Below are 68,510 nucleotides of genomic sequence, written 5' to 3' on the forward strand. Positions count from 1 at the left end.
CCTCTATAGGGTGATCAGATTAGGGCAAGTATCTATGATGCATCATAGCGGTAATTTGATGCATCTATTTCATTGATGACGGTTCAAGTATGTGCCGTGGAGTGCACCTGGTGACTTTGCTCTAATTCCCCATGCGTTCCACGGTCCGTCATATCGCAATGCCGCATGACCTGAAGCGATCACATGAGCGCATCGATTTGCGTTCCACCGGCCGGAAGTTGAGCCTCGGTGCGCACCATGTGACCGGAAGTGACCGCCTCGGCATCTGCAAACCCATGGCGGCACTTATTTGTTTTGTAACTAACCAAGGAGGCACTGGGACGACCGGATCCTTATACCTATAACTGTAAGTTTGGGTACCGATTCCCCATTCACTTGTTAGATCCTAGCAGGTATTGATCATTAGTAATTGCTATCCTGTTACAGTACTGGCTATCTGTATGGACTGAAGGAATGTATATCCCATACATTCCTTCAGTCTCACAACAATACCTTTAGCAGTTCCCATAACAATAGGAAGAGACTCACATTCTGCATGAATTGCCATATAGCATGACGGGCCCACGGGTACATCCCGTACCCATGGGCCCGTCATGCTATATGGCAATTCATGCAGAATGTGAGTCTCTTCCTATTGTTATGGGAACTGCTAAAGGTATTGTTTTTGAGATCATTTCCTCCTATCATGTATCTTTTATTTACAGATATCTGCAGTAAACTTCACGTAGGCCCCGGGACGGGCGTGATTGCCTATATGTGCTGGTCCTTTGAGCATACTGTCAGTTTTTTTTTGTCTAACAGTTGATATGTTCCTCCTGTCAATGATTACTGGAGCCTTGGTATTATATCATTGGATATCGTGTATCTAGCTACGGATGCCATACTATCCATTTGTGTATCCTGACATTGTTTATTTAGCTACGGATGCCACACTATCTATGTTGGTATCCATCACCCATATCCTATCACCCCCTGATGAACCCGTGAATGGGGGAAACGCGTCGGGTTTACATATATTATCCTAGTCACAAGGTGGATTATACATTCATTCATAGGTCCCCGACAACACCATGACCGATAGTGTGAATGTCATCCACCATTAAGCCCTACTACATAGGTTTGGGTGTTGTATATTTTGTTTTTTGTATTTGATTTTTGGTAAGCACTTTCCCTTTTTCCAGGGCATTATTAATATACTCACCCTCTTGTTTCATACCCCTCAGGGTCTTTTGAGGGCAATAATAGCCCAGGTTCGAGGACAGGGAGTCCCCACCATTAAGGGCCGTCCCTGGGCTGAGGAGAAAAGTAGGGAAAGACGAGGGATAGATCTCCCATTTCCCTTACAATATATGTGCTTAGGTGCTTACTTTTTGCCTCTATCGACCAGATCTTCATTGATTAATGTCTGTCCTTTTTTGGGAGACCGATTACCACTTTTTTAACTAATTTAAATAAAGTGTAGGAGAGTGCCCGGGATAAAAATGGACGGACGATACATGCCACCAGAGGTCCTCGCCTCGGGGGAGTAAGAACCTGATCATTGCTGTTACAGCGGCGAATGCTGCTGGCGCAGCGTGTCCGGGCCAGTTCTTATTGGGAACAGGTAAAGAGCAGAGTGGGTGCCTGTTCCCCACGGCCAGCCCAGGTTTTTGGTGGAGCTGGGCCTTTGAAGAACCCAGCCTGCTGAAGATGGGGGGTGGGGTGTCTCTTGCTGTGCTGGAGATTTTGATTGACAGAGTCGGTGCTGGTCAAGGAGAGACTGGGCGCATCACAAACTGAAGGATAGCCCTGGGACCTGTGGTGCCACTAGCCTTCGGCCTGAGGGAGACAAAGGCAGGTAGCCTAGAAGCCTGCAGGACCAGTGTGGTCCGTACAGAAACAAGGTGACTCAAACCTGCTGTTTATTTTCTATGGAAGGACTTTTGTTCTATGCACTATGTGGATACACCCCTGTGTGGTCTGCACATTGCCTGTTATGCCTTTGGTGTGAATAAAGTCACGGTGTATCACAAAGACTGTCTGTGATTGCCTAAATACGGCCGCCACTACCGTAGCCTACCACGAACACACCCCTACATATGGTGTCGGATGCGGGCAATCCTGCAGTGAGGCAGGACTGAGGCAAAAGTTGTGTTGGACTGCATGTCATATATCAGGCCTGCAAGTTTTATGGTTCCCGACAAGATGGAGGAGGCCATTAAGCACCTGATTCAGAGTAATCTGCAGCAGCAACAGGCTTTGCAGGCTCAGAGGGAAAGTAATATGCTACAGCAAAAAAGACATGAGGAGGCTATGTGTGCACAGCAGCAGGCGAACAATCTCCTAATGCAGCAGCTGGTAGCCATGCAAGAGTCGGTGCGAACATCCCTGCAAGGAGTTTCAACCGTGACAGCCCCGACTGTGTCTACCGCCAGGGACAAAGTCCGATCCGCCCTGAGGAAAATGGGTCCAGAAGACGATATATTGAGGCATACCTGACGGTGTTCGAAAGAACCGCGGAGCAAGAGAGGCTGCCATCGGAGCAGTGGGCTGAGGTGGTGTCGCCATTTCTGGCTGAGGTGTTGGCCAGGTTGGGGGTAAACACCTATATGCGAGCGCACAGGGTGTACCAGTGGGTTTTTTCCGAGTCCCGACCCGCCCGGTCACAAGCCTATGACTTACTTCACCTAGCAAAAAAATTGCTTCAGCCTGAAACGTTGAGCCCTTCTCAGATGGTTGAAAGGGTCGTGGTCGACAGGTTCGTGCGTACCCTCCCGAGAGCCATACAGTGCTGGGTGGGACAAGGCGATCCAGGCAACCTGGAACAACTGGTTAGCCTGGTGGAGAGATATACAGCCACTCAGGATTTGGTGTGGGACTCAGCGGTACTACCGAAGTCACGTCAGCCCCCGTTGTCGACCCGGGATCCTGAAAAATGGATCCAACCTCATAAGAGGGAGGCGGCGAGGATCAGATGTTGGCATTGTCAGGACTGGGGACATGTGGCAGCCAACTGCTCTAGGGCATCCAAACCCATGGATTGCGGGTTCGCTCGCTGGTCCTCCTTTTATGCCCAACCTGTGTATATAGCTGACCCCCTGCTGGCTGCGGACACCTCTCCGGTGTGTGATGTTATTGTTAATGGACACTCCGTGCAGGCCCTGCTGGGCTCCGGGAGCCTGGTAACTCTGGTCCATGAGTTGCTGATAACGGAAAAACTCCCGGAAAGGCGAACCCTTACTATTGTCTGTATACATGGGGATCGCCAGGAGTATCCCTCCAGTAAGGTTACCCTGGCGGTATGTGGGAAAGAGGTACCACATGTCGTAGGAGTGGGGAGACGGCTCCCTTATGCCGCAATATTGGGGAGGGACTTTCCCCTGTTCTGGACTTTGTGGATGAACGGGTTGCCTACCTGTGGGGAAGAAAAATGTCCGGGTCCCGAGCCCGAGGACCCTGAGGCAGGGGCACCAGCCGTAGGAGTCACCGTAGGGGAGGTGGAGTGTAACCCCGACCGGTTTCCCCTAGAAGAATTGGCGGATGAGACAGTAGAAAGTTCGTCCATCCTGGATCTGGAGGGACCGCACAGCTCCAGGATCCGACGTTATTGCGGGCTAGAAAAGGTGTGTCGGTGATCAATAGCGTTGCCCAGCGTCCCGGGGCCGATACCGTATTTCCTCACCTGGCCTATAACCAGGACCTGTTATACAGGGTAGACAAGGTGAGGCAGGAGGTGGTGGAACAACTGGTGGTGCCCCAGCCTTACCGGCGAATGGTCTTGGATTTAGCGCATGCGCATGTGTTGAGAGGGCATCTGGGGGTTAAGAAAACGCTGGAGAGAATTTTACAACGGTTCTATTGGCCTGGGATATATGAGGAAGTCCGGAGTTTCTGTCATTCCTGTCCAGTGTGTCAGGTGACTAGCCCCCAACCTCAGTATCGCAGTCCACTGGTGCCTATGCCCATTATAGAGGTGCCCTTCGAAAGGATCGCCATGGATCTGGTAGGCCCCATTGCTCCATACGTCGGCCAAGGTAATAGCTAAAGAGCTCATGAGTATATTCGCCCGGGTGGGGATACCAAAGGAGATTCTGACGGACCAGGGAACACCCTTTATGTCCAAAATAACAAAGGAATTGTGTAAGCTATTAAATATTAAACACCTGCACACGTCCGTCTACCATCCCCAAACCGATGGGTTAGTAGAACGGTTTAATAAGACCCTGAAGTCCATGATAAAAAGATTTGTGGCTAAGGATGGGAGAGATTGGGACTTACTGTTGCCCTATGTTTTGTTTGCGGTACGGGAAGTGCCCCCGGCGTCCACGGGGTTCTTGCCCTTCGAGTTATTATATGGGCGACATCCCCGTGGGCTACTTGATATCGCTAAGGAGGCATGGGAGCAACAGCCTACACCTCATAAAAGTGTGATAGAGCACATAGGAAAAATGCAGGACCGTATAGGGGTCATGTTACGGACATTTCACCCAGGTGACCGAGTTCTTGTACTCGTGCCCACGGTCGAGAGGAAATTCCTGGCCCGGTGGCAAGGACCCTATGAAGTTAAGGAGAAAGTGGGCCCAGTTGATTACAGGATATACCAGTCAGGACGGCGGAAGCCCAAACAGGTATATCATGTGAACCTACTGAAACCTTGGAGAGACAGAGAGAATTTTTTGGGAGACAGCCCGCCCTCTGTCTGGATGGCAGGGAGTGACCCTGGGTCACCAGGGGTTCCGGAGAACGCCGCTGGGGTGACGATAGGGGACGGACTGTCGACCAAACAGGCACAAGAGGTGAGAGAATTCGTTAGTCGGAATAGGGACGTATTCTCTGACCTTCCTGGACGTACCACCTTTATCGAGCATGACATTGTCACCGAGCCCCTGGTGAAAGTCCGCCTAAGACCATACCGAGTACCGGAGGCTCGCGACAGGCCATTTCGCAGGAGGTAAGATCGATGCTACGTCTAGGGGTCATAGAAGAGTCAAAGAGCAAGTGGGCTAGCCCGATTGTCCTTATTCCCAAACCGGATGGTTGATTACGGTTCTGTAATGATTTTAGGAAATTAAATGAAGTATCAAAATTTGACGCCTATCCCAGGCCTCGGGTGGACGAGTTGATAGAGCGGCTGGGAAAAGCCAGTTATTTTTCGATCCTAGAACTCACGAAAGGCTACTGGCAGGTACCTCTGACGGAGGCGGCAAAGGAGAAGACGGCCTTTGTCACCCCGGAGGGGCTTTTTCAGTATCGGGTGTTGCCTTTTGGGTTGCATGTCGCTCCGGCTAAGTTCCAGCGTCTGATGTATGTTGTCCTCAAGCCCCATCACCAGTATACCTCCACGTATCTGGATGATATAGTCGTGTTCAGCCCGGACTGGGAGGGTCATTTGTCAAAACGTCAGGCAATGATAGATTCTCTCAGGAAGGCGGGGTTGACCGCCAACCCAAAATAGTGCTCGGTGGGGCTAGAGGAAGCTCGCTATTTGGGGTATGTGATCGGACGTGGAGTCGTTAGGCCCCAAGTAAATAAAGGCGAAGCAATCTGGAATTGGCCTAGGCCTCGTACGTCCAAGCAAGTACGGTCATTTTTGGGCCTGATTGGGTATTATATGAGGTTCATTCCCCATTTTGCCACCTTGGCAGCCCCGTTACCAGACTCTTGAAGGGTAGAAAGTCGGTGATGGTTCGCTGGGGAGAGCAGGAGGAGGAGGCGTTCTCCCGTTTGAAGTCGGCCCTATGTGGGTCCCCGGTTCTGGTGACGCCTGACTTCAAGTGGGAGTTTGTAGTTCAAACAGATGCCTCGGCAGTAGGACTAGGGGCTGTGCTTTCCCAGGAGCTCAATGGGGAAGAGCACCCCGTTGTTTTCCTAAGCCGCAAGCTTACCCCAGCAGAAACCCGGTATAGCATCGTGGAGAGAGAGTGCCTCGCCATCAAGTGGGCACTCGGGTCTCTCAGATATTACCTCTTCGGCCTCTTTCACACGGGCGTTGCGGGAAAAGGTGCGGGTGCGTTGTGGGAACATGCACGATTTTTCCGCGCGGGTGCAAAACATTGTAATGTGTTTTGCACTCGCGTGAGAAAAATCGCGCATGTTTGGTACCCAAACCCGAACTTCTTCACAGAAGTTCGGGCTTGGGATCGGTGTTCTGTAGATTGTATTATTTTCCCTTATAACATGGTTATAAGGGAAAATAATAGCATTCTGAATACAGAATGCATAGTACAATAGTGCTGGAGGGGTTAAAAAAAATAATTAAACTCACCTTAATCCACTTGCTCGCGCAGCCCGGCTTCTCTTCTATCTCCTTCTTTGCTGATTGCAGGAAAAGGACCTGTGGTGACGTCACTCCGGTCATCACATGGTCCATCACATGATCTTTTACCATGGTGATGGATCATGTGATGGATCATGTGATGACCGGAGTGACGTCACCACAGGTTCTTTTCCTGCAATCAGCAAAGAAGGAGACAGAAGAGAAGCCGGGCTGCGCGAGCAAGTGGATTAAGGTGAGTTAAATTTTTTTTTTTTTTTTTTTAACCCCTCCAGCCCTATTGTACTATGCATTCTGTATTCAGAATGCTATTATTTTCCCTTATAACCATGTTATAAGGGCAAATAATAAAGATCGGGTCCCCATCCCGATCGTCTCCTAGCAACCGTGCGTGAAAATCGCACTGCATCCGCACTTGCTTGCGGATGCTTGCAATTTTCACGCAGCCCCATTCACTTCTATGGGGCCTGCGTTACGTGAAAAACGCACAAAGAGGAGCATGCTGCGATTTTCACGCAACGCACAAGTGATGCGTGAAAATCACAGCTCGTGTGCACAGCCCCATAGAAATAAATGGGTCTGGATTCAGTGCGGGTGCAATGCGTTCAACTCACGCATCGCATCCGCGCGGAATACTCGCCCGTAGGAAAGGGGCCTTAGGGAGAAGGTTCCGTCTGGTGACCGACCACTCCCCTCTCCAGTGGATGAGTCAGGCTAAGGAGGGGAGCGCTCGGGTCACCAGGTGGTTCTTGTCCCTCCAGAACTTTAAGTTCACTGTTGAGCACAGGGCCGGCTGCTTACAGGGGAACGCAGATGCCCTGTCCCGGGTACACTGCTGTGCATGTGTTCACCCCCTCAGGCTTGTAAGTATGTTCAAGCCCTCAGGGGTGAAAAAAGGGGGGGGGGGTATGTAGGGGAGTCCCCAGGATAATAATGGACGGACGATACGTGCCACCAGAGGTCCTGGCTTCGGTGGAGTAAGAACCGGATCATTGTGGTTACAGTGGCGAATGCTGCTGGCGCAGTGTGTCCGGGTTGGTTCTTACTGGAAACAGGTAAAGAGCAGGGTGGGTGCCTGTTCCCCACGGCCAGCCCAGGTTTTTGGTGGAGCTGGACCTTTGAAGAACCCAGCCTGCTGAAGATGGGGAGTGGGTTGTGTCTTGCTGTGCTGGAGATTTTGACAGACAGAGTCGGTGCAGGTCAAGGAGAGACTGGGTGCAGCACAAACTGAAGGATAGCCCTGGGACCTGTGGTGCCACTAGCTGAAGGGCCTCCGGCCTGAGGGAGACAAAGGCAGGTAGCCTAGAATCCTGCAGGACCGGTGTGGTCCGTACAGAAACAAGGTGACTCAAACCTGCTGTTTGTTTGCTACACCCCTGTGTGGTCTGCAGACTGCTGGTATCTAGGGAAGAAGGGGAAGGGGACCACCATTTACTCACCTCTGGCCCCTTTACCCGACCTTGACCCATAACAAAAACACTGACAACTGTGTCACTTTTATTGCTGGGTGGTGATCGGCCACAGCTTCTTTATTAAAGCGGCAAACCTTAATAAACCATAATATCGGAACGGTATGCCAACCGACGTACGCCATATGCCACCACCATATCTCTGCTGAACTCAAATGCCGCCAGCTGTGACTTCATAAACTTGACCATAATTCGTCTTTCTCCAAAGCCGTAATCATCGGAGCGATGTCCAAAATGCTGGACTCCCAGCGTGGATTCTTAAGAATAGAAAAAACAAAAACAGAATAACCAAGTCTCCATAGCCAAACATAACCCCGAACCCTGATCTGTCTGCGTTGCGGGAACATGCGCGATTTTTCCGCGCGAGTGCAAAACATTGTAATGCGTTTTGCACTCGTGTGAGAAAAATCGCGCATGTTTGGTACCCAAACCCGAACTTCTTCACAGAAGCCCGAACTTCTGTGAAGAAGTTCGGGTTTGGGTACCAAACATGCGCGATTTTTCTCACACGAGTGCAAAACGCATTACAATGTTTTGCACTCGCGCGGAAAAATCGCGCATGTTCCCGCAACGCAGACAGATCAGGGTTCGGGGTTATGTTTGGCTGTGGTTATAAGGGAAAATAATAGCATTCTGGATCACCAAGGATCACCACGGGGGGAAGGAGGGCCAATCTGCTTCCACTGGCAAGAGGAAGTGCCAGCACCGGGAGGGAGTATATGTATCTCCAGGATCCCCTGGAACGTCCACATCCTGTCTAAGAAGGCTCCCCAGTGCATTAACCCTTAATGGCCCTAAACAACCACCTGGCCCTAAGGGGGGAAAGGGGAGGGAGGACCATCAGTCCCTGATCACCCTCCTTATACAGTCGGGTGCTTACCACATTGCCTGTTATGCCTTTGGTGTGAATAAAGTCACGGTGTATCACAAAGACTGTCGCCGCTACCGTAGCCTACCACGAGCACACAACTAAAAAAGTATATGAGATTTTAGGGTTATATTTTGCTGGAAGTTGGTATTTTGATAATTAACCCAGGTAGATCTAAGTATCTGCCAATTAGCTGGATCTGCCCATTTATGAAAGCGGCGCACAGCACTTGGTGAATTTGGCACAGGTCAAACTATCACATTCTGACTTATTTTCACCTGCCACAGCTACGGCAGGTTAGTTGAGAGTGCAGATGAGACAATCCCCTGTGATAAGAAAAGGCCAAAAACCACAGAAACAGCCACAAACAGCTGGATTTCTGAAGTTGACTTAGCAGGAGCAAAAAAATTACTTTGGCTTGTTGCAGACTATTGATAAAAGTGTCTATTCAGAAAAGCCGCAATTTACGCCGATGTAAAGACAATATCACTTTGGGAAATCAGGGCCAACACGTCTGGTCTTTGTACGACCTCTACTGGTGAAAGACTAAATTACAGCATGAATATAGATAAGAATTGCTATTAAATTGTCATGCTGCTAAACTGCGGAGGGAAACTGGCAATTTCCAAACTTTTTCTGGGAGAGAAATTCTGAAACTGACAATATATGGTTTTCATTTATTGTAATCCTCAAATTACTGCAAAGTCCAAGGTGCTGCTTTACTGCTCATTTAAATATTGGTTGACTTTATTTGGATTTTTAGTTTATGCATGGGAAGGGGGTGTCGGGGGGGGGGGGGGGTCTATATTTAAAGAGGACCTTTCATGGTTTTGTATTAATTGAGATAAATATCTTTACTTGAGGGGTACCCCCTGCTGATGCTGCCACCCTGCATGATTTTTTTAAATATCGCTCCTGCGCCCTGCTGTGCCCCCCCCCCCCCCCCCCGCAGTTTTCGCGCTCAGTATGCTAATACTGAGCATCGGTACAGAGAGGAGCAGAGGCCGGGGTTTTTTAATGGACGTCTCCTTCTCCCTGGCTGTGCCGCGATCCAATCACAGCGGAGAGCGTCACAGCCAGGGAGAAGGTGACGTCCATTGAGAAACCCTAGGATCTCCTCCTCCCTGTACCGAAATTCTTGACTTTCAGCAACATTATTATTGTTTGGTCATTTACTGCAAGTTGTGGATTGCCTTTATTTCCATTCAAAGAACTTTAAAGGGGTTGTCTCTGCAGCAGATGCCTCCCCCCAGGGCCCTTTAAGAGGAAAAAGAGTTCTTGTTTCGTGACGCCAGTTTCAATGAAGCAACAAGGGCACAGGGCCCCTTTTAGTGATACTGTGGATGGTACCCAGGTGTAGGAATGACAGAGTGGTGTAGGGTAGCCTATAATATTCCTTAATGTTGGTGCACGTGTCACGGTGCTCCTACCTGGATACACTGGACCCCAGGCGTTGGTTCCGAAGCAATGAAAAGGGGGTGATTGATGAAGAGGGTAATGAAATAAATTGAGTCCAGACCTTGTGATAAAGTTGAAAAGCAGCTTTACTTTAAATAAACGTTTCTCCAAATGATTTACAGACTTTGTCTTGGTTCCAGCAGGCATTAGCATTAACGATGGCAGGAAAACTCTCTGCTACATCTGTCGCTCTCTGGCTCTGCTGTGCTAACAGGCTGGCTGTATAACTTAGCTTTAGCTGTAGGCTGCAACTTCTTTCTGTAGTCTGACTCTAGATTTGTCCAGGGAAAACTTTACTCCTGGCATCTAAGGCTTCAAGCAGAGCTGAAGGTGCTCTAGCTTAACCTAGACAGGGCTTGGTGTGGGCACATCAAACAGCGACGTACCCAGCCCTTGCTTCCTTCCCCTAGAAGGGGGTAAGCTAGACTTACTCTAACTAGAACTCCACCCTCCCTGCAGCAAGTGGGACACGCCCACCACACCACAGAGGGGGGTGTTAGAATGGAATGGAAAGTTCCATTCTCTGTACCTGTAGCTCTGCCATTTATGCTGCCACCTGCTGGTATACCAGGCACATTACCTTTGAACACAACAGTTGCAAAATAGGAAATGCACATTATACAGGACCTGGAAATAAATACACAAAATAATATAAGGTTAACCATTGGAGATAAGTGGTAATGCCACTCTGGGGCGTTACATCTCACTTCAGCAAATTGCACTTATTGTGTAGAAAAGTTAATAAAAGGCACTTACTAATGTATTGTGATTGTCCATTTTGCCTGGCTTTTTTTCCATTGATTTATGCACTGCTAGTTTCCGGGGCTTATGGCTAACATTGCAGCAATATTACTGCATCCTCCCCTATCCCTTGGTTGAACTTGATGGACTTATGTATTTTTTCAACCGTATTAACTATGTAACTATGTAAGTATGAGGGGCCCAGGACCGGAGCTGCTGTGTATGCATGTCTAAGCCCGGTCACCACAGAGGCCGGCGCTTTTTTCCATAGTGTGCAAGCAGACTGTAACCCCTAGAAACGAGCAGTGTATAATGTGATGGAGAAATTAAGCCCCCTGCCCTTAGCCCCCTCCAACATAGTCTCATGTAAAAGAAATCCCTCCCCTGCTTTCAGCCCTCGACAACATACAGTTTTTTAAGACTGTAATATATCATGTTACTCCTTGGTTCGCCTCTGAATTCTCTGCACTGTATTTGCCCCAACTGCAACCGTCATTGCCCCCACCATCAATACCGTGGCTATGGGTGCCACTCTTACCACCACCAATATAGCTATGCACAGGGTCCCCTGCCTCCTCCTCAGGGCAGTCCAAACTCTATGTCCGCCCTATAGGCTGATTTTAATTAGTGCAAGTATAAATTTATTGAAGGTGATTTGGCACCAGGAGAGGTGGAATACTGAGTGGGCTCAGCATACATGTGGACCCTGCATTCCCTGACCATAATGGAGGCCAGTGTGGCACCAAAGATGTACAATATAATGTGGGCTCATCCTGCATGTGGAACCTGCATTCCCTGAATTTAATGGAGGCCATTGTGGCACCACAAGAGGTATAATATAGTGTGGGCTTGGCCTGCATGTGGAACCTGCCTTCCCTGAATTTAATGAAGGCCAGTATGGCACCTAGTGAATGTAGTATTTAGTGTTAGGTTCCTGTCCTAAAGAGATTGCCTTGACGCCGGCAGACAGGCACAAATAACTTATCTCACATTTATAACACAGCAATGCTGTGTCAGTCACAGCAGGATGACGTGGAGGTGACATCTAAGTTTGACAGCGTGTCATCCTGCTGTGACTGACACAGCATTAGCATTTTACATTTCCGACAGTGAGTATGGCACTATTGTATTTACTTTATTATTTGTGTTTGCAGATAGTTTGTGTTTTGCTTTTGTGCTTTCAGCTATGGCAACATGTACCGCACCTGTGCACTGGGATGTGCTGACTAACCCCCAATTTTATTTTATTTGCAGTCCAAACTCTGACTGTTCTCACACAAGTTTTGTTGAATCTTCTTAGGTAAAAAGAAGGGGCCCCACGAGGATGGGGCAGTGAAGACAGGGGGATGGCACTGAAATGCTTCTTTGGGGTTGCAAGGAGAAGCAGGAGGAATGCTGTGACCCCTGGCTCCAAGACACGCTGTCAAACTTAGATGTCACCTCCACGTCATCCTGCTGTGACTGAGAGGAGAAGTAAGCCATCCAATTTACAATCTCATCCTCTTTCTCCTTGATGATAGTGTTGTGTCTTTCCTAAGCCAGGGAGAACTGCAGCCTACTACTACTACTACTACTACTACTACTACTACTACTACTACTACTACTACTACTACTACTGGCTACATAGCTGGTGCTGCTACTTCCTACCTTCTGGCTCTGGGAGGACAAAGCCTGGCCCTGGGTCGTTCGTTTGGAACCCTCCCATATTCCTGACATTTGGCCTTACGTACACAGTCACAAAAAGTATGGAATGGTTTGCAAGTCTGTTTTCTGGGACTTAAAGACAGAGAGGTGCAATAAAATGTCCTTCCCTTTCTACAAACACACTGCTACAGACAGTTTACTTTGGAAATAATGCAGCATCGGCAGCAGTAACTGATTTGGGCCTAATGTCTTATGTTCGTTCAAACATGCAGATTCAGAAACAAAAAGCTTTCTCTGGTGTATTTCAGACTACTATTTCAGGTGTTTTTAAAATGCTACCCTCTGAAATATAAAACACCCGTTGTACAGTTGTATTGAGCTTATTCCCCCCATAACAACTCAGGTTTGGGGGAAAAAAAGTCTGTATTTATGTTCAAATGAGACAACAAAAATGTTATTGTAGGTAGCTGCTTTGAAGTTCTGCAGCAGTTGCAGCTGTGTTATAAGGCAGTAACTGCAGCTAGAAGGCACTGCTCAGCACACTCAACCTCAGCCCTAACTGTTTCTGGTGCAGGCAGAGGTCGCAGCAGAGTAAGGGGCCGTGGCAGTTCTCGATGATGATGATGTAGCTGATCGTATTTGGGAGCCGGGTGACGAAGGCGCTTCATCATCATCGGGAGAAGAGGGTGGCAGCTTGTCCGTGAGGCAGCAGCAGAGCCAGCAAGTCGCTAGCGTGGCCGGGAGTCGGCAGGGTGGCAGTAGTGGGAGGTCGGGAGCCAAACGTGCCCGGGGTAGACCACCCACTTCGCAGGAGCCTAGCTGCCCGGGAAGTAGCGGTGCACGGGTTCACCGAGGCAGCAGCGGTAGCAGTCAGTCAGTGCGTAGTGTTGGGGGTAAAATCACCTACTCGGCGGTGTGGCAGTTTTTTGTTAAGCCGCCAAAGGAGGTGAGCATGGTTATATGTAGAATCTGTGGGCAAACGGTGAAGCGTGGCCAGGGTGTCAATGTTGGAACAATATATGCAGCGTCGCCATAAAGTGGCCTGGGAAAACTGTGGCTCCGATGTGGTGGTCCAGCCTGCTGCTGCAACCGCTGCATCCCCAATGGCACGCAGACGATTTCAGGCAGTCAAGGCTCCACCACCTCAGCCGAAGGGAGCTGTCTGTCCTTCCAATCATCTGCTGGTCCTGATGCTCCTGCTTCTCACCCTCCTACTCCTCGTCAGTCATTCCGTCAGCAATCAATCACCGAAGCGATTGCCAAGAGACAACAGTATGCGTGCACTCATCCAACGGCGCAGAAGCTGAATGTGCTTCTGTCCAAGTTGCTGGTGCTGCAGTTCCTCCCTTTCCAAGTGGTAAACTCTGCACCTTTCAGAGATCTGATGGCTTGTGCCGAGCCAAGGTGGAGAGTCCCAAGCTGTCATTTCTTTGCCAAAAAGGCAGTACCAGCCCTGCACACACATGTAGAACAGAAGGTGAGTCACTCCTTGAGCCTGTCGGTGTCTGCCAAAGTGCACGGCAGCGCCGAAGTGTGGAGCTGTAACTATGGTCAGGGACAATACATGTCCTTTATGGCCCACTGGGTGAATGTGGTTACTGCACAGCCACACCAGCAACTTGGCCGGGTGACGCCGCTTCCGCCTCCACGTTCTCACGCTGTTGGTCCTGCGACAATATCCGCCTCTGCCTCATCCTCCACCGTGTCCTCAGCCTCCACTGCAGGGACAATTCACAGTGCCCCTCCAGCATACCACATGTGCAGGGCATGGCATTGTCACTCTGTTCTGCACCTTGTTTGCCTGGGTGAACGGAGTCACACAGGGGAGGAACTGCTCCGTGTCCTTCATCAAGAAATCGAATCCTGGCTTTCTCCATGACAACTCAAAATCGGAACCATGGTGACCGACAACGGAAAGAACATGTGTCAGTGCTGAGTCAAGGAGGGCTGAGCCATGCGCCCTGCATGGCACACGTGTTCAATCTGGTTGTCAAGCGGTTCCTGAAGTCTTCCACCCATCTGCAAGACATCCTAAAAATGGCCAGGAAACTTTGCATGCAAAGCACATCCTCCTTGAGATGCAGCGGCAGAATGGCATCCCCGAACATAGGCTGATATGCGACGTTTCCACCCGTTGGAATTCCACTATCCATATGTTGGATCGACTGTATGAACAGAGAAAGGCCATAAACGATTTCCTGATGATCCAAGCAGACAGTACTCACCTGGGTAACTTCGATGTCAGCCAGTGGCAGCTCATGCGTGACACCTGCCATTTGCTCAGGCCCTTTGAGGAGGCCACGTTATCTGTCAGTCGCCAGGACTACAGGATGAACGATGTCATTCCACTGCTTCATGTCCTGGAACAGATGCTGGTAAATCTGGTCAGGGGACTGGAGACGTGGCGCCTAGATCTCACGGCCACATGAGACTTGTGGGGGCTGAACTAGAGGAGGAGGAGGACATGACATTGGAGCACAAGCAATGTGTAGCGAAATGGGTGGTTTTTCTACACAGGTGACAGGAGAGGAGGAGCAGGAGCAGCCGGAGGAGCTACAGGGCGATGAGGAAGAGGAGGCAGAGGACCCAGACACACCGTGGCAGTATGCAGTGGAGATGAAGGCAGGGAGTCCCTCCGAGTCATTTGCAGAAATGGCCCGATGCATGCTCACTTGCTTAGGTAGTGACAGCCGAACTGTCACCATTTGGCAGAGGGATGCCTTCTGGCTCTCCACCTTGTTGGACCCTCGCTACCGGTCCAAAATGGGGGTCTTTTTTACACCCGCTGAGGGACGACAAACTGAACTACTATAGAAACATCATATGTAGTCAGTTGGCCGCTGCCTATCTGCGCCATCGTCCATCCTCTCGCAGGTGTGGGGGCCCTCTGCGCTCACGTTTCACTGCCATGGCTGTTGGGGAGGGGTGGGAGGCAGGAGCAGTACCAGCCTGAGTCTAGAGTCGCTGATGAGCTGCTTTCTTCACCCGCATATTGAAGAAACTACTCACCAGCAGCATCTAGACCTGGAGCAGAACCTGAACAAGCAGGTGATGGCATACATGGACAGCACCCTGCCAGCCGTCATTGAAGATCCGCTGGACTACTGGACAGCCAAACTGGATTTGTGGCCTCAACTGGTCCAGTTTGCCCTGGCCAGTAGTGTGGCATCAGGCGGCGGGGGCCATAGTTACCCCAAGAAGAACTCGCCTGTCCACCAAAAATGTGGAGAGACTGACCTTTGTCAAGATGAATCAGGCGTGGATCAGCCAGGATTTCCACCCACTGATGCATCAGACTAGATCATCCATGGTGCCACACCAACACTTTGAAAAAAAGAGACCGGTTTCTTCCGGCTACCTGCCTCAGCTACTATTCTGATGCTGCCACCTGCTGATGCCACACATCTGATGCCAAGTGCTCCTTCTTTCACCCACCATCTTCAGCTGGTACTCGTCTTGCCACCCACCTCACCACTCTGTGGTCTCCTGATTCTACTGCCACCTCCACACTATGTAACCTTGCCACTCTGTGGTCTCATGTTGCTTCCACCTCACAACTACACTGCTCAAAAAAATAAAGGGAACACAAAAATAACACATCCTAGATCTGAAATGATTAAATATTCTTCTGAAATACTTTGTTCTTTACATAGTTGAATGTGCTGACAACAAAATCACACAAAAAAAAATATGGAAGTCAAATTTTTTAACCCATGGATGTCTGGATTTGGAGTCACCCTCAAAATTAAAGTGGAAAAACACACTACAGGCTGATCCAACTTTGATGTAATGTCCTTAAAACAAGTCAAAATGAGGCTCAGTAGTGTGTGTGGCCTCCACGTGCCTGTATGACCTCCCTACAACGCCTGTGCATGCTCCTGATGAGGTGGCGGACGGTCTCCTGAGGGATCTCCTCCCAGACCTGGACTAAAGCATCTGCCAACTCCTGGACAGTCTGTGGTGCAACGTGACGTTGGTGGATAGAGCGAGATGTGATGTCCCAGATGTGCTCAATTGGATTCAGGTCTGGGGAACGGGCGGGCCAGTCCATAGCATCAATGCCTTCGTCTTGCAGGAACTGCTGACACACTCCGGCCACATGAGGTCTAGCATTGTCTTGCATTAGGAGGAACCCAGGGCCAACCGCGCCAGCATATGGTCTCACAAGGGGTCTGAGGATCTCATCTCGGTACCTAATGGCAGTCAGGCTACCACTGGCGAGCACATGGAGGGCTGTGCGGCCCTCCAAAGAAATGCCACCCCACACCATTACTGACCCAATGCCAAACCGGTCATGCTGGAGGATGTTGCAGGCAGCAGAACGTTCTCCACGGCGTCTCCAGACTCTGTCACGTCTGTCACATGTGCTCAGTGTGAACCTGCTTTCATCTGTGAAGAGCACAGGGCGTCAGTGGCGAATTTGCCAATCTTGGTGTTTTCTGGCAAATGCCAAACGTCCTGCACGGTGTTGGGCTGTAAGCACAACCCCCACCTGTGGACGTCGGGCCCTCATATCACCCTCATGGAGTCTGTTTCTGACCGTTTTAGCAGACACATGCACATTTGTGGCCTGCTGGAGGTCATTTTGCAGGGCTCTGGCAGTGCTCCTCCTTTTCCTCCTTGCACAAAGGCGGAGGTAGCGGTCCTGCTGCTGGGTTGTTGCCCTCCTACGGCCTCCTCCACGTCTCCTGATGTACTGGCCTGTCTCCTGGTAGCGCCTCCATGCTCTGGACACTACGCTGACAGACACAGCAAACCTTCTTGCCACAGCTCGCATTGATGTGCCACCCTGGATAAGCTGCACTACCTGAGCCACTTGTGTGGGTTGTAGACTCCGTCTGATGCTACCACTAGAGTGAAAGCACCGCCAGCATTCAAAAGTGACCAAAACATCAGCCAGGAAGCATAGGAACTGAGAAGTGGTCAGGTCACCACCTGCAGAACCACTCCTTTATTGGGGGTGTCTTGCCAATTGCCTATAATTTCCACCTGTTGTCTATCCCATTTGCACAACAGCATGTGAAATTGATTGTCACTTAGTGTTGCTTCCTAAGTGGACAGTTTGATTTCACAGAAGTGTGATTGACTTGGAGTTACATTGTGTTGTTTAAGTGTTCCCTTTATTTTTTTGAGCAGTGTATGTCATAGGGCCACTCTGTGGACTTCTCATGCTGTTCCCACTCTCCCCACTTCATGACTGGGCCACTATTTTGCCTTTCGGCCTGGCTGACATCATTTATTTGATCCTTCTTCTGATCTGTCAGAAGGAAGGAAAAATTAGACTCACAACAGATCCGGTCTGTGTAGCAGCTGTAAGGCCTGTATGGTCCCATCCGAACTGGCTTGTGATTTGGTAGCGAAAAGCAGGAGTGGGTACAAAACACAGAAGACATGCAAATATTCCATTCACGTGTCATCTCTGTTTTGGATCCACTCCTGTGTTTTTTTGGCTTTAGCAATACTGATGGATTACTGACCAAATGCGGACCGAATGAAGGCGGATGCTCCACAGACAGGATCCGTTTTTTTAGGGTTATTGTTCTGACGGATCAGAGGAAGGGCAAAATAATCAGTGACGTCAACACAGACTTACTGCTGACACCCTCTCCACTCTGTCGGGGGGGCTCTACTTGTATAAGCGTTTAATAGAACAGGTTCTGTAGATATCTATGTGGAATCAGCTGACGACGGTGTAAAAGGAGTGCACTTCTTCTTGGCGCTATCGAACCTGTAAGGCTGAGTTCACACTTCAGTTATTTGGTCAGTTTTGGCCCTGTGAAGTGAAGTGTGCAGTGATTCTAAGAGAGACGCCTGTCATCTGCATGTCATACTGACTCACAGTTTTATTTTACTACCACAGCAGACTCCCTATGCGTGTTACTGCAAGGCACAGTGTTCTACACCACTATAAAGGCTCTCTGCAGTCAGGAAATAGCCGTTTTTTAACGTGATTCGCCACAAATAAATTCGGATCGGACCAAATTTTTTATGAAAATTCGGCGAACAGGCCAAATCTAATTTTTGAAAAATTCACTCATCTCTATTCCTTTGTATAAGAATATAACCACTATAATATTGTCTCCTATGTACAAAAATATAACTGCTATAATACTGCCTCCTATGTACAACAATATAACTACTATAATACTGCCTCCTATGTACCAGAATATAACTACTATAATACTGCTCCCATGTACCAGAATATAACTACTATAATACTGCTCCCATGTACAAGAATATAACTACTATAATACTGCTCCTATGTACAAGAATATAACTACTATAATACTGCTCCTATGTACAACAATATAACTACTATAATACTGCCTCCTATGTACCAGAATATAACTACTATAATACTGCTCCCATGTACAAGAATATAACTACTATAATACTGCTCCTATGTACAAGAATATAACTACTATAATACTGCCTCCTATGTACAAGAATATAACTATTATAATACTGCTCCTATGTACAAGAATATAACTACTATAATACTGCCTCCTATGTACAAGAATATAACTACTATAATACTGCTCCTATGTACAAGAATATAACTACTATAATACTGCCTCCTATGTACAAGAATATAACTATTATAATACTGCTCCTATGTACAAGAATATAACTACTATAATACTGCCTCCTATGTACAAGAATATAACTACTATAATACTGCTCCTATGTACAAGAATATAATACTATAATACTGCTCCTATGTACAAGAATATAACTATTATAATACTGCTCCTATGTACAAGAATATAACTACTATAATACTGCCTCCTATGTACAAGAATATAACTACTATAATACTGCCCCTATGTACAAGTTTATAACTACTATAATACTGCCTCCTATGTACAAGAATATAACTACTATAATACTGCTCCTATGTACAGTAATATAACTACTATAATACTGCTCCTATGTACAAGAATATAACTACTATAATACTGCTCTTATGTCCAAGAATATAACTACTATAATACTGCCTTCTATGTACAGGAATATAACTACTATAATACTGCTCCTATGTACAAGAATATAACTACTATAATACTGCCTCCTATGTACAAGAATATAACTACTATAATACTGCCTCCTATGTACAAGAATATAACTACTATAATACTGCCTCCTATGTACAAGAATATAACTACTATAATACTGCTCCTATGTACAAGAATATAACTACTATAATACTGCCTCCTATGTACAAGAATATAACTACTATAATACTGCCCCTATGTACAAGAATATAATACTATAATACTGCTCCTATGTACAAGAATATAACTACTATAATACTGCCTCCTATGTACAAGAATATAACTACTATAATACTGCCTCCTATGTACAAGAATATAACTACTATAATACTGCCCCTATGTACAAGAATATAATACTATAATACTGCTCCTATGTACAAGAATATAACTACTATAATACTGCCTCCTATGTACAAGAATATAACTACTATAATACTGCCTCCTATGTACAAGAATATAACTACTATAATACTGCTCCTATGTACAAGAATATAACTACTATAATACTGCCTCCTATGTACAAGAATATAACTACTATAATACTGCCCCTATGTACAAGAATATAATACTATAATACTGCTCCTATGTACAAGAATATAACTACTATAATACTGCCTCCTATGTACAAGAATATAACTACTATAATACTGCCTCCTATGTACAAGAATATAACTACTATAATACTGCCCCTATGTACAAGAATATAATACTATAATACTGCTCCTATGTACAAGAATATAACTACTATAATACTGCCTCCTATGTACAAGAATATAACTACTATAATACTGCTCCTATGTACAAGTTTATAACTACTATAAGACTGCCCTTATGTACCAGAATAAATCTATGTTAATACTGCCCCTATGTAAAACAATGTAACTATTAGAATATCTGCTCACGATTGCGATCCTATTGGGAGGATGTCAGAAGTATTATAGTGACGGTAACGCAGATACGTTTACCCGATGACCCTAGGGTCTGTATACTGGGGATACTGGACTCTCCAGGACTGGGAGACAGGAACTCCCTATGTATTCATAGACTCCTGTTCCAGGCTAGGGTACTGATAGCTAAACACTGGATACGAGAGGCCCCCTCCCACAAAACAAGAGTTTGTTAATAGGATGAATGTAATTCTGAGACTAGAAAAGGGAGTATACGCTAAACGAAACTGTCCAAATAAGTTCCTATCTTTATGGCAGGGGTGGGTTGAGTCAGCGCAACTGGCTTCTCAGGCGTTAGTTCAAGACTGTATACGGGGACAACTGTCCTTCTTACACTCCCTCTCCAGGGGAACTACTTAGGTACTGTGTAATGTTTGAACGGCTGAGCCATTATAGCTAGGCGGAACTGTCTTGGTGCCCAATTGTATGACTATCCTTAACTCTACAGACATAGATGTCTCTCTGCTCAAGTTGGGATGGGGTGGGGGGAGGGTGTTCTCTACATGCTGTACAATAGACGTGAGAGGAGCGGGACACTCTTGGCTTTCAATCACTAGTTACGGTACATTGCTTACAGGTGTTGTGGTGCACGACCAACCCAACATCTCTCTTGCCGGGAACTAAAACAACGTTTCATAGCTGTAACTAATTTGCATATAAAGGGACTATTAGTTAGTTACACCATGTCACACGGTGGTAATACAGAAGACTGATGCTTTACTGTAGAACCCTAGCATGGAGGTCAGTTCAGTTGAGTAAAACCTGAAGTGAAGCCGACCTTGTCATAGGGTGTTCCAGCAAAATAGACCCCTATAAAACGTAACTTTTCTTCATAAACAGTTGATACGACGAACCCACCACAGTGGTTCACCAGTGGAATCTGTGTAGGGAAGATAGTGCTCAGATGAAATAGATATCTACATAGGGCACCCACCCGTTGAGACGGTCATGCAGATCAGCGTAACAAGGGCAAAAATTGGGGAGTGTCAGAAGTCTCACCTGTCCCTGCACTCTCCCTAAGTTAGATCTCAGCCCAGGGACGTCTCCTGATGGGGGGGGGACTCCCTGTCCTGACTGCCCTTAGCACACCCTGCTGCTAACATGCGATATAGACGTACCCTATGATAAGACAGAAACCGTATCACGGGTTCACAATGTCACCCGTAATAAACAACAGCCCATGTAGATAAATAATAAAAGGTGCTGGGGTGTATAGTCTTACCTACAGCACCAAATACAAGCCCCTAACAGGGCGCCAAGGTATCGAATATCTCCCTCGGCTTAGTAAACACAATCCTGACGCGTTTCCCCCATTCATAGGTTCATCAGGGGGTAGGTATATAACCAGTCATGGGTGAAAAACGGTCACTGTTAGATATACTCATGATACAAACGGAGGATCCGCAGCCAGATAGCGAGGATACTGGTGTGAACACAGGACCAAGGGGAACAACAGATAAGTCCCACTTAGCTGTCACGATCTGGAGGAGCAGGATGGCACTAGAACGCGAGGCACTCTTTGGGCAGACTGTTGGCCCCTTATCCTTGTGGGTTTCTGATTCATCTGACCTCATGCTTTGAGCGAAGTTGTTCCCCTTGGTCCTGTGTTCACACCAGTATCCTCGCTATCTGGCTGCGGATCCTCCGTTTGTATCATGAGTATATATCATTTTATTGTTTTTTGACAGTTTTTCACCCATGACTGGTTATATACCTACCCCCTGATAAAGGGGAAACGCGTCGGGGTTGTGTTTACTAAGCCTAGGGAGATATTAGATACCTTGGCGCCCTGTTAGGGGCTTGTATTTGGTGCTGTAGGTAAGACTATACACCCCAGCACCTTTTATTATTTATCTACATGGGCTGTTGTTTATTACGGGTGACATTGTGAACCCGTGATACGGTTTCTGTCTTATCATAGGGTACCGCTATATCGCATGTTAGCAGCAGGGTGTGCTAAGGGCAGTCAGTCCAGGTTCGAGGACAGGGAGTCCCCACCGTCAGGAGACGTCCCTGGGCTGAGATCTAACTTAGGGAGAGTGCAGGGACAGGTGAGACTTCTGACACTCCCCAATTTTTGCCCTTGTTATGCTTATCTGCAGGACCGTCTCAACGGCTGGGTGCTCCATGTAGATATCTATTTCATCTGAGCACTATCTTCCCTTCAGATTCCACTGGTGAACCACTGTGGTTGTGGGTTCGTCGTATCAATTGTTTATGAATAAAAGTTACGTTTTATAGGGGTCTATTTTGCTGGAACACTTTAGATTTTCTGATCCTATTATAAGTATCTATAAATTAGATGGATTTTTACGACCTTGTCATAGAGCTTCCTTATCACATGCGGTACTACTGCCCATGAAGCCATCGACAGGCTTGGTTTACATTAAGAATTATAGCTGCTGACAGCTCCAGAGCCGGACTCGGTGGGCACAGAAGCCATGCGTGATTGCCATTGCCATAGGGTGATATTTTGCTTCTATGGTAAACTCATGACGGATTAAGACTTGGGAAAGAAAAGCGATCTTGTTCCCAAATCTGTGTTCTATTATCTTTTTTTTGTCAGGCAGTCATTTAGAGTTTCTAAATCTGTCCACCGAGAACAGTGGAGCCCTCACAAGTTTCCACCCCCTCAATCTAAGGCCGCAATTCCACAATGAAGAAGAGATGGGAAAAGGGGTCTCCTGAACACCTCCCTCATGCCAAAAGCAACCCTTCGCGTGGCTAGTTGAAACTTTGTTTTGCTGTATAAATCTTACAAAAACAAAACAGTAAACCATCGATAACTCAACGTTCTTTACGTAATAATTCACAAACAGAAAGCTTTAGATGAGATTTAAAGGATGGATAGAAAAAATGACATTTCCTCGACATGTGAACCTTCTGATGAGACTTGAAAAGGGTCACCACGACCGAAACGTCGTCATCATCATGTTGAGAAACGATTTTTGAAACCATCAATGTTCTCGCTTTCTTTTTTTGCCGAGACAATGGAAATTATGTACAAATATCTCAGCCTAAGATTAAAAAGATACAACTTCGATCTACTTTTGCGTGTGCACTGAATGTCTAGCTTACGCAAATTGGGTTGGAGAACCCTTTTTTTAGTTGCACCGCACCCTACTTATGGTGTGCTTCTCCAGTCCATGGGCTGTGTACACCCCTTAAAATCTCTACTGTCAAAGTAATTTACAAACCTGTGTGGATCAGTTATTTTACTTCTTGTGGCTCCTCCTTCACGTATTCTGTAGGCTCATGTACTTCCAGTTGCCTACCACCCACATGTCTGACCATCGTGGGAGAGATACGGGGCAGATTTTCCGCATCAAATTTCATGAGAAATTTGCAACAAATTCTGTGCAGAGTAGTGAAATCTGCAGCATAAAATAAGACTTGGATATAAAAGGTGCGTCGCATGTCAATTTACGCTGAGGCTTTTTGTTCTTCCCTTTGCTGGTTCTTTAATACGCTTCGGGTTCTTCGCTTGCAATCCCCTGTAGGATAATTCACCATACTCCAAGTCATGCACACAGCATCAGGTTATAATACAAGAAGAAAAGTAGACAGAACTACACACATGATGTAGAGATTTGAATGTGGTGGATACAATAGTAATGTGAATGGGTTTTGTCCTTTTTAACTAGAACAAGGGACAACGGGTGAACATTGGTGATCACAGCGTCTTCTCTTGTCAACTATTATAAACCGGGCCATATGGACTAGACTGGGCTGCCACGGTGGAGGGGTGGGCATGTCAGCCGAGCACTCGTGTGGAGAGTAGACTTTCAGCACTAGCCATATACAATAGACTGAAGTTGATCAACAGAAAATTTCAACCAAAAAAGTTTGTTCATCGGGTGAAATTTAAAGGGAACCCATCGTCACCTTTAGGCTGACCATACGAACGGCAGAATAAAGTAGAGACGGGCGAGTTGATTTCGGCGGTCTGTCATTTATAAGTTAAAAGTAAGGCCTCTTTCACACTTGCGTTGTCCGGATCCGGCGTGTACTCCACTTGCCGGAATTACACGCCGGATCCGGAAAAACGCAAGTGTACTGAAAGCATTTGAAGACGGAACCGTCTTCCAAATGCGTTCAGTGTTACTATGGCACCCAGGACGCTATTAAAGTCCTGGTTGCCATAGTAGGAGCGGGGAGCGGGGGAGCAGCATACTTACCGTCCGTGCGGCTCCCACGGCGCTCCAGAATGACGTCAGAGCGCCCCATGCGCATGGATGACGTGATCCATGTGATCACATGATCCATGCGCTTGGGGCGCCCTGACGTCACTCTGGAGCGCCCGGGGAGCCGCACGGACGGTAAGTATGCTGCTCCCCCGCTCCCCGCTACACTTTACCATGGCTGCCAGGACTTTAGCGTCCCGGCAGCCATGGTAACCACTCTGAAAAAGCTAAATGTCGGCTCCGGCAATGCGCCGAAACGACGTTTAGCTTAAGGCCGGATCCGGATCAATGCCTTTCAATGGGCATTAATTCCGGATCCGGCCTTGCGGCAAGTGTTCCGGATTTTTGGCCGGAGCAAAAAGCGCAGCATGCTGCGGTATTTTCTCCGGCCAAAAAACGTTCCGTTCCGGAACTGAAGACATCCTGATGCATCCTGAACGGATTTCTCTCCATTCAGAATGCATTAGGATAATCCTGATCAGGATTCTTCCGGCATAGAGCCCCGACGACGGAACTCTATGCCGGAAGACAAGAACGCAAGTGTGAAAGAGCCCTAAGTGGTTGCCGAGAACCAACATCACAATCATTGCAGACTGGGCCTGGAGAAGAGTCACGGCCTCCTGAGAAGAGTCCTGGTTATTCATGAATTCTTGCTCTCCCGCCCACATGCTGTGCTGTATTCTACTTTGCCCATATTGCAGGCTGACAGCCTGGGAGAGGCATGTGTAGGATATAGCTGGGTGCTATTTTGCCCAGATTGCAGGCTGTAAGCCCAGGAGAGGCATGTTAGGGTAGGCCCCATCGGAATAGAAGCCACCTTGTCGTCTGGTAGATGGGCCAGACATATTTTTGATCAATTATAAGAACTTCTAACTGCCCTTGCAGTAAGTATGGCCACCAAGCAGCTATTTTTTATTCAGTGTTTGCTTATATGTTTGTGCAATTGACTAGCAGCGTGCTGTTACTTGTAGTTCTACTAATCCACCTGCTGATGACTGACAGTCTTCTACCTAGTTTTCTCCCTTTCTTTCTAGGAGAGAACTGACAATCATCAGCAGATGGGCAGAGAGCAGGAGATTATGAATAACTGACTCGTCTCAAGTAGATTTGACTCTTTTTCAAGGCCCGGGCTGCAATGATTATGATGCTGGTTTTCGGCAACCAATTACTTTTAGCTCATGAGTGACACACCGCTGAGATCAGCATTTATGACCCTCAGTGAGGTCAGCATAAAATTGATAACAGGTTCCCATTGAGATAATTTTTGTTGACAGACCATCCTCATCTGAAAAGTAGGCCTTGTCTGAAATTTTCTCCCGACAGTTGAGGTATTAGTTCTTTGGAAGATCGTTTGTGGACAAAATACCAACTATCATTCCCCAGATGACTTTTGGTTGACACTGAATACGCCATCTACATGACTGCTGTAAATTAAAGGGGTTGTCCGGGATCAAAAAACATTTTTTAAATACGTTTACACACTCTTAATAGCCGATTCAAGGTCCCCACATATGTTTTCTTGTATTTTCTCCTCTTCTACAGGGCTCCCACAGTCCCCCACTCATTGTTGACATCGATGTTTATGTTAGCGCTAACTTCCTGCCGCACATCGTCACCTCCTCTGTCCATCCGCCCCCCTGAATCATTCTTTCTCCAGCCTGCTGCAGAATTTGCATGTATTTTACATATGAGGCGTTTACTATGCTAAGTAGCATAGTGCTCTGCCTCCTTCATTGAGAAGAAAGCGCACTGCCCGGTGATGTCACAGGACCAGAGGGGCGGGGTTTAGCGTCATGTGTTGCCACCTAGTTTCCGCCCCTCAGTGCGCTCTGCATAATCACTGAGCGCACTGAGGCTGACGGTGACGTCACCGGGCTCCCTGGGAAGCGGAAGCAGAGGCTTCGCTCTGCAGTAAGGGACCCGGTACGTCACTGAATCTTTGAAAAGCGGCACTTCCGGCAGAGGATTTATGACATGAAAACGGGGCATTAGAAAGGTCTGGCACAGGTAGGACAGGAATGTATGTGATATTTATGTGCTTGGTGTTCACTTGTAGCAATGTTCCCAATCCTGGACAACCCCTTTAAGGGGGTTTTCCAGGCTCCTGATATTGATGACCCATTCTCAGGATAGGTCATCATTATCTGATCAGTAGAGGTCTAACACCCCACATGCCCACTGAGCATCGGTTTCCTGCAGCCAACAGCGCCAAAACTAGCACTTTGAATGGAGACGTGCTTCCGGCTACGTCCAAAGTGCTAGTTCCTATGCCGGAGGTTGCAGGAAAAAGTGGGGTGTGAGGTGTCAGGCCCCCCACTGATGGAATATTGAAGACCTAAGGATAGGTTGTCAATCTCAGGAGCCTAGAAAATTCATTTGACACCATTTCATTCAACCTTCTGAGGCCGATCGGATGCTGGCGAGGGTTTGAGAGACAGCAGCTTGCCCTACACAACATCAGAATACAAGGCAAATAATACAAAAATACGGGTTAGAACACTTGAATTTGTACATTCAAAATTTTTATATGCAAAAAAAAAAAACACAATCATATACACACACTGTATATGTGCAAAGGCATCCATGTCGCAGTTTGCCTCTAGGACTCATTTTGGCTACAAAGGTCACTTTATTGAGGTGAATTAATAAAACGGAAGGAGCCTAGAGAACACAAGCTCCTCCTCGATGCCAGGAACCGTGGTTGGCGGAGATTATCCCTTCCTGAGTGCGTAGGTGTAGATTTGTGTCACCAGTGTTCCCGAGGTCCCCAAACTGCTGGTCATCTTTATGACAGTTCAAAGTGGTTTGTGAATTCCTTCATATATTTTCTGCACCGCTATTCCAGAAGCTCGCTTATATGGCGTCATGTATACCACATCTTCCACAACCCAAGAGCTTCTTAAGGGCTCACGCACACGAACGTATTTTCTTTCCGTGTCCGTTCAGTGTTTTTTTTGCGGACTTTAATGGGTCCGCAAAAAAATCTGAAGTTACTCCGTATGCATTCCGTTTTCGCATTTCCGTAATGCGGACAATAATAGGACAGGACTGTTCTATTAGAGGCCAGCTGTTCCGTTTCGCAAAATATGGAATGCACACGGACGTCATTCATATTTTTTGCGGATCCGTTTACGGTTGTGTGCATGAGCCCTAGTGGTGCATACATCTCATAGTAAGTAGCACCTAAACATATTGGACCCTCTGAATCTCTCAGAGAAAAATAAACTTTTATTCAGTCACGCTTTTGTTTTTCCTGATAGTCACGTGTCTCCCTAAACGTGGAGAAACAAGACTTTATGTCCATGATGGATCATACCCTCCCCAGTTTTGAGGAGGTGCCAAAAACACCCTTCTACCCCTATGAGTAAAAGATACAACTCCCATGTAAGCTACACGGGCCACCCCTGACTTCAGGTCATCCATTACACCAAAGACCCTAGCCATGGCCTTGAAAGTGTCTCTAGTTGTATATTCCACCCTTGCCGTCCTCCCGCCAGGCACATTCCCACGAAGAACATCTTCTGCCCGAACTTTAGGTGCCCCATAAACTTGCTCCACAAACCAGGGGTCATAACTTTCTTTTAAAAGGTATGAAAGGTCTATTTTTGTAAAGGCCACAGGGTCCTGGTTCAGTTTGATGAATCTCAGATGTTGGTCAAAAAACTGACCCTGGCTGACACCTTTCCTTCCAAATGTTCTAGTGCGAGGCAGCTCTGGTCTCACACATACCCTACCAAGTCTCTGCTCAGGTCGCCTGACCCAGTCATCCCAGAAGGCTGCCGGCCACTTAGGCTCAAGTTCTTCCCATAACTCCCGAAGTAGCAACCACCCCAGGCCTGGGAAAAAGTCAGAACGGTGAAGGATGGAGCTACCCTTGGTTTCCACCAGCGCCTCCTTCCCATTGTCATTCCAGGCGGAGACGCACCACAGGGTGGGATCTCTACGGAGAAGGTAATGTGTACTTAGGAAATATTCATAGAAGTCTGGAGCCACTTCCAGATCATCTTCTACTACAATGGCAGACTTGTAACCCATGACCCTGAAGACCTGAAAAAGAAAAGAAAGGTATGTGGTTACACACGGTTCACTTTTTAGAGGAGTTAGACCAAAGGGTCAATTCACACCATTTTTTAAATGTACATTGGCGATATATGTCGGGAAGATTCCAGAGGAACACCTCAGACCAAGGGGCACATCGTTTTCTGTTTGGGGGCCACATTGTCAGACTGAACCAATGACAAGGGCCGAAAATAAAATTTAAAGCGGTATTAACTGAAATATTGTATTTATGGCATATTGAACATGCGGTATATACTATTAGGGTCCATTCACACGTCAGGAAGTTCGTTCCGCAATTTTCGTGACCAACATTCATTTCTATGGGGCAGCACGATGTGCTGCCGGATCCGGAATTGTGGATCCGCACTGCCCGGTCCACAATTTCGTTCCCGAAAAAAATAGAACATGTCCTATTCTTGTCCGCAATTGCGGACAAGAATAGGCATTTTCTATTAAGTGCCGGCGATGTGCGGTCCGCAAAATGCGGAACGCACATTGCCGATGTCCGCGTTTTGCGGATCCGCAAAACACACATGGACGTGTGAATGGACCCTTATAATGTCTAGGTACAGTTCCAGGATTTCCATCTAATGGGAGAATACATTAAAAATGTATGTGAGCAGCTACAAGACAGACATACATGTGGTTGGGGGCGGCACAGAATCGTATCAAGGGCCACATGTGGCCACCAGGCTGTGCACCCCTGCTATAGACATATGCAACTGTGTAGCCAAACAGAGGAATATGTCACCCACAGTCTCCCATATTAAAGAAAAAAATTGCTAAAAACTCCATACACCATAGTAAAAGTTTGGACGAGAGAGAATTGGTCACTTCACTGGTGAAAGATCCACGGAATGTAATTATATCAATGCACAAATGAGTTAAAAAGGAAATAAATACACAAAGCTTTTGGTTTAAAAAAAAAAAAAAAAAAACTCCAAGAACACAGAATTGTTTTTTCTTAAAAGGGGATGTCCAGACTCTCGTGTTCCGGCTCCTGGGCTGTCTTCACTGGTCTTCCAGTCCTTGTCCGTCAGTTTTTGCACATATGGAGTCACGTGCACTACAGCCAATGTCTGGCCTCAGCGGACACAGCATATGACCCTGCAGCGACATGCCACCGGTGAGGTCAGTCATTGGTGCGGAAGCTAGCAGATGGGGCCTGGAGGACCAGTGAGCTAGAACCGAGCAGGGGGCATGGATTTGACCACAGGTACAGCTGACTGCAGTGAAGATTAAAAAAATATTTCCACTTAAGTGTCATAATACATTGTGTACATGAGATATGTTACTAATACGTCATAATCTGTATTATACTTCAGAGCTGCACTCACAATTCTTCAAGTTTCAGAACTATTTACTGCAAAAATGAGTATCATGCTGTGGTACGTGTAATTTGCATTACGGGAATGGTTGGCATTATACAGCAAACAGATGTAGGATTACGGAGGTTCAGCTAAATTGTCATAGTGGAGTCTGTCAATACGTTTATAGCAATCAGCAGAATGGTGAATGAAGCTCCGATTGACATATTTCCTTCCAAATATTCCAGTGCACGGAAGCTATGGGCTCGCACATCCCCATCACTGTACACTGGTAGAGAAGGCGTTCTCTTTACGGAAGGTAAGGCCTGGAAAGAAAAAGCTCAGTAATTTAACGAGTTACATATCCAACATCTGGACTCACCTGGTTGAGTGCCCATCGATAGTGCCTGGAGATTTTATAATAGCCCTGAAACTTCCTATGTTCTGGGGGAGCTGGCACCTCGGAGAGGTCAGGTTGACTGATGTGAGTGATAGCATCCCCATAGGAGTCAATAACTCTTGCAGTTTCAGCATGGCCACAGTCCTGGCTTACAATGATGGGAAACTGCTCGGCTGAGGGCCGGTACTTGAGCAGGGAGTCCAGGCACTTCCTGACTGAGGGTCGGTCACATGCTACGACAAGAACTGGAATGATGGTTGACTGCGAGTCAGAGGCTACAGGCGTTGGAGATGGAAAAGAGGCATTGGAGAGCCGCTGCGGCAGCTCAGGTCCATGAGCAGCATTTTGCGGAGCAGGACGCCGGTTAAGCAGTCCGCTATAGTGGTGGATCTGTTGGAGAAGTCCCTTCTGTTTCTCTAACTCAGCTTCTGCTTCTTCAGCCAGTCGGATTACATGTGCTGTAAGGTCGGATGCGTCGGGAGCCTTTGGGCGGTTCATGAGGTAGAGTAGAAGAATGGCATTCCATGAGATAAATAGGGCCGCCCCCCAGGCCGCCACGCTAACCTTGCGCGGCATTCCCCTGGGGGGTCCCGAGAGGTGTGGGTTAGCTCTCGAAGCGATGGACCAGCAGTGCTCAAAGCACAGAAGGATGAAGATCTGATGTTTCCACTACCCTTAGTTCATGGCCTGTTGGGTCTACACAGCCGAGCACGATGGTCGAACAGTCTATAGGTGAATAACACTGAAGACAGCGGATTAACAAAGGGGTCTTCCCAAACATAACACAGAGGACATAATCATAGGTGCAAAAGTAGATGAATCGCCTTCAGAAATGGGAACCACTCTTCCACCAGCCTGCAGGAAAAACGTGAAGATGTCAGGACAGAAGTTCTACAGGTTACAAGTCAGACGACAAGTTTACAAGGAAGACATGTCACTCTAGTAAGTATGGAGCATGAAGGCAGCATTACAATGGCCATAAATGTTGATTGCTGGCCAAAACTAACTGCAGGATTTCAAGGCGAGGATGACATTTACAAATCAGCCAAGCAAAAGTGTAGAGCAGTAATTTAACGAGTAAGCTGGGCTTTGACTGAGGCACGAAGCATTTTCTGCTTTATGTCTCCAAGACCTAAACATTTCTCGTAGACTGAAGGCTGCCTAATCCACAGACTTTTGATGGTCCCAGCCTACCAAGGCCATGAGACACTAGCATGTAACGTTACAATTTGCCGTCACATCTTTCTAACGTTATCTGGCGGTCACAGTCCCGAAACGAACAGAACATGGAATTGAGTAATGCGGCTGCAGTAATTGGCAGGTATGTGGAGTCAACAACCCCGGGGTTTCTGATCTTCTCACATGTAAATCATAGATATTCTTAATGAGGGTTTTGTGGAAATGATGCAAACATTGACCAAGGAGCTGCCAGGAGGGAGGAGGAAGCTCCAAGAAAAGCTTCTGCACTACATCTAATGACATACGCATATGGCGAGGTCACGGCACAAGAAGATTTTCAGTTGAAAATGGAAATTGGAGATCGAGCGCCCACTCAACTCTCCACCAAACAGCACAATTTTACACGGGCCGATTTTGCAGGCAATTGTCGGGAAGGAATGCACCTGCTAGCCAGTGGAGGACAGAGCTACATTTACATGCAACCATCTCCTCCACAGTATGGGAAGGAGCAGTCGCTAATGCCATCGCTCGTCACCATACAGACTCATTGTGTGCCGGCAGCAGATGCTTTTTACACAGCACAATCTGCTGCCTGCAAATTACAATTTTTGTGACTGCATGAAGGATGCAATTACCCGATGAATGAGCGTTTCGCTCGTTCATTGGGTAAGTGGCAACACCATCAGACCGCCCAATAATCACTAACGAGCATTCCTACGAACACTTGTTAGCGATCGTCTGGCCAAGAATCGAACCATGTAAAGGGCCTTCAGGCTAGGGCTAAAGAGAAATTTTGGTTGCAACACACAACCACCCCGCTGTGGTGGTTTCCAACATCTGTCAAGCTGCATGAGCTGTCTGGGAAATAGTCTAAATTTTGAAAATTCACTATATAAAAACTGGCAAAATAAATGCGGCATAATGTACCTCACCGCCGAGGTTCTTAATGGATGGCTAAAATCCAAAGAAAATGAAAACCACAACAATGGCTGGATCCAAGTAGGTGACTGTAAATGTTCCTGTAATAAAATAGACCACCCAAGTACAGAGGTTTTTCTACCTTCAGTCATGAAGAAATGCCACGTGGTGAGCTCTGCAGGCGGACTATAGCATATCACCAGCTACATCTGTATCTCGCCACCTGCCAGCTTCCTGACATTGTTGACTTTAGGGACTATCCCTCCGCCTCACCCATTTCCTGACCCTACTCTCCCCCCTTCGCATCTCAGATTAATGCCTGCCTGTTCTAATACCGGATTAAAATGTTTTAAATAGCCAATTAACCAGATTAAAGAAGAGTAAAACGGCAGCGGAAAAATCAGGAACCTGCGCTCTACTAGATCGTCACGGAGAGAAGGTTATCATGTCAATTACTTGAGGTAATCAGTTCTCTCCACAAGTGCTAGGAAGTTACAACCCTCAGCGTATCCCATTACAACCAAACCATACAGGGAGGGGTATGGAGGTTGTATTCATATTCCTGACTTTGAGATCTTTCATATAAAACAAAAAGCAAGCAAAGTCGAAGGAAAACCACCAAGAACGGACAACTGCTTTACATGGCCACATACATTAGATGTTGGCCAACTGCACCAATTTCGGCAGGACAATTTGAACATCCTTACTTCTACAAACCCTCTATATTAGCCTTTAACACTGTTGGTTTGCTGTACGCCACATGTCAAAAGTTTTCATACAAATCATTTGGAAAGTCTTTAGACCCGGTCACATTTTGTTATGTTGCGGACTTGTGCTAAAATCACAATCACCCATCAATCTGCACTAAATACCCCATAATAATGAAGCTAAGGGCTTATGCACACGACCGTATGCCCTCCGAGACATACTGTCCATGAGCGCGCCATATGTCCCGGAGCGGCATACATCGTACGCACTTATATGATATTATGAGTGTGGGACAATAGCCCCGGGGGCGGCCCGATGCGCACAGCATCATAGTAACCTATGATGCTGTGCGCACGATGTATGCCGCTCCGGGACATATGGCCCACTCACGGACCATATGTCTCGGAGGACATACGGTCGTGTGCATGAGCCCTAAAACAGAATTTTAGTAATTTTTGCAAATTTATTAAAAAAGGAACAACTAAATTTTCTCATGGACATTAGTATTCAAACCCTTTGCTATGATACTTGAAATTTAGCTTCGGGGGCCTCCAATTTGTCTTGATCAACTTTGAGATGTTTCTACACCTTGATTGGAGCCACCTGTGGTAAATTCAGGTGATTGAACATGATTTGGAGAGACACAGCCCTGTCTATATAAAAAGGTCTCACAGGTGACAATGCATATCAGAGGAAAAACCAAGCCATGGGAAGGAAAGAACTGCCTGTAGAGCTCAGAGACAGGATTGCGTGGAGGCACAGATCTGGAGAAGGGGACGAAAAATGTCTGCTGCACTGAAAGTTCCCAGGAGCACAGTGGCCTCCATAATTTTTGAATGGAAGAAGTTTGGAACAACTTGGTAAGGGGTCCTTGGTAAGAGGTGAGCAAGAACCCAATGGTCACTCTGGCTGTCCACAAATGGCCCCCCATACAAACTGCTCTGCAGAGAAGAATGGCAGAAAATCCCCAAATCCAGGTCTGCAACCCTTGTGGCATCATCCCCAAGAAGACTGGAGGCTGTAATCACTAGGCCTAAGTCCTGATGAGTAAGGGGTCTGAATACTTTGGTCAATGCAAGATTTTAGTTTTTTCTTTTCAATAAATTAGAAAAAAAGATTTCTAACATTCTGTCTTCACTTGTATAGAATAGGGCAGTCTACACAGTACAAAAACGTATGACACGCAGGAGCCTATGTGTGATGGGTGCTACCGCATGCCTATACAGTGGTGCCAGATGTATACACTGGGAAATCCTCCCGACATACACTAAATCTCCAGTGGACATTGCGAATCCCAACATAAACGTGATCCGATTCGGTCATGCGACGGCACAGTCCCATGTCGGGAACTGATCCCGTTTTTTGCCACTCGCACGGGGCAAACGTGTTTGGACAAGTCCGGATTGCGGGAAATTATCACTGCAGAAAACAGAGTGTGACATGTCGGTCCACTGAACTAGTGTGCTGCCTAAGCAAGCCACTCATCGAGGGGGACCCTAACTATACTTAAAGGGGCTATTCAGGATAGGGTTAATTCGGGTATCGAACTTTCGATACTTTTAGCCCGGTATCGATACGATACTGGGATTTCTCTTTTATCTATTCTAGGCTGCATCAGAGAATATGGAGCGCGCTGCTCTCAGCAGCACCGGGGAGAAGGAAGCAGTCTCTATCCCTCCCCCCTGTGCTGCCTCCAATGAGAGCGCAGAGGGGCGGGGCTGTGGCCACCAATGATAACTAACGTTTAATACATTACAAATGCCGCCACCCTGCCTCTGACAGGGCGCTGCGACCAGTGGCAGTTAACCCCTCAGGTGCAGCACCTGAGGGGTTAATTACCGCTGGTCGCAGTGCCCTGTCAGAGGCAGGGTGCCGTCAATGTGATTCTGCTGCCGGCTGTATTTGTATTTTTAAACTTTAATTATCATTGGTGCCGCAGCCCCCCCCTCCACAGTATTAAAAACATTGGTGTTGCAGTGCGCCCTCCCCCCGCCCCTTGTCCCCCTCAAAAATAGGATAGGACTGTTCGATTATGGGCCGGACGTTCCATAAAATGCGGAACGCACACGGCTTTTTTGGGCATTTTTTTCGCGTGGTATCGAATATCGCAATACTTTATGGTATCGAAACAACCCTAGTTCAGGATTAGTGATGAAGCGTCTGTTTCTCTTCCTCCTGAAAGCAGCGCTCTCTTCCACAAGGACCATTTCTGGTATTGAAATATTCAAACGAAGGAGGACGAACTGCAAACTTTCTGGAGGAGTTGACCCCTTCTTTCTTTCTTTCTTTCTTATCCCAGGGCAACTCTCTTAAACTCTCCGCGGTGCCAGCAACGGGCAACTATCTGGTGGCAGATTCCATCTAAAGTCTGTGGCCAGATTGGAGCTAACCCATTAAAAAAAAAAAAAAAGTCTGAAATCCTAAACTGTTGCCCTCAACGCAAAGATTTTTCTTACTTTCTACCCCCCGCCCCCAAAAAAATAAAAAATAACTGGACTTAACCAGAAAAAATTTTTAACAAATATTTCACCCCCGTGGGATAAGGTGGGTACGTCCATAAGAACGACATACGCTTGGTCAGATCACTTGTATGATCAGATTTAACCCCTCGTATACACAAAAAATCTCAGCACTTCTGACAGACTGAAGCCTCTGGCGGGCATGTTGGTACTTACAGGTCACCATTTATGACATGATTGCTATACAGATGGTGGCAGTGAGAAAGCAAAGGCAAATCTAAGAGGAAACGTAAATGTTCAAGGCGCCTAAATAAGAGACAGATCCTCGAAGAAAAAAAAAAGTAATGAGAGAGAAAAAAAAAAGAAAGAGAGGGAGAGAGACAGCCGGTAAAGGGCAGTTAAGAGAGAACACAATATAATCCGACCTGTCGATCTCGCTCTGCTCGGGAACTTCTTTTACAACTTTCCAAACTTTTTCTCCTCTGGTTCGAGCGTCTCGCCTTCGTCCTTTCCTATCGCTGACAAGGTCCCCCTTCCCCTGTACAGCTGCCCCTCTCTCTCGCTCTCTCTCTCACACAGACTGCATGGCTTCTTCCTGCTTGCTTCAGGAAGTCAGCTGAAAAAGCATTAGATTACAGGCACGGTCCCACATGAAAGAGACAGCCCTAGGAAGGCGGGTTCTCTCATTATCCACTCCAAGACAGACACGCACAAGCTGAGTCACATGCAAAACAAAACTATTCAAACCCGGTCATAGGAGGGTGTGCGGAACATAGCAGAGCTGACCCGGTTACATCTGAGCACTTGCATTACCGCTACAATTCACCCTTAATGCTCTGCACTCTGTCCAGCCCCCGCTACCTCACTACTCCCAGATTTAGGGAATAACCCATGTACTTCCCCCCCTTTCTGCCCTACCATTAGTCCTGCCTGAAGCGACACTTTAAAAATGGCCAATTAAGGGGCCACTAAAACTATAACTCCCAGCATGCTCTATTTGCATGCTGGGAGTTGTAGTTTCACGGTAGCTGCAGTGCCGACCCCAGCTATAAGCAGAGCGGCTGATATCAGCCTTCATTGCCTTGATGATCAGAGAGGCTTCAGGGTCAGTGTCCCTTTAAAGTGGCTCTGTACTTTCAGTAAACTTTTCATAGGCCTTAGGGACATTAAAAGTTTTAAATCGGTGGGGGTCTGAGCACGGAGACCCCCAGCGATCTCTAGAACAAGGGGAGAGAAATGCTCGCTTAGCGCCTTCTGTCTCCTTGCTGCTGGGCAGGAAGCGAGACAGACTCGATAGAAACGTTACTGAAAGTACAGGGCCACGTGTGACTGACAAAGTACAGGGCCACGTGTGACTGACAAAGTACAGGGCCACGTGTGACTGACAAAGTCCCCCGTGCTGACATTTTTAGGATTTTTTTACATTACTTCTGATTAAAGATGAGTGAGTCGATTCTACTGGTTCTGAATTTGTCCCAAATTTCCTAAAAAGTTTGGATTTTAACAAACCCAAATTCGGACGAATCTCTACTTCCGATTTAGACCCTGTTCACATCTGCGTCGTAGCTACAGACATGAACGGAAACCGCAGCGCAGAACCGGATCCGTCGCATGACAAATGAGCAACAAATCCTACCTGCTTATAATGGGGTCAATCAGGTCCCGCTCCGTCAATTTTACACCACAACAAACCCCTCTGAAGGGCCTGAAGGACCCGATAGTAAGTTAATGGAGTCCATGAACGAGTCCATGTCCACACTGACCCCACAATGCATCATACTTTTCATTTAGGATGGAAACCGCCTCCGAGATGTGAACAAGCCTTAGACTGGGTAAGTGGAGAGAGTGCCCTCCAATACTATGGAGAATCGCGTACCGCCAGTGCCAGCACCTCCAATACGGATACCGCCAGTGCCAGCACCTCCAATACGGATACCGCCAGTGCCAGCACCTCCAATACGGATACCGCCAGTGCCAGCACCTCCAATACGGATACCGCCAGTGCCAGCACCTCCAATACGGATACCGCCAGTACCACCACCTCCAATACGGATACCGCCAGTACCACCACCTCCAATACGGATACCGCCAGTACCACCACCTCCAATACGGATACCACCAGTGCCACCACCTCCAATACGGATACCGCCAGTACCACCACCTCCAATACGGATACCGCCAGTGCCAGCACCTCCAATACGGATACCGCCAGTACCACCACCTCCAATACGGATACCGCCAGTACCACCACCTCCAATACGGATACCGCCAGTACCACCACCTCCAATACGGATACCACCAGTGCCACCACCTCCAATAGGGATACCGCCAGTACCACCACCTCCAATACGGATACCGCCAGTGCCAGCACCTCCAATACGGATACCGCCAGTGCCAGCACCTCCAATACGGATACCGCCAGTGCCACCACCTCCAATACGGATACCGCCAGTACCACCACCTCCAATACGGATACCGCCAGTACCACCACCTCCAATACGGATACCACCAGTGCCACCACCTCCAATAGGGATACCGCCAGTACCACCACCTCCAATACGGATACCGCCAGTGCCAGCACCTCCAATAGGGATACCGCCAGTACCACCACCTCCAATACGGATACCGCCAGAACCCCCACGCTTGTAGCATATGCCTGAGATACCGCATGTCAGGAGGATTTCCCAACATCCCTCTGTAATGGATACCTTCGATGTTTGTCACTGTCCAGTCATACATCCCACCACAGCTCCCACGTCACTGTAGCCTAAAGCCCCTTTCACACGAGCGAGTTTTCCGCGCGGGTGCAATGCCTGACGTGAACGCATAGCACCCGCACTGAATCCTGACCCATTCATTTCAATGGGTCTGTGTACATGAGTGTTGTTTTTTTCACGCATCAGTTCTGCGTTGCGTGAAAAATCGCAGCCTGTTCTATATTCTGCGTTTTTCACGCAGCCCTGGCCCCATAGAAGTGACTGGAGCTTCAGTAAAAAACACACTGCATCTAGAAACAAGTGCGGGTGCGATACGTTTTTCACGGATGGTTGCTAGGAGATGTTGTTTGTAAACCTTCAGTTTTTTTATCACGCGCGTGGAAAAACGCATTGCACCGGCACGGAAAAAAACTGAACAACTGAACGCAATCGCAGACAAAACTGACTGAACTTGCTTGCAAAATGGTGCGAGTTTCACTGAAGGCACCCGGAGTCGATCCGTCACGCTCTTGTTAAAGAGGCCTAACAAGGTCAAAGGCTAGGAAAGTGTTAAAACAATAACCCCTCTGCTCCAGTACCCGCCGCTGTGATCCCCCCCCCCCCAGCCGGGCTTTGTTTACATGACTCAAGAGTACGCTGCAAATGTGACCGCTGCAGCCAATCAGTGGCCTCAGCAGTTTTGTGTTGTATTTCCCTGAGACCAGTGACTGGCTGCAGCAGGCACGTGCTGGCAGGGCCGGAGCAGCGGGGGTTTGAGCACATCAATGTAACAACTACTTTTAATATTATTAGTACCTTCTCCGCCTTTGCATTTATATTACTGTATGGGACATTGAAGGCACAATTGTCACCAAACTGTGTGCCCTAAACCTCCCGTCCGAACAAGCAGTAACTCCCTGACGGCTGTGCAGAGCGGGGAAGCCTGTCAATGCTCTGGCAACGCACTGGAGCCAGTATTTCTAGTCTGACCACTGCCCAGAACCAGTTCAGTAACTGCACTAATAATAATGACACTGTACAGACACGGAGTGATGCACCTTCAGAGCTTCAAAGATGGGGGAGGGGACAATGTAGATTTCATAGCAACTGTATGCGAATCCCTCCTCCCCCACTCCTTCTCAAGTGTCAGTTTTCACTGTGGTTCTGGCATTATCTTCATGAACCAGCAAGAAAAGCCTAATCACTCCCAAAGAAAGCAATGCATCTTGTAGTAGAAAAAATTAAAAAATAAAATCTGTATTTAAAGGGCAAGGACATGTACCGTATTTTTCACCCTTATAAGGACACACTCCTCCCCCCAATACAACCCCCCCCAAAGTGGGGGGGAAATGTCACAGCAGCTTATGGGGCGAATACTAATGAGCACTGCCATTATGGAAAGAAGCATATTCGGATGGAAGCATGCCCCATTTGTCCGTGTCCATTGCAGTCTGTGCACGGCCGGACTGGCCATAGACCCTACAGGGAAATCTCCCAGTGGACCGATGTCCAGAGGAACGTCCAAGCCTTCCTCTTGGCTGCCAGTCAGGTACTTAAAGGGGTCGTCTCCCCTCAGCAAATAGTATCTATCATGTAGAGACAGTTAATACAAGGCACTTACTAATGTATAGTGATTGTCCATATTGCCTCCTTTGCTGCCTGGATTCATTTTCCCCATCACATTATACACTGCTCGTTTCCATGGTTACGACCACCTTGCAATCCATCAGTGGTGGACGTGCTTGCACACTTTAGGAAGTGGCAGAGACTGCGGCAGCGCACATAGGCTGGTGCTTTGTTTTTTTACAGTGTTCAAGCACGACCACGCTGATGGATTACAGAAACCATGGAAACGAGCAGTGTATAATCTGATGGAAAAATGAATCCAGGCAGCGAAGGAGACAATATGGACAATCACAATACATTAGGAAGTGCCTTGTATTAACTTCCTCTACATGATAAGTGACATTTGCTGAAGGGAGAGGACCCCTTTAAAGATCTCATGCTCTCAGCATTAGGCTCCATTCACACGTCCGCAATTACGTTCCGCATTTTGCGGAACAGAATTGCGGACCCATTCATTTCTATGGGGCAGCACGATGTGCTGCCCGGATCCGGAATTGCAGATCTCCGACCATTTCTATGAGAATGCCGGCGAGGTGCGGTCCGCAAAACACACACGGACATGTGAATGGACCCTAAATCAAGTACTTATGCACCTGGCCATTGGTGCAGGTCCCTCCTGAACTTAACTGTATCACATCCTCAGAACCATGATACAGTGTCACACTGTGGCGGGGCGGCAGTATATTGTGCCGCACTGTGGTATTTGGTTCTGCTGGGGCGGTATATTGTGCCGCACTGTGGTGTTTGGTTCTGCTGGGGCAGTATATTGTGCTGCACTGTGGTATTTGGTTCTGCTGGGGCAGTATATTGTGCCGCACTGTGGTGTTTGGTTCTGCTGTGGCAGTATATTGTGCCGCACTGTGGTGTTTGGTTCTGCTGGGGCAGTATATTGTGCCGCACTGTGGTGTTTGGTTCTGCTGGGGCAGTATATTGTGCCGCACTGTGGTGTTTGGTTCTGCTGGGGCGGTATATTGTGCCGCACTGTGGTGTTTGGTTCTGCTGGGGCAGTATATTGTGCCGCACTGTGGTATTTGGTTCTGCTGGGGCAGTATATTGTGCCGCACTGTGGTATTTGGTTCTGCTGGGGCGGTATATTGTGCCGCACTGTGGTATCTGGTTCTGCTGTGGCAGTATATTGTGCTGCACTGTGGCATTTGGTTCTGCTGGGGCAGTATATTGTGCTGCACTGTGGCATTTGGTTCTGCTGGGGCAGTATATTGTGCCGCACTGTGGTATTTGGTTCTGCTGGGGCAGTATATTGTGCCGCACTGTGGTATCTGGTTCTGCTGGGGCAGTATATTGTGCCGCACTGTGGTATTTGGTTCTGCTGGGGCAGTATATTGTGCCGCACTGTGGTATTTGGTTCTGCTGGGGCGGTATATTGTGCCGCACTGTGGTATCTGGTTCTGCTGGGGCGGTATATTGTGCCGCACTGTGGTATCTGGTTCTGCTGGGGCGGTATATTGTGCTGCACTGTGGTATTTGGTTCTGCACTATAGTATTGCTGGCCCCATCTACTTCTGTTGTCCCTCCTTCTGTCAGTTTGGGACCATCCACAACATGAGGCCACTTTAAGTTCCCAGCTCGCCCCCGAGTCTATGGGTCCATGAAAAACACGGACGTCATCCATGTTTAAGAAGAGCTGTTCTCTGAGCAGCGTCCGTCGAGGGCAAGAAACGAACACATGGACCAAACACGGATTCTTCACGGATGTGTGAATGAGGCCTTACTGACATCAGAATGAATGAGTAGAAACCCCCTTTAAGAGGAGACAACATGGCGGCGCCGCCGCTTTACGCTGGGTTATAGCCCCACCATGACGGCTGAGTGGTCGGCAATCGGGCCCTGTCTGGAACCTGAGCAGAGCCGCCCCGAGACTCCTGGAGACAAAGGAGCGGCTTCCCCTGCAGCAACTACTCCCATCATGTGCAGATGATGAGCCGCCTCCGCATCGGACATGTCTGGCCTCATCCAAAGGTGAAGTATTAAAGTCCATCCTGGTTACTGATTGAGTCAGCGCGCGACTTGTCCTCAGCAATGTGCCGTAAACGCAGCTTCCATTTTATGGGCTTGTGCATAAGGGCGCATTCACACGACCGTATAAATGGATGCGCATCCGTTCCGCAATTTTAGGGGTGGGGACCCCATTCATTTCAACAGGGCCACAAAAGATCCGGACAGCACACAGCGCCTGCTGTCCGCATCCGTTGTTACATGGCCCCGCAAAAAATATGGAGCATGTCCTATTCTTGTTCGCGGTTGCGGACAGGAATAGGCATTCTCTATATAGCGCTGGCCATGCGCATCTGCAAACACAGCCGGCATCCGTAGTTTGCAGACCGCAAAACCCTTACGGTCGTGTGAATGCTCCTGCTGAAAGGTCGGGTGAATCTAAGGATTTTGGCGGGACCACTCCTGTTCCTGCCGCCCTACTGAGAACACACGCGGGCTCAGCCCCTGCGGGGTCAGGAGTACCAGCCGTGTGAGCATTCCGCCATCTACAGGGCACGTCCACCTCAAGGAGGCCAAGCGCACAGGCCAGGTCACAGGGACCATTGTACAATGAGGGATAATGAGTACGGGGCCCGAGGGAGGGGCAGAGATTTATATATATATCATACACGGCGGTCTCACTTGCCCCAGAGCTCCATCATCTCCTTGCCCGCGTCTCCGACCACGTTCCTTCATCTTACGGTCATAGCGAGGCCTGCAGGAAAAAGAACCAAAATCAATTAGTACAAAAAAATAATAAAAAAAATAAAAAAAATTAAAATCACATCAAATAGACAAAAAAACACTGACAGCCGATTGGCTCATGTGCGTGGGGGGAGGGGCCAGTAAGGTCACACACACAAAAGGGGAAAAGGAAAGCGCCGATTTTCAACAGGACACCTAAAAGCTACAGTAAATATTCAGCAGTAATGTTGAGTAATGCTCTAGTCACAACCAGAGCTGCAGCCACAATAAAGCTGTACAAGACGGCAGTGCATTGTGGGAGAGCGGAGCGGTTCGGTCACACGTCTCACTGTGTGGTGCTCTATTCCCAAGTGTGAGCATGAGAGCGTAAGAAATGTAAATCTTCAAAATCTCAGCCGACCAGTTTCGTACATTACAGTCCAGTACATACGAGAAGCCGCCCCGTGTCGTGGCCTATGAACAGTCCTTCCATTGTTCCCCTAGAATCACGCAGTGACCTGGATACACCCCGATCCGGTTTGTCTTCCAAAACCGCATGCAAATATCACCGGGGAGAAGCGATACGGCCGCTTGTATCGCTGGGGACTGCTGCCGAACGAGCAACGTATAGAGAGACCCTACTCATCAGTATAAGGGTCCATTCACACGTCCGCAAGTGTTTCGCGGACCACACATCGCTGGCACTGTCATGGAAATGCCTTTTCTTGTCAGTGTCTGAGGACAATAGGACATGTTCTATTCTTTTGCGTGGCCGAGGAACGGAACACTGTGTGCTGTCCCTATCTTTTGCGGCCCCATTGAAAATGAATTTTGCGGAACAGATGCGGACGTGTGAATGGACCCTTAGAGCTCATTCACACAACCGTATGAAGGAGTCCGCATCTGCAATTTCACAGAACGGGGCCGGCGCTGTCCACATCAGTAGTTCCATTCTGCGCTCCGCAAAAAAATATAAAGCATGTCCTACTCTTGTCCGCAATTTTCTATCAAAGTGGCGGCCATGTGCGGTCCGCAAATTGCGGAACGCACATGGGCTGGTATGAAGTGTTTTGCAAATCGGTCGTGTGCTCTAATACAGAGTAACTAGTGATCTTTAGTTGTTTTGAGTTTTATACTCCAGTCACATCCAAAGCAGCATTCAAAAGATATGGGGGGGGGGGGGGGGGAGCCCTCGACAGCCAGACATGTGGACGAACAGCTCAGCTGTCGCAGTGAAATAATGATCTGAGCTCCCGCAATGCACTGAAGTTGGCAAGATTCTAAGTGCAGCTCTGGATGTGCCTGGAGTACACGCATGCAGAAACTGGGGCTTGTTGACAAGGACCTTAAGATAGGGTGAAGTTATTATTGCCGACCTGTCCTCAGCATCTGATTGGTGGGGGACCTTGTCGATCAGCTGTATGACAAGGCTGCGGTGCTCCAGCGAGTGCTGCGGCCTTCTCATAGCTTACCAAGCACAGCGCCGCCCAGTGGATGGTGGCTGTGCTAAGTATTGCAGTCCAGGCCATGTGAACGATGAATATGACGTCACTGGCACTCACCGGGAATGCTGCAGTCTCTACAAAAACAGCTTATGGCGAGAGTGCTGGGAGAAGGACCCCCCACCGAACAGATACAGGGTAGGTCATCACCGAACAGATACAGGGTAGGTCAAAGTTAAACATCTGAACAAACCCTTAAGGCTCCATTCACACGTCCGCAAAATGTGTCCGCATCCTTTCCGCAATTTTGCGGAAAGGGTGCGGACCCATTCATTCTCTATGGGGACGGAATGTGCTGTCCGCACTTCCGCATCCGTGCTTCCGTTTCCGCAAAAAAATAGAACATGTCCTATTCTTGTCCGCAATTGCGGACAAGAACAGGCATATTCTATTATGTCGGCAATGTGCGGTCCGCAAAATGCGGAACGCACATTGCCGCTTTCCGTGTTTTGCGGATCCGTGACTCCGTGTTTCCGCAAAACACATTGCGGACGTGTGAATGTAGCCTTAAAAGGAAAAAAAAATAAGAAAAAAAAACTGCACAAGAATTATCATTCTCCATAAAAATAAAAATAAAAATACTGGTGAAAAATGCAATTCTCCATTCGTATTATTAATTCTCTGATGAATATTTCCCTATGTGCATTCCAATAAAGTCTGGCTGTTGCCTAGCAACAGGGGCGACAGCAAGTAGGTGACAACTCCTCTGAAGCACCATGTGCTGCACATCTGTGCAGTCATGAGCAGATCATATTCTTCGCCCTATAAGACGCACTTTTTTGTCCAGTGCGTCTCATCTTATGAGACGAATACTAACGAATGCTTTCATTATGGAGGCGCTCATTACTACAGGAGGACCGGGAAGCGGTGAACGGAGAGCCCCCCGGGCTTTGTACTCACTGCTTCCTGGTCTTCCTCGGCCGCTCTTTGACCTCACGCTGTGTGGCGTCGGGTCACAGCATAGCGCAGCAGGAAGAGCACTGGCATCTGGAGCAGGAGAGGTGCTGCTTCACATTGGGGGTCTGTTCAGAGGTCTGATTTGAGGTCTGATTTGAGGTCTGTTTAACACCGGGAGTCTGAGCTAAGGTGTGGTGAAAACATTTTATTTTTGTCCCCTCATGTTCCTCCTCTAAAACCTAGGTGTGTCTTATGGGCAGATGCGTCTTATAGGGTGAAAAAAGCTTTTTGAAACAGCTGGCATGATTTAAAAATTATTTTTTTTTGGGTGGTAGTGCTGGTGGTATAAAGAAAAACCATAAAGTAAATGGTTGCTATGGAAAGTTTTTCTTTTCAGAAGTAGCGACTACCTCAGTAGTTCTTCCTTCTACAGATCAGTTTACTATATGGCTGTGGGGAATGGAACGGGCAGGAAATCTGAATCTTCACCACAATCTCGGTAAACTCACCCGGGGGATGGGGGTCAACAAGGATTTTGCTTCCTCAACATTTCCAGCTGTTATTTTTTTGACCGTCGGGTTATCAGAAGTACAAAGAGAATTCCTGTTTGGGTTCCTGAGTACAGATAAGAAAAAATTTACAGAGATGAAAACAAAAAAAACCAACCATCCTTTCTTCCCTCCACGCATGTGAAACCAGGGTTCGCAAGTCCTGGCAAAATCAGCCGAGGTCAAGTCTAATGTCTAGGGTCAGCTTTCCAATGGATTGTCTCCTATGAATGGAACATCTGTGGCGAGTCTCCAACGACCACAAGCATAAAGTATACGGAGATCTGGGTACCGTCAGTATCTGGGGTCAGCAGACCCAATACAGATTCTGCTGCTACCACTCCATCATATTTTCTAAAAAAAAAAAAAAAAACATCATAAAAGGTTAGGCATCTAGACCAAGAAGCCTTCAAAAATCTTCCAGAAGCAATTCGGGTTTTCCAGTAATTTAGCATCAATTGCCTATCCTCAGGATAGGTCATCAATATCTGATTGGTGGGTCCAACGCCCCACACACCCACCAAGTCGGAGATGGAACTCCACAGCTCTGACCATTCCTGAAGGTGACGGAGCTGGTTACTGCAGCACTGCCCCTACTGATACGAATCTGAATCCCTTGTTCTCGAGCAAGGTAGAGTAGGGGGTCTGGCAGCGACTTATCTTGAGGGGATTTTGGTTGAACGAGATTGTTTGGCTGAGGTACCCAACGTGTACGGTCAGCCTTAGGAATAGGAAGCTTTCAAACGTTGTCTGATTTGTAGACCGTGTTTTAGGACAATATGGGATGCCATATGTCCCTCAAGATGCACATTCTTCTGGATGTCTTCCCAGACGCTCAGTCAGCGCATGGAGAGCATTACCATATGGGCATGATCTACAATGGAAAAAGCCATCAGGACAGATGGAACCCCGTCATGGTGGCCAATTAATACTGGTCAGTCAAAGGAGAACTTCCTGAAGAACATTACGTGGGAGGAAAACAAGTAATCCTAAAACTCGTTAAAACTAGTTGACAGATTAAAGTTGTAATTTGCAGGCAGGTCTTCCACCCCTGCATAGGAAGATATAACTTCACGGGGTTGTCTCATCATGACATCACAGAGGGGAGCCCCCACCCTGCACTGTACGGGCGGCTCCTGGACTGGTAGACATGAGCTGGCCTTGTTTTACAAGGATGAGCAATTATCGGAATGGACTCCAAGCAATTCTTCATGTCTCCTTTAGGGTCCATTCACACGTCCGTAACGTGTTTTGCAGATCCACAAAACACGGACAGCGGTAAATGTGTGTTCCGCATTTTTCGGACCGCACATTGCCAGCACTCATAGAATATGCCTATTGCGGACAAGAATAGGACATGTTCTATTTTTTTCGGGAACGGAATTGCGGACCCGGAAGTGCGGGACCGCAATTCCGTATCCGGGCAGCACATCATGCTGCCCCATAGAAATGAATGGGTCCGCAATTCCGTTCAGCAAAATGCGAAACGAAATTGCGGACGTGTGAATGGACCCTTAGGGTTGTAGCGGGTATCGAATCATCAATACTTTTGTACCGGTATCGACTCGATACTGGGATTTGACATTTACCGATACTAGGCTGCCCTACTGCACAGCCTAGTATCAGAGAACATGGCGCACGCTGCTCTCAGCGCGCTCTATGTTCTCCTCAGCAGCACAGGGGAGAAGGAGTCTCTACCCCCCCGTGCTACTGCTGCCAATAAGAGAGGGGCGGAGGAGGGAAGGGGCCGTGGCCACCGCACCACCAATGATGACAACTCACCCATTAATACAAATACAGGAGGCGGGTGCCGGCGGCAGAATCACATAGCCGGAACCAGACCTCTAAGACAGGGCACTGCGATCCGCGGCAGTTAACCCCTCCAGTATTTGTATTAAAAGGTTACTTATCTTCATTGGTGGTGCAGTGCACCCTCCCCCAGTACTAAAAACATTGGTGGCAGTGGCTACAGGGTCCCTTCCTCCTCATTGGTGGTGCAGTGGCAGCTTCTGATCTGAGCCCCAGCAGTGTAATCCTGGGGCTCCGATCGGTTACCATGGCAGACAGGACGCTACTGAAGCCCTCCATGGTAATCTCCCTGCTGCTGTGTGCACTATGCACAGGGCAGCAGGGAGAGTGTGAGGTCCTATTCACCCTCATAGAGCTCTATTAGGGTGTATAGGACAAGGGATGAATGAAAAGATCCCAGGTTCTAGACCCCAAGGTAGAAATGGTTATATATATATATATATATATATATATATATATATATATATATATATATATATATATATATTATAATAATAATAATAATATTTAAATCACCCTCTTTCCCAATTTGTCATACAAAATATATAAAATAAATAAACATATTACATATCGCCACACCCACAAAAGTGCGAACTATTAAAATATAAAAAATTATATCTCCTATGCTGTGAATGCCGTAGGAGAAAAAAAAAAAAAAAAAAAGCGCGATTCGCCATTTTTTGTCACCTAGTCCCACCCCCACCCCAAAAAAAAAATAAAAAAAATAAAGACTGTTCGATTATGGGCCGGACGTTCCATAAAATGCGGAATACACGCTGCTTTTTTGGCGTTTTATTTTTTTTTGCGTGGTATCAATTGGTATCGAGTATCGCAATACTTTGTTATGGTCTCAAAATCTAATCTAAATTTTGGTATCGCAACAACCCTAGTCTCCTGTAGTGGTCACGACTTCCCCAGGCAAAAAGGACTAGACAAGTTCTAAGACCAGAGGCTATAAACCGTGATGTCTCAATCCTAAATTACAGGGGCCATAACATGGACCCCTTTGTTTGTTGACATGTAGTGCAGTATGATCATCACCTATATTACATGGCAACTACATAACATCGAGGCCCAGGTCATGGGGGATTGCCCCGACTACTAGAACACAACCACCTCTCTGTTCTCCAGCTTGAGGTGCATTTGAGGGCCCAGAAGAACAGTCTCTTCCCTTCTCACAGGATGAAGGCAGAAGTATGGTTGAATACCCAACAAGACTACATCAAGATGGTTGTTAGGAGGTTAACCATATGACATCACAACTTCACATCAAGACGTTTTCTGATAGACTCGGAAAACATGGAGGTCTTCTTCCAGAAACATCACCACACCCGTCCGCTGGGATGACAACTGCAACTAAAATTTACTTTAAATTGTAAAAATGCTCTTTAAGATGTGTAGGAAGGTACAAGGGGTCGTCATTGATGGTAGGTGTCACCGAGGTTCCTGGCCTCAGTGAAGTAAGAGGCAGTATTTTCCCTTAGTATGGCTGTAAATAGCTGATCCGGGACGGCTCTTATTGGGAGTAGTCAAAGTGCTGGGTGGGCGACTACTCCCCATGTTCCAGGCTGGGTTTTGACAGCACCTGGCTATCCTTAAAAAGGCAGCTGGGCTCAGCATCAGGGAACGTCCTGTGTGTTGTGATCTGAGCCCTGTGCTGGGCTGAAAAGCTGAGACCCGTGTGTTGGGAGAACAGGCCACCTGAAGCCTGCATTCAGACTGCTGGAGGCCGGACTTTCTACTCGGTGTGAACAAAGAGTGTTTTTTTGTTTGACCTCATGTGTGAATAAACACGGACATTTGAGTTACGAACTTGTACTTTGCCTCTGTACTGCCCCCGCTTATCCCAACTACATGAGCGAATCCCCACAGATGTCAATAAACATGACTTGAGTTGGAGAATGAGGAGTATACGGAGAACGTAAAAATTTAACAAGCGGCTTCAAAGTGAGAGCAGAAAGTACAGGGAGCAGCTTTTACGGCATCTCCTCTGTAGATTTCAGAGGCCAAATCCTACTGCTGTACGGGTGTGGGGGGGGCACGGGACTGGTAAGACTGGGCTGACAGTGCCAACCGACGCATCCATGAACTCTGCCACACAAGTATAGCTCCCATCCAGAGCTCCCTCATTCTGGATCACAATAAGACCTCTGTACACCGACGTGGGCAGGGCAGTGGTCTAGAGGGAGCGAGCGAAACCCCCAACAGACAGGCCGGGTGGAGAAATGTCTGTCTAGGGCAGTTTAACCTTACAATGCTTTGCGGATTCCTGGAGTGGAGACCATCAGCGGTTGTCGCGGGATCTTGGGGTCGCGAGTCTCCTCTTCTGAAAACCCTGCATCTGCCAACATCACGTCTTTTGCCAGGTTTCCAGCATGGGCTACGGACGGGACGCAGCTTCCAGGGCTGACAGGGAAGGAATAGTTCCTCTCCCGGGCGCCAGCGCAGATGGGGTGGGCTCAGTAGATTGCGCATGCGCTAGGGAGTAGTAGTAGTAGTAGTAGTTCTAGCCTCGTCCACAGTGGGGTCCAAGAAAGAATACAAAAAGGTAACAGACTTCACACAACCGACCACTCTGTTCAAGTCGGGGGGTACGGGAGCCCCAGTTCTAGTGATCGGTGGGGGGTCCCAGCGGTAGGACCTAATAGTTAACAGGATAGGGGGAAAAAAATATAACCAGAAAACCCCGATACGTGAGAAACGGACAATGAATAGCGGGTGCCCAAAAATAAGATGTGCTATTTTTTTTTGTTTGTTTTTTTACAGCCAGATGGACCCCACTGAAATCTATGGGCCAGGTTTTAAACAGCCGTTTAGGCAGGAGTGCACCCCTCTAACAGGCGTTAAAAAAAAAAAAACAAAAAAAAAAAACAAAACTCATCTCAGGCGCGGGACCCGACGCTCCCAGCGTTGTGACGGCATTATTTCTATCCGGGGGGTGGAGGTAGAGGGACTATGGGTGCATTATTTATGTGAGAAGAGGGGTCTGTGCAGGGAGACACACGGAAGGTTCTGCAGGGTGCTCCGGACCTAAGGGACAGAGCCCGACCGGTGCACCAGAGCAGTGGGCGTAAGTGCACCATGCACAGGACACCGGGCTCTGTGGGTCACTATTACTGGCATGGCCGACGACCACTACTGTAAATGCTGGAGGCAGGGCCGATTCCGTTCACACAGCTTTCTCTATTTGGACTATCCCTTTAAGAGCAGAACAGGAAGCATCTACTTGATCCCAGCGGGGTGAGCGCTGCCCGGATAACTGTATCTGCTGCACATTTTTCGAGACCCGTCTGGTATGTACTCGCCGATGCCGTCTGGAATTTCCCCGAGCACAGGATGACCTCAGAGAGGCCACCATATGGCACCCAGACCCAGTACAGAAAAGCACGTGGCTGGATCTACCCCCATCAGACCCGTACTAGTCAGGACTAGCACTCTCATCAGTTTGGCAAGGAGAGGGAAGCGCAGACTGCAGGAAGATAAAGGCCAAGTCACAGAGGAGCAGCTAAACTAGGTGAAATTATAATGAACTCTCTGCCATGGCGATCACTAGGGCAGGATCTCTAGATGGAAACGATCTTTCTATTCAGACAGCAAGCAGAGATCTTGAAAGTGGTGAGGAATGGATATGCAATGTACATTAGAAACTTGCAGAACATTTTATTATGTAGTGACTGAAGGAGGGTAACGGCTCGTCAGAGGAAGGGGCTGAGCTGCAATACCAGGCACAGCCACAACCAGAAGTGGGGCGCTGTGCAGGAGGAACAAGGAAGCTGGAGGGTCTGATCCCCACCAGGATCCAACTGCTGTGAAACCACAACTCCCAGCATGCACACATACCTGGCTGTTATTGTAACTCCCACAGAAGTGAAAGGAGGATTCAGGGAGTTGTAGTTCGAGAACAGCTGGATGCCGGAGGTTGGGGATCAGCCCTGGAGAACCCCTTTAAGCATCCCGATTAGTCGGTAAGCCCGAGCTTGTGCAGGACACAAGTATATGGAGTTACACGTGCACTGGACGTCTGAAGTGTGGGGGTCCTACCACCGGGACCCCTGTGAGCTGCCCAGTCATGGAAGGGGTGGGGGTGGGATCTACCATAGGGGGCAGTATGATCATTTACCCCCAGGACAAGGGGGAATCCTCTACATGTAGTGGACGGAAAGCTTCACCATCATCACAGACGAGGGTTCTTTACTGTAAGAGCAGGATGGAGACCCTCACCGTTAGAGGGGCCGTCTCCTCTGAGACACTGATCGCCCATCGTTAGGACACGCCGGCAGTGACAGATCGGTGTAGGGGCCCACACTCCTCTCAGGAACGGGCCCCTGAAGTGAAGGAGACCATACTGCCCATTAACTGCTCAAATAGCTGAGCGCCGGCCGGGCTACTTCCGTCAGTCCCATAGAGGTGGCCACGATACGAGGCGCGCTGGAGACACGTCCCTACCCGACCTCCCAAGGATATGCCATCAATGTGTGAGATGAGAGAAGCACAGCCGTTGTTGGCCCGTGCCTGGACATCGGGTCCACAATAAGCGCGCGCCGGCCATTTGTGCCCATCCCCTCGAATGTGTCAGCAATCCAGAGCTGAGATGAGGCACAGAACCACTACAGAGCGCTTCCATGGGGTTTCTCTCCCCGTGCCGCAAAACATGTTCTATTTTTTTGGCGGTGCGGACGGATTACGGATCTGCACACGTCGGCCACGCGGATGGTGCAAATGGCGGTTCCCAGTGCACAGAGCAGGCGCCACAAGTTCGTCTAAATCTCATATTCATTGCTCAGATCTTACAAAAAGCCGGAAGATTTGCCATTTCTGCGTGTCCAGCATTTCCTTCCATAGTATATGGCGCCACCTGGTGTTCAGAGGTGGATAGCAACGTGCACGTCCACCTGCTGAGCTCAGTCACTGCCCACAGCCCATAGAAACCACTTTCTTCTCTGTCTCAGAAGTACATGGCAGGGAGAAGGGACTATACTGTCAGCTGCCAGAGGGGGAAGGAGACTGATCCTGCTCACATCCCCCTACCACCAGCACAAAAAGGGACACAAATAAAAAGAGATATACATGTATCTCAGACAACTGCCACATGCCTGATGGGGGTTGTTGTGCCTTCTTCTGGATTAACATATGTATTTCCCAATCTTTACAATGATGTATGGGACTTGTAGTCGCCCAAAGCAGGACCACAGCCATTCACACCCTACACCCCACAGGTGACATTTTTGGCTGTGAGACACTGAGCAGCAGCAGCCATGGAATCCATTCACCCACAGAAAGCCAGGATGGGGCTGATGACGTCGATGAACGCACCACAAAGCCGGGGATGGCGTCAACTGCTCGTCAGTGACGTCAGCATCACCTACCCTGGGGGGACACGTGGTCTCGTCCCCTGCCTCAGGTCCCGTGTGCCTCTCTCTTGCCTTCTTTATACCCCCACCTCCTCCCCCTCTTGTCGTTTCCACATCCGGCGGAAGCAGCTGATAGGACGCTGTCGCTATGGCAACCGCCGCTTCCAGAAGGCGACTCAGTGCGAGGGACCTGGCTTAGGGATTACGAGGGGGTGTAGACGCGGCTTTATCAGTGCCAGAGCAAACAGGTGGAACGCAGAGTCTGCTAGAGCGGTGATTGGTCAGGGTAGAGTCACGTGTAGTAATCAGGCAGCGCCATTGGTTCTGAGTCATAGCAGTGAAGAGCGTGACGATCTGTCTGCAGAGAGGAGCCATTTTACTGGCGCCCCATAACGCTTTACAAGTAGCCTTATCTCAGGCAAAATGGCGCTCAGACACCACCTGTAACGCAGTGTGTTCTGGAGACGTTATGCAGGCGCTTCCGTCACAGAACAGCGAAGAAACGCGTCGGCCATCATGGTCTCGGGCAGAAGGGAATTTGGGATCGTGACTAACGGCGAACTATGACGAGATGATCACAGGCTAGACGCACGAAACGGCGCCTATATCAGCGGAAAAAAACGTCATCCGAACCGGGAAGCGGCTCCCAGTACCAGGGAGGAGAGCGGAAGTGGGCGGACAGAGCGCCGGAAGTCGGGGAAGTTAGACGGTCTGTCCTCCTGCAGGCGAGAGGCTGAAGCTTTCTCCCGGTGTATTCTGTATCCATTGACATGGCGGAATCTTGTCGGACGGCGGTGGCGGAAGGAGCCGCGTCCAGCACCGTGACCGAGAACGAGGCCCAGCCGGTGAGTGACGTCATCAGACGGAGAGACAGACGCCATCGATGAACTTTAGCAGTTTTCCTCCAGGCGTGAAGCGGGGGACATGTAAACAGGTAGCAGGGGCCCCACTGCTGGGATTGGCAGGGGCCCCCGCTCTCAGGCACATCCTCTATCCCGTCTCTGTGGGACAACCTTCATGAGCTCGCAGATGGTCGTCACCACAATGGCGGACTGGCAGAGAGAATCCCTCTTAAAGGGGCATACTAAAAGGGATGACAGAATGGAGTGGCCGTAGACTGACGGGGGAAGAGGATGGGCCGTCGACTGACAGGGGGGAAGAGGATGGGCCGTAGACTGACAGGGGGGGGAAGAGGATGGGCCGTCGACTGACAGGGGGGGGGGAAAAGGATGGGCCGTCGACTGACAGGGGGGGGAAGAGGATGGGCCGTCGACTGACAGGGGGGGGGAGAGGATGGGCCGTAGACTGACAGGGGGGGGAAGAGGATGGGCCGTAGACTGACAGGGGGGGGAAGAGGATGGGCCGTAGACTGACAGGGGGGGGAAGAGGATGGGCCGTAGACTGACAGGGGGGGGAAGAGGATGGGCCGTAGACTGACAGGGGGGGGAAGAGGATGGGCCGTAGACTGACAGGGGGGGGAAGAGGATGGGCCGTAGACTGACAGGGGGGGGAAGAGGATGGGCCGTAGACTGACAGGGGGGGGAAGAGGATGGGCCGTAGACTGACAGGGGGGGGAAGAGGATGGGCCGTAGACTGACAGGGGGAAGCAAAGTATCAGATAATTTATAGGCAAATCTGCAAAAAGTATCACTTTATCCGTTACCACAGATCTTCCCCGTGTACAGTAACATCTTATACAACTGAAATAACTTTGTATTTTTCCTGTTTTCTATGGAATGACAGGTGAATAGCACAATGCAATGCCCATAGAGTATAATGGGAAGAAAGACGGGCCGTGGAGACGAGAACCATCTGACACATCAAATAAATCTGTAGCAGGCATACTCTCCGAACACAGTAGCATTAATCTAAATTGAGATTAGGTGGGATTATCATTATTTTCTATGGAATGACACCAAGAATGCCTATAGACTATAATGGGAAGTAAAATAGGATTTTATTTGTAGGTTAATCAGTGTTATTTAGCAATATTATGCCTATAGACTATAATGGGAAGTAAAACGTGACTTGGTGCCTGAACCCTTCAACATATCAAGTAAATCTTTAGCAGGCTTAATAACTCAAATCCGATGGTATATTCTAACATAGAGGCGTTCCCATGGTGATGGGGACGCTTCAAGTTAAAATATACCATCGGATTGGAGAAAACTCCGATCTGATGGTATATTAATAGGGACTCCTGACTTTACATTGAACGTCAATGGGGGACGGATCTGTTTGCAATTGCACCAATATTGTGTTAACGTCAAACGGATCCGTCCCCATTGACTTGCATTGTAAGTCTGGACGGATCCGTTTGGCTCCGCACGGCCAGGCGGACACCCGAACGCTGCAAGCTGCGTTCGGGTGTCCGCCTGCTGAGCGGAACGGAGGCCAAACGGTGCCAAACTGATGCATTCTGAGCGGATCCGCATCCACTCAGAATGCATTAAGGCAGTACGGATCCGTTCGGGGCCGCTTGTGAGACCCTTCAAACGGAGCTCCCAAGCGGAGCCCCGAACGCTAGTGTGAAAGTAGCCTACCTCTTCAAGTTCAGTGGGATTATTTAAAATTGAGATTAAGTGGGATTATCATTGGTTTCTATGAAATGACAAGAGGAATGACACAAAGGAATGCCCATAGACTATAATGGGAAGTAAACTGTGAGCTCATTTGCAGGTAAATCTGTGTTATGTAGGACATTAACCTTTACCGCCAGTGTTCCCTGGGTAGAGGAGCACATTGTAAATTTAAAATTAAAGCTTTTTTCCCCTATGGAATAAGATGTGAATGACGGAATGGAATGCCCATACAGTATAACGGGAAGTAAAATGTGATTTGGCGTGTGAACCATTCAACATGTCAAATAAATCTTTAGCAGACATAATCTCCAAGTTCAGTGGCAAATAATAAAGTGCAGATGAAAGGGGATTCAAAGGGTATAATGGGAAGTGGAATACCCCTAGAGAATAATGGAAATTACATTTTTGAACTAAAGACACGACCGCTTTCCTCCCGCTCATCAAACATAGGATCAGGACTAGGAATGGGCTCTGATTTTTGGGGTGGAGGATACATGGGGGCAACTACGGGTCCGAGCACACTACGGAATTTCCAAGCGGAGAAATTCCGTTCGGAAATTCCAACTGCGCGTCCTGCCCCGACCGATTTAGTCGGTGCTTGGGCAGCGCGGCCATTGCCGTTCCCTATAGCTGGCAGTGCGTTCCGCTCAATATTCCGCTGAAAGAATGAACATGTTCATTCTTTCGACAGAGAAATTTCAGCGGAAAGCGTCACCGCTGAAATTCTGTAGTGTGCGCTGTGCAGCGGAATCCCACTGATTGCAACGGGAACTCGGCTGCATCAACATTTCCAGGTGTAATTCCTGAGCAGAACCTTACTGGTAAAATGTAGGGGGGAACTGAAGAAACTCCTACGGCATGTTGGTATTACTGAGAATGAAAACGGACAAGTTTATAGAAAATGTGTAAATACTTTATTTTATTTAAAACTTTTCTTATTTAAAGGGGTAATCCAGGATTAGAAAACCTACAGTTTTCTTCCAAAAACAGCAGCACACCTGTCCTCAGGTTGTGTGTGGTATTGCAGCTCTGCCAAGTGAATACCACCCACAACCTGAGGACAGGTGTGGTGCTGTTTTTGGAAGAAATAAGCTCTGTTTTTCATTTTTATTTTTTTTTATTATTTTTTTTATTCCTGAATAACCTTCTTTAGTTTTTTTTAGGGGTGCACCGAAATTCCGGCAGCCGAAAATATCGGCCGAAAATGTACCTAATCCATTTCGGCCGATATTGTTACATATCGGCCGAAAATATGGGGTGTGGGATTTGTCACCCACCAAGTAGCTCACCATCTGCGGGCGGGCGCCGGGCGGGCGGTTTACTTTAAGTCACTGCATCTTTATTTTACCTTACAATCGTGACGCTCCAGTACAACTCTGCAGGCAGAGCGGAGGGCGGCGTGACGTCACTTACTCACGTGACGCGCCTGCTCCGCCTCCTTCATTCATAAAGTGGGCGGAGCAGGTGCGTCACGTGAGTAAGTGACGTTACGCCGCCCTCCGCTCTGCCTGCAGAGTTGTTACTGGAGCGTCACGATTGTAAGGTAAAATAAAGATGCAGTGAGTGATTAGTCTGCCGGGGCTGTTATGGGTAGGGGGATCGGTCTATGGCACTGCTATGGGTAGGGGGGATCTGTGCACTGTTATGCCCATAACAGTGCACAGATCCCCCCCTCCATAACTGCACCACCCACAGATCCCCCTCTCCATAACAGCGCCACCCGCAGATCCCCCTCTCCATAACAGCGCCACCCACAGATCCCCCTCTCCATAACAGCGCCACCCACAGATCCCCCTCTCCATAACAGAGCCACCCGCAGATCCCCCTCTCCATAACAGCGCCACCCACAGATCCCCCTCTCCATAACTGCGCCACCCACAGATCCCCCTCTCCATAACTGCGCCACCCACAGATCCCCCTCTCCATAACTGCGCCACCCACAGATCCCCCTCTCCATAACTGCGCCACCCACAGATCCCCCTCTCCATAACAGCGCCACCCACAGATCCCCCTCTCCATAACAGCGCCACCCACAGATCCCCCTCTCCATAACTGCGCCACCCACAGATCCCCCTCTCCATAACAGCGCCACCCACAGATCCCCCTCTCCATAACAGCGCCACCCACAGATCCCCCTCTCCATAACTGCGCCACCCACAGATCCCCCTCTCCATAACAGCGCCACCCACAGATCCCCCTCTCCATAACAGCGCCACCCACAGATCCCCCTCTCCATAACTGCGCCACCCACAGATCCCCCTCTCCATAACAGCGCCACCCACAGATCCCCCTCTCCATAACAGCGCCACCCACAGATCCCCCCCTCCATAACAGCGCCACCCACAGATCCCCCTCTCCATAACAGCGCCACCCACAGATCCCCCTCTCCATAACAGCGCCACCCACAGATCCCCCTCTCCATAACAGCGCCACCCACAGATCCCCTCTCCATAACAGCGCCACCCACAGATCCCCCTCTCCATAACAGTGCCACCCACAGATCCCCCTCTCCATAACAGAGCCACCCACAGATCCCGCTCTCCATAACAGAGCCACCCACAGATCCCCCTCTCCATAACAGAGCCACCCACAGATCCCCCTCTCCATAACAGAGCCACCCACAGATCCCCCCTCCCTCCATAACAGCGCCACCCACAGATCCCCCTCTCCATAACAGAGCCACCCACAGATCCCCCTCTCCATAACAGCGCCACCCACAGATCCCCCTCTCCATAACAGAGCCACCCACAGATCCCCCCTCCCTCCATAACAGTGCCACCCACAGATCCCCCTCTCCATATATAATATGATTTATTAAATTCATGAAAAAGAATTATTAATAAAATCATAAAAAAAAAAGTATTTTAAAAGTATTTGGGCAAAAAGGCAGTTTCGGTTTTCGGTCAAGGGCATCCTGAAGTTTCGGTTTCGGACCAGAATTTTCATTTCGGTGCACCCCTAGTTTTTTTGCATTCAACAGAATTTTTTTTTTTTTGTAGAACAGGAATCAAAAATAGTAGGGAGGCAAAACCAAAGAAGGGATAGGAAGTGGGGAGGGGGGTCAAAATAAAAAGTATACAAATAAACATCGACATTTCTGACCCAGCAGGAAAAACACGAGACTCCGAGACAAAAAAGAACGCCGGGGTAAACCAAGGCGGCGCCGTAGGGGAGTGTATGGAGTAGCAACGTACATTGTCCGAGAAAAGCGTGAACAAACCAAGAACAATGGTACAACAAAGGGGGAGATTTATCAAAATCTGTACAAAGGAACAGCTGACGGTTGCCCATAGCAACCAAACAGATTGCTTCGTTAATTTTTCAGATTTTATTTTATTTTTTTACAAATTAAGGGTAGGGTCACACTGAGCGCATACGCAGCGTATTTGACGGGAAGCAGAAAATACGCTGCGTATGCGCTCAGTGTGACCCTATCCTAAGGGTGTATTCAAACGTACCGTATCCTGCACATATTTGATGCTGTAGATTTGACATTGTGTTCAGTCATTCTATAGAAAAAGGTTATAATCCAAGGTAATTTTCATTTTACAATGTGCTCCTCTTCCCAGGGAACACTGGCGGTAAAGGTTAGTTTCCTACATAACAGATTTACCTGCAAATGAGCTCATGGTTTACTTCCCATTATAGTCTATAGGCATTCCTTTGTGTCATTCACCTTGGCATTTCATAGAAACAACGATAATCCCACTTAATCTCAAATTTAAATAATCCCACTGAATTTGAAGAGTAAGCCTGCTACAGATTTATTTGATATGTTGAATGGTTCAGGCACTAAGTCACGTTTTACTTCCCATTATAGTCTATGGGCATTCCATCACTTTTGCATTCTATAGAAAACTGTTATAATCCAAGGTAATTTTCATTTTACAATGTTCTGCTCTACACAGGGAACACTTGCGGTAAAGGTTAATGTCCTACATAACACAGATTTACTTCCCATTATAGTCTATGGGCATTCCATTGTGTCATTCACCCTCGTCATTCTGCAGAAAACAGTGATAATTCCACTTAATCTGAACATTAAATAATCCCACTGAATTTAGAGAGTATGTCTGCTAAATAATTATTAGATATGTCAAATGGTTTTGTCTCTAATTCAAATATTACATTTCCATTATTCTCTATGGGCATTCCTTTTAGTATGCCCCCTCTTAAAACCGCTCTCCATTCTGGCTCCTAAACTCCCCGTATGATTGGCATCTGTGTATTTAAAGGGGTTGACCACTTTCTAATGAAATTTTCGAGGTGACCTAGCAGGCACGCTGACGCACCCATGGGTCCCCTGTATAACCAGTGGCTGGCGGTCGGGGGATTCACTGTCATAACCCGCGGCCCTCCGGTTGTTGCAAAACTGACCAACTCCCAGCGTGCTCGGACAGCCTACAGCTATTAGAGCATGCTGGGAGTTGTAGTTGGGCATGCCTTGCTTTAGCTCATGCATAACGGCAGCGCAACCTCCTGGATCTGCACTGAGCCTGCAAGTAAATCACGCGACGGCCGCCATCTTTGGAGTCCTTGACGGGACCCATGGGCAGCGTGCGTGCCCGACCAATGAGCCGGGTTACACTTCCTCATGCCAAGTACAGGTCAGGTCTAAATCTCCTTATATAGTGGTCCGTCCCTTTTTTTTAAAGGGTTTCTGTCACCAGATTTAACCCTATTAAAGCCAGCTTCCTCACCGCGCCTGCGCCGAATACTGAACGGCGCGAGATTTCACCAGAGCACAGGGCTGGGCGACGGATGCGAGCGCTGCCTGGCCCTGTCAATCAGGACTTGGAGGGAGGCGACAAAGGTGGGAGAACGGAGCCTCTAGGAGCAGGAACAATTCCCCCCTCGATCCTAGAGGCTAATTAGCACATTATGGGACGGATGTGGTCCTGTGGGCTTCTTTCCAGTAAAATCCACTCTGAGACTCTGTTCTTGTCCCCTTGTGACGGCCACGCACAGCCACGGGAATCTCTGCTGCTCTGAGACGTTCGTTGTCTATTTGCAGGAACCGCGCTCGCTGACCATAAAACTGAGGAAGAGGAAACCAGATAAGAAAGTGGAGTGGACGTGCGACACGGTGGATAACGAGAACCTGGGAAGGCGCTCCTCGAAATGTGAGAGTCAGCAGAGACGTGTCTTCGCGGGCAGACCGATCAGCCTTGGTGTCTTTGAGGCCTTCACAACCTCCTGAGAAGGTTGAGGGAGGGGTTGACCAAAGTATATAAGATTAGGTTTTGATATATGCAAATGAGCCTCTAGAAGCAACGGGGGCGTGGTCATTACACCTAGAGGCTCAGCTCTCTCTGCCACTGCTGGGCCCTCTGAACTTTGATTGCCAGGGCCGGGTGTGATGATGTTTACACTGCCTGGCCCTGTCAAAGTGCAGAGAGAGCAGAGCCTCTAGGTGTAATGACCACGCCCCCGTTGCTCCTAGAGGCTCATTTGCATATATCAAAACCGATTCTTTCTCAGCAATGCAGGCACATACTGGATGAACAAGGGCCAGACAAGGGAAGCGCACATGTAACAGGTCAGCCAGTGTCATAGGGACAGAACTGCTGACAGATGCCCTGTAAAGTCTTTATCCCCGTTTCTCTTAGGGCTCACGCACACGCCCGTAGTTTCTGTTCAAAAAATGCGTATTGGATCCATTCATTTCAGTGGGGCTGCAAAAGATGTAGTAGACCGCACGATATGTGCTGTGCGCGTCCGTTCCGTAGCCCCGCAAAACAAATAGAACACGTCTTACTCTTGTCCGTTTTGCTGACAGGGATAGGACTTTTCTACGGAAGTTAAAATAAATGGCGGCGTGCACTCGGCCGGGATCCATGATTCGCGACCTTAAGCCTCATTCAGACGTCAGTGTTCGGTCAGTGATTTCCATCAGTGATGGTGAGCAAAACCAGATGCGGCTCTGAACCCAGAACAGGAGCAGATCTTTCCCTTATACCTCATCTCTGTGGAGGATCCAGTCCGGGTTTTGGCTCAGAATCACTGACCGAACACTGGGGGGGGGGGAATAATTGCACGGACTATAGTTACCATGGCAACACACACGTTTTTAACCCCCTTGCCCCCTCCTTCCTTCCTAATACGGCTAGAACTGGCGGCTTCCAGGTCTGTCCTACCATCTTCCCAATCTGCTTCCATCCCCGTGACTCATTTTCCTGGCTATATTAGGAACGTCGGTGACATCTGAGAGTGGGCATTTGTGGATCGTCCTCATCAGGTTACCACGGTAACGGATAATTCATCTCAGAAACGACAGAGAATTGGTTCTCAGGTGCCGGTGACACGTGAGGCTCTTCCCTTTGCCTGTGTGGTGTATGGAGGGCAGCTCAGGTTTGGGCCGATCACAGCGCCGATCCCGGCCTCCATATTCCTTCCTGAAAGCCAGAAGTATAGAATCTAGTCATGCGCTAAATACCCGCATGTAACGCACAGGATATAGAGAGCCAGCATTGCTCCGCCATGTCTGCCCGGCGTTACTAAACTGAGGCCCAAATCCATTCAGACCACTGCACAGCTGGCAGTGCGGACATATAATCCATCGCTTCCCCAGGTGCCTGAATAATGTTACTAGTTTTTATTATCCGATTATGCACATACAGTGCTAGGAAGACATGACATGTCAGGTAGAGATAGCACTGCCTCCATGCTTCTCCTTGTAAATGAGGTAGGTACAGACAGTAGAGCCTCCCTTTTCCACTTTGTAAATGATGTAGGTGTGTATATTACTGCCTCTCTTTATCTCCCTCTAATGTATATAAGCACAGGCAGTACTGCCTCACTTTATCTACCTGTAAATTATATAGACACAGATAGTACTGCCTCCCTGTCTCACCCTGTAAATGATGTACAGTACAGACCAAAAGTTTGGACACACCTTCTCATTCAAAGAGTTTTCTTTATTTTCATGACTATGAAGGCATCAAAACTATGAATTAACACATGTGGAATTATATACATAACAAACAAGTGTGAAACAACTGAAAATATGTCATATTCTAGGTTCCTCAAAGTAGCCACCTTTTGCTTTGATTACTGCTTTGCACACTCTTGGCATTCTCTTGATGAGCTTCAAGAGGTAGTCCCCTGAAATGGTCTTCCAACAGTCTTGAAGGAGTTCCCAGAGATGCTTAGCACTTGTTGGCCCTTTTGCCTTCACTCTGCGGTCCAGCTCACCCCAAACCATCTCGATTGGGTTCAGGTCCAGTGACTGTGGAGGCCAGGTCATCTGGCGCAGCACCCCATCACTCTCCTTCATGGTCAAATAGCCCTTACTTTCAAAGTTTTCCCAATTTTTCGGCTGACTGACTGACCTTCATTTCTTAACCCCTTAAGGACCGGGCTCATTTTCACCTTAAGGACCAGGCTCATTTTCACCTTAAGGACCAGGCCATTTTTTGCAAATCTGACCAGTGTCACTTTAAGTGCTCATAACTTTAAAACGCTTTGACTTACCCAGGCCGTTCTGAGATTGTTTTTTCGTCACATATTGTACTTCATGACACTGCTAAAATTGGGTCAAAAAAGTTAATTTTTTTGCATAAAAAAATACAATTTTTACCGTAAATTTTGAAAAATTAGCAAATTTCAAATTTTCAGTTTCTCTACCTCTGTAATACATAGTAATACCCCCAAAAATTGTGATGACTTTACATTCCCCATATGTCTACTTCATGCTTGAATTGTTTTGGGAATGATATTTTATTTTTTGGGGATGTTACAAGGCTTAGAAGTTTAGAAGCAAATTTTGAAATTTTCAGAAATCTTCAAAATCCCACTTTTTATGGACCAGTTCAGGTTTGAAGTCATATTGTGAGGCTTAGATAATAGAAACCTCCCAAAAATGACCCCATTCTAGAAACTACACCCCTCAAGGTATTCAAAACTGTTTTTTTCAAACTTTGTTAACCCTTTAGGTGTTCCACAAGAGTTAATGGCAGATGGAGAAACAATTTTGAAATTTATATTTTTTGGAAAATTTGCCAATATAATCAATTTTTTCCAGGAGTAAAACAAGGGTTAACTGCCAAACAACACTCAAAATGGGTTGCCCTGATTCTGTAGTTTGCAAAAACACCCCATATGTGGTCGTAAACTACTGTTTGGCCGAACGGTAGCACATAGAAGGAGGGGAACACCATATGGGTTTTGGAAGGCAGATTTGGCAGGACTGGTTTTGTTTATACCATGTCCCATTTGAAGCCCCCTGTTGCACCCCTAGAATAGAAATTTCAAAAAAGTGACTCCATCTAAGAAAGTACAGCCCCTCAAGGTATTCAAAACTGGGTTTACAAACTTTGTTAACCCTTTAGGTGTTCCACAAGAGTTAATGGCAGATGGAGAAACAATTTTGAAATTTCTATTTTTTGGAAAATTTTCCAATATAATCAATTTTTTCCAGGAGTAAAACAAGGGTTAACTGCCAAACAACACTCAAAATGGGTTGCCCTGATTCTGTAGTTTGCAAAAACACCCCATATGTGGTCGTAAACTACTGTTTGGCCGAACGGTAGCACATAGAAGGAGGGGAACACCATATGGGTTTTGGAAGGCAGATTTGGCAGGACTGGTTTTGTTTATACCATGTCCCATTTGAAGCCCCCTGTTGCACCCCTAGAATAGAAATTTCAAAAAAGTGACTCCATCTAAGAAAGTACACCCCTCAAGGTATTCAAAACTGGGTTTACAAACTTTGTTAACCCTTTAGGTGTTCCACAAGAGTTAATGGCAGATGGAGAAACAATTTTGAAATTTCTATTTTTTGGAAAATTTTCCAATATAATCAATTTTTTCCAGGAGTAAAACAAGGGTTAACTGCCAAACAACACTCAAAATGGGTTGCCCTGATTCTGTAGTTTGCAAAAACACCCCATATGTGGTCGTAAACTACTGTTTGGCCGAACGGTAGCACATAGAAGGAGGGGAACACCATATGGGTTTTGGAAGGCAGATTTGGCAGGACTGGTTTTGTTTATACCATGTCCCATTTGAAGCCCCCTGTTGCACCCCTAGAATAGAAATTTCAAAAAAGTGACTCCATCTAAGAAAGTACACCCCTCAAGGTATTCAAAACTGGGTTTACAAACTTTGTTAACCCTTTAGGTGTTCCACAAGAGTTAATGGCAGATGGAGAAACAATTTTGAAATTTCTATTTTTTGGAAAATTTTCCAATATAATCAATTTTTTCCAGGAGTAAAACAAGGGTTAACTGCCAAACAACACTCAAAATGGGTTGCCCTGATTCTGTAGTTTGCAAAAACACCCCATATGTGGTCGTAAACTACTGTTTGGCCGAACGGTAGCACATAGAAGGAGGGGAACGCCATATGGGTTTTGGAAGGCAGATTTGGTAGGACTGGTTTTGTTTATACCATGTCCCATTTGAAGCCCCCTGTTGCACCCCTAGAATAGAAATTTCAAAAAAGTGACTCCATCTAAGAAAGTACACCCCTCAAGGTATTCAAAACTGGGTTTACAAACTTTGTTAACCCTTTAGGTGTTCCACAAGAGTTAATGGCAGATGGAGAAACAATTTTGAAATTTCTATTTTTTGGAAAATTTTCCAATATAATCAATTTTTTCCAGGAGTAAAACAAGGGTTAACTGCCAAACAACACTCAAAATGGGTTGCCCTGATTCTGTAGTTTGCAAAAACACCCCATATGTGGTCGTAAACTACTATTTGGCTAAACGGCAGGACATAGAAGAAGGGGAACGTCATTTTTGGAAGGCAGATTTTGCTGGACTGGTTTATTGACACCATGTACCCTTTCAAGCCCCCTGATGCACCCCTAGAGTAGAAACTCCATAAAAGTGACCCCATCTAGGAAACTACGGGATAAGGTGGTTGTTGTTTTGGGACTATTTTTGGGGTAAATTTGATTTTTGGTTGCTCTATATTAGTCTTTTTTGAGGCAATGTAACAAAAAAATGTAATTCTAAAATTGTTTCTACATTCACTATTTGGTTTTGTGGAACACCTAAAGGGTTAACATAGTTTGTAAAGTAACTTTTGAATACCTTGAGGGGTGTAGTTTCTTAGATGGGGTCACTTTTTTGGAGTTTCTAGTCTAGGCTACATCAGGGGGGCTTGAAAGGGTACATGGTGTCAAAAAAAAAACTGTCCATCAAAATCTGCCTTCCAGAAACCATATGGAGTTCCCTTCGTTCTATGCCCTGCCGTGCGGCTATATAGCCATTTACGACCACATATGGGGTGTTTCTGCAAACTACAGAATCGGGGCAATAAATATTTAGTTTTGTTTGGCTGTTAACCCTTGCTTTATTACCGGCAAAATGGATTCAAATTGAAATTTTGCCCAAAAATTGGTGTTTTGGCACAGTTTTTATTTTATATTTTTAACACCGTTCATCCGAGGCGTTTGGTCAAAAGTTATTTTTATAGCGACGACTTTTACGCACGCGACGATGCCCAATATGTATGGCTCTCAGACTTTGGAGACACTAAGCAGGCATCCTAAAACTGCGGCCCTCCAGATATTGTAAAACTACAATTCCCACCATGCCCTGCTGATGGCTGTAGGTTGTCTGGGCATGCTGGGAGTTATAGTTTTACAACATCTGGAGGGCCGCAGTTTGAGGATGCCTGCTCTAAAACTAATATTTTTTGGGGAAAGAAAAATTGTTTCCGTGTCTCCAAAGTCTGAGAGCCATAGTGTTTTATGTTCTCTAGTGGACTGTTGAGGATTATAAAAATTTAGTACTCCATGGAAGTGTGATACTCCCTGAAGCAATTGATAATGCAGAGGCCCGGATGATCGGGGCAAGTGTCACATTGAGTAGTGGTGTCCTTCCGTATCCCCCTCTTGTGACACACTCTGCACTTTTTTTGGGTTCGTCCCTTCTTTCCAGTATGGGGGACCACACCTGGAAAGTGTTGGCCAGGGACGATCCGGGCGCCTCCAATTCCCGAGGTACTCCGGCCTGCTCTTTCCCGGTCCGAAAAGATCAGGTCTTTGAGGACTGCCTCATAGAACTGGAGGAATGTCCCTGTGCTGCCAGCGCTTCGGGATAGTACAAAAGAGTTGTACATGGCAACCTGTACCAAGTAGACCGCAACTTTTTTGTACCATGCCCGGGTTTTGCGCATGGCGTTATATGGCGTGAGGACTTGATCAGAGAGATCAACTCCTCCCATATACCGATTGTAGTCGACGATACAATCGGGCTTGAGGACCGTTGCCGCGGTACCTCGCACAGGGACAGGGGTGGTGCCGTTACCGTGGATTGTGGACAGCATAAGGACATCCCTCTTGTCCTTATACCTGACCAGCAACAGGTTTCCACTGGTAAGGGCACGGGTCTCACCCCTGGGGATAGGTACCTGGAGGGGGTAGGCAGGGAGGCCGCGTTGATTTTTCCGCACGGTCCCACAAGCGAACGTGGATCTGGCGGCAAGGGACCTGAACAAGGGAATGCTGGTATAAAAGTTATCCACGTACAAGTGGTAACCATTATCCAGCAGTGGGTACATAAGGTCCCACACGAGTTTCCCGCTAACACCCAGAGTGGGGGGACATTCTGGGGGTTCAATACGGGAATCTCGCCCCTCGTACACACGAAATTTGTAAGTGTACCCTGAGGCACTCTCACAAATTTTGTATAGCTTCACGCCATACCTCGCCCGCTTTGTGGGAATGTATTGGCGGAAACTGAGTCTCCCCTTGAACGCAACGAGAGACTCATCAACCGCGACCTCCCTTCCAGGTACGTAGGCCTGCTGAAATGTGGCCCCAAAGTGATCGATGACCGGCCGTATCTTATACAGCCGGTCATAGGCAGGATCACTTCGGGGGGGACATGCTGCATTATCGGAATAATGCAGACATTTCCGGATGGCCTCAAACCGGTGACGTATCATGACCATACTGTACAGTGGGGTCTGGTAGAGTATGTCCCCACTCCAGTATTGCCTGACACTGGGTTTTTGGACTAGACCCATATGCAGCACGAGGCCCCAAAATGTCCTCATTTCGGCTGCACTGACCGGCGTCCAGCCACCGGGTCTAGCCAAAACTGAGCCTGGGTTTTGAGCGACGAACTGTTGGGCGTACAGATTCGTCTGCTCCACCATCAAATTCACCAGTGAGTTACTGAAAAAAAAACTAAAATAGTCTATTTCAGTAAACCCCACTGTGGGAATCTGGATTCCAGGATTGCCAGCAAAATCCGGAATCTCAGGCTCAAAGTCCACTGGGGGACACCAGCTAAGTTCATCGGCAGGGGGCTCCGGTGGACTTATTTGGTGGGCCGGGAAACCAGTACGAACCCCAGGGCGGCTCGTACTAGGGTGGGCCACAGGATCCCTAGCATGTGGGGCCCCTGGCTCCGCCTGGCGGCGTCTCCGCCGCCTTGGTGGCTCATCGTCATCAGATGATGATGAGGAGGATGCGGATGACAAAAGGAATGTGGGGTCATCCTCATCCTCACTGGGGCTCTCAGAGTCGGAGGCAATCTGGGCGTATGCCTCCTCGGCCGAGAACATCCGGTGGGCCATGGGTGTGTGTGCGTGTAGGTGTGCGTGTGTGGCAAACTTTATTATATGTGCGTGTGTGTGGGGGCAACGGGTGTTCGCGTACTAAAAAGTCCAGGCAAAAAAATGGGCAAGTGTTAGAAAAAAAAAAAGTTAAAACTTGCTGATCAGCGGTACAACGCTGATCAGCGGTCGGTGGGGTGGTGGGGCGGGCGATGCGCTAACAGTGGACGGACGCTAAAAAGTGCCGGCCAGTCAGCGCACGCAGAAAAAAAAAAGTGGTGGTGAGTGGGGGGTGGGGGGTGCTGGTGGGGGGTAGGTGGGGGGGGGGGGGGGCAGGTGGGGGGGGGGGGGGGGGGGGGGGGGGGGGGGGGGGAAAGTGGCAGGAGGGGTCTGGGTTAGGGTTAGATGGAAGTTTGGAAGTTTGGAATAAAAGTACTTTTTTTTTTTTTTTCTAACTTACTTTTCCCTTCTTTCCCTGCCTAACGGTGCCTCTCCCTCACTGACCCTAACCTACCTGGGTGGCGATGGGTGCAGGAGGGTGATGGATGCCGATTAGGGGGACACAGGAGCTCGTTCTGGACGGTGCTGCACGGTCAGGGTGCTGGACAGGAAGAGGAGGGGAGAGAGGAGCGCAGGAAGTTTGAATCTCGCGCCTCTCT

General features: G+C 47.9%; 3 protein-coding genes across 6 annotated transcripts; 2 read left to right on the forward strand and 1 right to left on the reverse strand.

The window, feature by feature from the left end:
• Positions 1-27,654: 27,654 nt before the first annotated feature.
• LOC120985025 (alpha-1,3-mannosyl-glycoprotein 2-beta-N-acetylglucosaminyltransferase-like) lies at positions 27,655-52,876 on the reverse strand. Of its 4 annotated transcripts, XM_040413473.1 has the most exons (5): positions 52,770-52,849; positions 45,556-45,661; positions 42,606-42,678; positions 30,368-31,240; positions 27,655-28,666 (listed from the first exon to the last, which is right to left on the reverse strand). In XM_040413473.1, exons 4-5 carry the CDS (start codon positions 30,959-30,961, stop codon positions 27,914-27,916), a joined length of 1,347 nt encoding a protein of 448 aa, XP_040269407.1. In that variant the 5' UTR covers positions 30,962-31,240; positions 42,606-42,678; positions 45,556-45,661; positions 52,770-52,849; the 3' UTR covers positions 27,655-27,913. The 4 variants fall into 4 exon arrangements, with proteins under 4 accessions (XP_040269407.1, XP_040269406.1, XP_040269405.1 ...); XM_040413472.1 differs by lacking the exon at positions 45,556-45,661 and having other exon boundaries at positions 52,770-52,876; XM_040413471.1 differs by lacking the exons at positions 42,606-42,678; positions 45,556-45,661; positions 52,770-52,849 and adding an exon at positions 36,075-36,281.
• LOC120985024 (serine-rich adhesin for platelets-like) lies at positions 37,419-38,309 on the forward strand. Its single transcript, XM_040413469.1, has one exon. The coding sequence runs from the start codon at positions 37,419-37,421 to the stop codon at positions 38,307-38,309; it is 891 nt and encodes a 296-aa protein (XP_040269403.1).
• Positions 52,877-53,220: 344 nt separating the features above from the next.
• LOC120985026 (E3 ubiquitin-protein ligase PPP1R11-like) lies at positions 53,221-60,556 on the forward strand. Its single transcript, XM_040413475.1, has 2 exons — positions 53,221-53,599; positions 60,351-60,556. The coding sequence occupies exons 1-2, from the start codon at positions 53,525-53,527 to the stop codon at positions 60,534-60,536; spliced, it is 261 nt and encodes an 86-aa protein (XP_040269409.1). The 5' UTR covers positions 53,221-53,524; the 3' UTR covers positions 60,537-60,556.
• Positions 60,557-68,510: the final 7,954 nt, after the last annotated feature.

This window comes from Bufo bufo, unplaced genomic scaffold, assembly GCF_905171765.1.
Source record: "Bufo bufo unplaced genomic scaffold, aBufBuf1.1, whole genome shotgun sequence".
NCBI lineage: Eukaryota > Metazoa > Chordata > Amphibia > Anura > Bufonidae > Bufo > Bufo bufo.

Coding starts and splice junctions, on each gene's coding strand:
- LOC120985025 (XM_040413472.1), bottom strand. CDS start 30,961: ATGCCGCGCAAGGTTAGCGTGGCGGCCTGGGGGGCGGCCCTATTTATC. Junction 28,667..30,367: donor ATCGATGGGCACTCAACCAG/GTGAGTCCAGAT, acceptor TTTCTTTTTCAG/GTCTTCAGGGTCATGGGTTA.
- LOC120985024 (XM_040413469.1), top strand. CDS start 37,419: ATGCATCATACTTTTCATTTAGGATGGAAACCGCCTCCGAGATGTGAA.
- LOC120985026 (XM_040413475.1), top strand. CDS start 53,525: ATGGCGGAATCTTGTCGGACGGCGGTGGCGGAAGGAGCCGCGTCCAGC. Junction 53,600..60,350: donor CCGAGAACGAGGCCCAGCCG/GTGAGTGACGTC, acceptor GTCTATTTGCAG/GAACCGCGCTCGCTGACCAT.